Here is a 72,089-nt window from a genome sequence, read left to right as displayed (position 1 = left end):
CCAGAGGTTGACGCTTCGGAGATCGGAGCTGGGGCAGTGTTGTCGCAGAAAGGTTCCGACTGCTCCGTCATTAGGCCTTGTGCCTTCTTTTCTCGCAAATTTTCGCCCGCAGAGCGGAATTATGATGTTGGGAATCGGGAGCTTTTGGCCATGAAGTGGGCGTTTGAGGAGTGGCGCCATTGGCTCGAGGGGGCTAGGCATCAGGTGGTGGTATTGACTGACCACAAAAATTTGATTTATCTTGAGACTGCCAGACGCCTGAATCCTAGACAGGCGCGCTGGTCTTTATTTTTTTCTCGCTTTAATTTTGTGGTGTCATACCTACCGGGTTCTAAGAATGTTAAGGCAGATGCCCTTTCTAGGAGTTTTGACCCGGACTCTCCTGGTAATTCTGAACCCACAGGTATCCTTAGGGAGGGAGTAATTTTGTCGGCCGTTTCTCCTGATCTGCGGCGGTCCTTGCAAGAGTTTCAGGCGGATAGACCGGATCGTTGTCCGCCTGATAGACTGTTTGTTCCGGATGATTGGACCAGCAGAGTCATCTCTGAGGTACATTCTTCTGCATTGGCAGGTCATCCCGGAATTTTTGGTACCAGGGATTTGGTGGCAAGATCCTTCTGGTGGCCTTCCCTGTCACGAGATGTGCGAGTCTTTGTGCAGTCATGTGACGTTTGTGCTCGGGCCAAGTCTTGTAGTTCTCGGGCTAGCGGACTGCTGTTGCCCTTGCCTATTCCTAAGAGGCCTTGGACACACATCTCGATGGATTTTATTTCAGATCTGCCTGTTTCCCAGAAGATGTCTGTCATCTGGGTGGTCTGTGACCGTTTCTCTAAAATGGTCCATTTGGTTCCTCTGCCCAAGTTGCCTTCTTCTTCTGAGTTGGTTCCTCTGTTTTTTCAGAATGTTGTCCGATTGCACGGTATTCCTGAGAATATTGTTTCTGACAGAGGTACCCAATTTGTGTCTAGATTTTGGCGGGCATTCTGTGCTAGGATGGGCATAGATTTGTCTTTTTCATCTGCTTTTCACCCTCAGACTAATGGCCAGACCGAGCGGACTAATCAGACCCTGGAGACATATCTGAGGTGTTTTGTTTCTGCTGACCAGGATGATTGGGTTGCTTTTTTGCCATTGGCAGAGTTCGCCCTCAATAATCGGGCCAGCTCTTCCACCTTGGTGTCCCCGTTTTTCTGTAATTCGGGGTTTCACCCTCGATTTTCCTCCGGTCAGGTGGAATCCTCGGATTGTCCTGGAGTGGATGCGGTGGTGGAGAGATTGCATCACATCTGGGGGCAGGTTATGGACAATTTGAAGTTGTCCCAGGAGAAGACTCAGCGTTTTGCCAACCGTCATCGTCGTGTTGGTTCTCGGCTTTGTGTTGGAGATTTGGTGTGGTTGTCTTCTCGTTTTGTCCCTATGAGGGTCTCTTCTCCTAAGTTTAAACCTCGGTTCATCGGCCCTTATAGAATATTGGAGATTCTTAATCCTGTTTCTTTCCGTTTGGACCTCCCTGCGTCCTTTTCCATTCATAACGTTTTTCATCGGTCGTTATTGCGCAGGTATGAGGTACCTGTGGTACCTTCAGTTGAGCCTCCTGCTCCGGTGTTGGTTGAGGGTGAGTTGGAGTACGTTGTGGAGAAAATTTTGGACTCTCGTGTTTCCAGACGGAGACTCCAGTATCTGGTCAACTGGAAGGGTTACGGCCAGGAGGATAATTCTTGGGTCAATGCATCTGATGTTCATGCTTCTGATCTTGTTCGTGCCTTCCATAGGGCTCATCCTGGTCGCCCTGGTGGATCTGGTGAGGGTTCGGTGCCCCCTCCTTGAGGGGGGGGTACTGTTGTGAATTTGGATTCTGGGCTCCCCCGGTGGCCGCTTGTGGAATTGGACTTGTCATCCTCTTTCCTGTTTCACCTGGTTCCATCAGTAGTGGGTGTCGCTATTTAAGCTCATTTCTCTGGTGGTTTCTTGCCGGTCAACAATGTTATCTGATGCCTCTCAGTGCTTGTTCCTGCTTCTAGACTACTACTAGATAAGTTGGACTTTTGTCCATGTTTTGTTTTGCCTATTTGTTCCAGTTCACAGCTGAAGTTTTGTTACTGTGTCTGGAAAGCTCTCGTTGATCAGGGATTGCTACTCTGGCGTTATGAGTTAATGCCAGAGTTTAAGGTAATCTCTGGATGGTGTTTTGTTAGTGTTTTTCTGCTGACCATGAAAGTATACTATCTGTCTTCTGCTATCTAGTAAGCGGACCTCAAATTTGCTAAGACTATTTTCCTGCTGCGTTTGTTGTTTCATCTGAACTCACCGTCATTATATGTGGGGGGCTACTGTCTTCTTTGGAATATTTCTCTAGAGGTGAGCCAGGTCTTATATTTCCCTCTGCTAGCTATTTAGGTCTTAGGCCAGAGCTGGGCATCTAGCGATAAATAGGAAATGCTACCTGGCTATTTCTAGTTGCGCGGCAGGCTTAGTTCATGGTCAGTATAGTTCCATCTTCCGAGAGCTTGTCCCTCTATAGGCTTGCTATGATCTCTGCCTGCAGAGATCATGACACTACACTCTCTATGTTATCATTAGTCTGTTGACTGTGGGACTTAACCCTTGTATCACTCCTCCTGGTAAGGGTACGTGTCCACGTTCAGGAAACGCTGCTTGTTTGACGCTGCGTGGGGCCGCAGCGTCAAACACGCAGCGTCCAGATGTTCCAGCATAGTGGAGGGGATTTTATGAAATCCCGTGTTCACTATGCGTGGTAACACGCATCCGTCAGCCCTGCGACTCCGGACATGCTGCGCGTCTTTTAAGATCGCAGCATGTCCGTGTTCCTTGCGGCGACGCTGCACCGCCGCAAGGAATAACACAGGGCCCTATGCGAGGGGTGCGATGATGCCGGATGTGTGCAATGAACACATCCGGCATCATCGCGTCCCAGAAGGGGGCGGGGCTTAGCGCCGAGCGGGTTTGCGGCTCCGACGATACCGCCGGCCATCCTGATCGTGGACACATACCCTTAGAACTGTGTTTTTGAACTATGTTTATGGACTTTGTCTCTGGGCTGTGTGTTGCTACTTAATCCTTCATTTACTCCCCCCCGGTGGGAGCTGTTGTAAAGAGCACCTGTATAATACTTTAATGTGAACCTGTTTCTGGACTTACCCGTGTTTATGCCACATCTGGGATCAACTTGTGAACTAGTTTCTGGACTTACCCGTGTTCATGCCACACCTGGGATTAACTTGTGGACTTGTTCTGGACTTCCCTGTGTTTACTTCATACCTGGATTTGACTCTTTCTGCACCGACAGTGTTTTGGATCTGCACCACGTCACCAGTCACACTCACCTTTTGATCACCTTGCTGAGGACTCTGCTTTAAGAACTCTGCCGATTTGCTGTATATGTTTCAAGGACTTGTTTCATTGCAGGTCACTGCGGGTTATCAGTATATTGTTTTGGGTGTTATTGCTGTTGTACAAATACACTATTTCCACTAAAGAAACCCGTCTCTGTCTGTTCATTGCCCCACGCTATCAGAATCCTCGAGTTCCTACAATAGTATTACAAAACTAGGGATATGGTAATAATTCCTTAATCTTTTTTATCAGAGATGTTGGCATTAAACCGTTTACCACTCTAGATGACCAGTGATGTATTTTGTGGTAGTTTGTTGTATTTTCAGTAATCTAGAAGATTAAGAAAATTTACTTTAACATCTATACTACTCTAGAAAACCAGGGCTCTGATCAAAAAGCCTTAAACCTCCTAAGCCAAAAAAGGCAACGGAAAAATGGCATTAAGTCCTGCACTACCTCAAACCACCAGTAATATTATCATTTACTCCTAACTACTCTAGATTTTCAGGGTTGTGATAGTTTATTGATTAATTATCCTAGAAAAGTTGACATTAATTCCTTCACTACTATTATACTCTATGGAATTAAACCTATTAAACTCTTTCCCATACTAGACCACCATGAATGTTCTTGTTTACTGCTTTACTTCAATAATCCCTAGACCCTAAAATATGTGACCATAAACCTCTTCACTACCCTAGACCACCAGGAATGTATTGTGTAGCTGTTTAACACCTTAGATGAACAAGGATGCAAGTTGTTGTATTAATAATTTCACTACTCTAGACAACCAGGGATATGCTTATAAACTGCTTTACTAGCTAGACAATAAAAAATGTGGGCATACACCCTTGCACTCCCCTAGACCATCAGGGATGCAAATTGTTTAACTTTTGACAAATCAACTAAACACCAAATATGTATCCACCATCCCAGTACACCCCTAGCAGGCATACAACGGTGTTCCCTTGGGTGACCATCCCTCAGCAGGCGAAGGAGCTGTATATACGGTATATACTACTATGTAGGTCAGAAATTCTTTTAGGAAAGCTCCAACAATGAATGGAAAGCTAGTTGTTGGGCGCAAACTAATATACTTTTATGATGTGTTTTTGCAACGATCAGAATATTCTTGAGAGAATTCACCCAACTTGATACAAAACTTGTTTTGTGCCCCGTAGAAAATTCTCAGAAATGACCACTGATAATCTGCAGAGAAACATTTTCAAGAATGCAAAAGAAAATTCCAACAGATGCAACAAATTTCCAGCACTTACAATAAAAGCATGAATATCAGCTAAATATTTGTGTCAAATGGATAATCCACATGCAAGATAAGATCTATGTTCACTTCTACCACTTTACAGTCTATGTACAAAATAATACTCCACTATGGCACTGTGTACATACATTACATTACTAATCCTATACATTCTGTATTGTACTCCAGAGCTGCACTCACTATTCTGCTGGTGCAGTCACTGTGTACATACATTGCATTACTTATGCTGTACTGATCCTAAGTTATATCCTGTATTATACTCCAGAGCTGCACTCACTATTCTGCTGGTACAGTCACTGTGTACATACATTACATTACTTATCCTGTACTGATCCTGAGTTATATCCTGTATTATACTCCAGAGCTGCACTCACTATTCTGCTGGTGCAGTCACTGTGTACATACATTGCATTACTTATGCTGTACTGATCCTAAGTTATATCCTGTATTATACTCCAGAGCTGCACTCACTATTCTGCTGGTGCAGTCACTGTGTACATACATTACATTACTTATCCTGTACTGATCCTGAGTTATATCCTGTATTATACTCCAGAGCTGCACTCACTATTCTGCTGGTGCAGTCACTGTGTACATACATTACATTACTTATCCTGTACTAATCCTGAGTTACATCCAGTATTATACCCCAGAGCTGCACTCACTATTCTGCTGGTGCAGTCACTGTGTACATACATTGCATTACTTATGCTGTACTGATCCTAAGTTATATCCTGTATTATACTCCAGAGCTGCACTCACTATTCTGCTGGTGCAGTCACTGTGTACATACATTACATTAGTTATCCTGTACTGATCCTGAGTTATATCCTGTATTATACTCCAGAGCTGCACTCACTATTCTGCTGGTGTAGTCACTGTGTACATACATTATATTACTTGTCCTGTACTGATCCTGAGTTACCTCCTGTATTATACTCCAGAGCTGCACTCACTATTCTGCTGGTGCAGTCACTGTGTACATACATTACATTACTGATCCTGTACTGATCCTGAGTTACATCCTGTATTATACCCCAGAGCTGCACTCACTGTTCTGTTGGTGCAGTCACTGTGTACATACATTACATTACCGATCCTGTATTATACCCCAGAGCTGCACTCACTATTCTGCTGGTGGAGTCACTGTGTACATACATTACATTACTTATCCTGTACTGACCCTGCGTTACCTCCTGTATTATACTCCAGAGCTGCACTCACTATTCTGCTGGTGCAGTCACTGTGTACATACATTACATTACTTATCCTGTACTGATCCTGAGTTATATCCTGTATTATACTCCAGAGCTGCACTCACTATTCTGCTGGTGTAGTCACTGTGTACATACATTATATTACTTGTCCTGTACTGATCCTGAGTTACCTCCTGTATTATACTCCAGAGCTGCACTCACTATTCTGCTGGTGCAGTCACTGTGTACATACATTACATTACTGATCCTGTACTGATCCTGAGTTACATCCTGTATTATACCCCAGAGCTGCACTCACTGTTCTGTTGGTGCAGTCACTGTGTACATACATTACATTACCGATCCTGTATTATACCCCAGAGCTGCACTCACTATTCTGCTGGTGGAGTCACTGTGTACATACATTACATTACTTATCCTGTACTGACCCTGCGTTACCTCCTGTATTATACTCCAGAGCTGCACTCACTATTCTGCTGGTGCAGTCACTGCGTACATACATTACATTACTTATCCTGTACTGATCCTGAGTTACATCCTGTATTATACCCCAGAGCTGCACTCACTGTTCTGTTGGTGCAGTCACTGTGTACATACATTACATTAGTTATCCTGTACTGATCCTGAGTTATATCCTGTATTATACTCCAGAGCTGCACTCACTATTCTGCTGGTGTAGTCACTGTGTACATACATTATATTACTTGTCCTGTACTGATCCTGAGTTACCTCCTGTATTATACTCCAGAGCTGCACTCACTATTCTGCTGGTGCAGTCACTGTGTACATACATTACATTACTGATCCTGTACTGATCCTGAGTTACATCCTGTATTATACCCCAGAGCTGCACTCACTGTTCTGTTGGTGCAGTCACTGTGTACATACATTACATTACCGATCCTGTATTATACCCCAGAGCTGCACTCACTATTCTGCTGGTGGAGTCACTGTGTACATACATTACATTACTTATCCTGTACTGACCCTGCGTTACCTCCTGTATTATACTCCAGAGCTGCACTCACTATTCTGCTGGTGCAGTCACTGTGTACATACATTACATTACTTATCCTGTACTGATCCTGAGTTATATCCTGTATTATACTCCAGAGCTGCACTCACTATTCTGCTGGTGTAGTCACTGTGTACATACATTATATTACTTGTCCTGTACTGATCCTGAGTTACCTCCTGTATTATACTCCAGAGCTGCACTCACTATTCTGCTGGTGCAGTCACTGTGTACATACATTACATTACTGATACTGTACTGATCCTGAGTTACATCCTGTATTATACCCCAGAGCTGCACTCACTGTTCTGTTGGTGCAGTCACTGTGTACATACATTACATTACCGATCCTGTATTATACCCCAGAGCTGCACTCACTATTCTGCTGGTGGAGTCACTGTGTACATACATTACATTACTTATCCTGTACTGACCCTGCGTTACCTCCTGTATTATACTCCAGAGCTGCACTCACTATTCTGCTGGTGCAGTCACTGCGTACATACATTACATTACTTATCCTGTACTGATCCTGAGTTACATCCTGTATTATACCCCAGAGCTGCACTCACTGTTCTGTTGGTGCAGTCACTGTGTACATACATTACATTAGTTATCCTGTACTGATCCTGAGTTATATCCTGTATTATACTCCAGAGCTGCACTCACTATTCTGCTGGTGTAGTCACTGTGTACATACATTATATTACTTGTCCTGTACTGATCCTGAGTTACCTCCTGTATTATACTCCAGAGCTGCACTCACTATTCTGCTGGTGCAGTCACTGTGTACATACATTACATTACTGATCCTGTACTGATCCTGAGTTACATCCTGTATTATACCCCAGAGCTGCACTCACTGTTCTGTTGGTGCAGTCACTGTGTACATACATTACATTACCGATCCTGTATTATACCCCAGAGCTGCACTCACTATTCTGCTGGTGGAGTCACTGTGTACATACATTACATTACTTATCCTGTACTGACCCTGCGTTACCTCCTGTATTATACTCCAGAGCTGCACTCACTATTCTGCTGGTGCAGTCACTGTGTACATACATTACATTACTTATCCTGTACTGATCCTGAGTTATATCCTGTATTATACTCCAGAGCTGCACTCACTATTCTGCTGGTGTAGTCACTGTGTACATACATTATATTACTTGTCCTGTACTGATCCTGAGTTACCTCCTGTATTATACTCCAGAGCTGCACTCACTATTCTGCTGGTGCAGTCACTGTGTACATACATTACATTACTGATCCTGTACTGATCCTGAGTTACATCCTGTATTATACCCCAGAGCTGCACTCACTGTTCTGTTGGTGCAGTCACTGTGTACATACATTACATTACCGATCCTGTATTATACCCCAGAGCTGCACTCACTATTCTGCTGGTGGAGTCACTGTGTACATACATTACATTACTTATCCTGTACTGACCCTGCGTTACCTCCTGTATTATACTCCAGAGCTGCACTCACTATTCTGCTGGTGCAGTCACTGCGTACATACATTACATTACTTATCCTGTACTGATCCTGAGTTACATCCTGTATTATACCCCAGAGCTGCACTCACTGTTCTGTTGGTGCAGTCACTGTGTACATACATTACATTACCGATCCTGTATTATACTCCAGAGCTTCACTCACTGTTCTGCTGGTGGAGTCACTGTGTACATACATTACATTTCTGATCCTATACTGATCCTGAGTTCCATCCTGTATTATACTCCAGAGCTGCACTCACTATTCTGCTGGTGCAGTCACTGCGTACATACATTACACCCAGTACATCTTTTATTATAAAAATGAAAAACATAACAATAATAATAGCAGAAACAAAACAGAAATATCAGCCAGAACAATAATCGGTATACTGAACACTCGTCCAGCCGCTCATTCTCTCCTTTCACACATATCATACATATACTAGATGGAGGCCTGACGTGAGGGCGGTAATGTCACGATGGGGGCAGGCTTTGCAGCATTGAGAATCTCTCCCCACATGTGCTCACCCACCTATCCACTCTCCCTTTACCCATGTGCTGACTTCTCCCATCTGTGCTCTCTTCTTTGACCTGTCTACCCCATGTGCTTTCCCCCTTGTCTGCTGCCTTTCTCCTTCCTGTGCTGTGTTCTCCCTGTACAGAACATACCACAGCTCCTGGGCAGGGGAGGAAGCAAAAGACAATACTGACATTACAGCAGGAGATCGCAGAGGATTCATTTTGCGAGTTAAAATATTATTTAAAAACAGTTAGTGAAATATTTTACCTGACAAAACAAATCCTCTGTGATTCCCTGCTGTAATGTCAGTATTATCTTTTGCTTCCTCCCCTGCCCAGGTGATGTGGTATGCTCTGTACACGGTCAGACACAGACAATTTTTAAAATTAACTTTATTTCGTGGGAAAACCCCTTTAATGTGACCGGCTTCCTCTGCCTGTAGACACGTCGCGCATCTGCCACCGGGATCAGCCGTATGATTCACTGCACCTGCACGGAATTCATGGAGGCGCAGTAAATCAGAGCGCCGCCATCTTTGTGCAGACAGATAGTGGCGGTCACATTAAAACTGCGCATGTTCTCCTCCTGTACGAAGATTGAGGCGGTCACTGAATTATTTGGCTTATCCCGGTGGCGGCGTGTTCATGACGGTGTTCTGCTGGTGGTACCGCGCAAGAGGCTGTGCATGGCATATACAGCACATGTGTGTCTGTTTACGGCATATACAGCATACCTCCCAACCGTCCCAGATCCAGCGGGACTGTCCCGATTTTGACAGTCAGCCCCGTGATCCCGAGCGGGACATTAGTTGTCCCGCACTGAATGGGAGGTGTGAATATCATCCGGTCAGCTCCCTGAGCCCCTGCACCCGCAGAGCAGCATATTGGCTGTTCTGTGCGCACAGGACCTGCGATGAAGTCACAGGATGGGAGGAGTCAGGGAGTCACATGATCGGGACCTCCGTGTACAGGACTTTGCTGGCTGTCATGGCGCTGTGTGAGGTCAGGAGGTGTTTGCAGTGTGGATGTAGCATATCCGTGTGTGTACGAGGTGTACGGAGTGGAGCAGCATGTGAAAGGTGTATGGAGCGGAGTCGTGTGTGTAAGAGATGTACGGAGCCGTGTGTACGAGGTGTACGGAGCGGAGCAGCATGTGAAAGGTGTATGGAGCAGAGTCGTGTGTGTATGAGGTGTACGGAGCAGAGCCACGTGTGTACGAGGTGTACAGAGCAGAGCCACGTGTGTACGAGGTGTGCGGAGCAGAGCCATGTATGTGTACGAGGTGTACGGAGCGGAGCAGCGTGTGAAAGGTGTATGGAGCAGAGTCGTGTGTGTATGAGGTGTACGGAGCGGAGCCACGTGTGTACGAGGTGTACAGAGCAGAGCCACGTGTGTACAAGGTGTGCGGAGCAGAGCCGCGTGTGTGCTAGGTATACGGAGCGGAGCAGCGTATGCAATGTGTATGGAGCGGAGCCGTGTGTGTACGAGGCGTACGGAGTGGTGCCGTGTGTGTATGAGGTGTACGGAGTGGAGCCATGTGTGTACAAGGTATACGGAGTGGAGCAGCGTGTGCAATGTGTATGGAGCGGAGCCGTGTGTGTACGAGTTGTACAGAGTGGTGCCGTGTGTGCATAAGATGTATGGAGAGGAGCCGTGTGTGCATGAGGTGTACGGAGCAGAGCCGTGTGTGTGCAAGGTATACAGAGTGGAGCAGCATGTGCAATGCGTATGGAGCGGAGCCGTGTGTGTACGAGGTGTATGGAGCGGTACCGTGTGTGTTCGAGATGTATGGAGAGGAGCCGTGTGTACGAGGTGTACGGAGCACAGCCGCGTGTGTACGAGGTGTACAGAGCAGAGCCACGTGTGTACGAGGTGTGCGGAGCAGAACCGTGTGTGTGCTAGGTATACGGAGCTGAGCAGCGTGTGCAATGTGTATGGAGCGGAGACGTGTGTGTAAGAGGTGTACGGAGCGGAGCCGTGTGTGTATGAGGTCAGGAAGTGGAGCAGTGTGTGTACGAGGTGTCCGGAGTGGTGCCGTGTGTGTTCGAGATGTATGGAGAGGAGCCGTGTGTGTATGAGGTGTATGGAGCGGAGCCGTGTGTGCGCAAGGTATATGGAGCGAGCAGCGTGTGCAATGTGTATGGAGCGGAGCCGTGTGTGTATGAGGTGTATGGAGTGGAGCCGTGTGTGCGAGGTGTATGGAGTAGAGCCGTGTGTGTATGAGGTGTACGGAGCGGAGCTTTGTGTGTACGAGGTGTACAGAGTGGTGCTGCATGTGCAAGGTGTATGGAGGGCAGTCGTGTGTGTTACGAGGTGTATGGAGCGAAGCCGTGTGTGTATGAGGTGTACGGAGCGGAGCCGTGTGTGTATAAGGTGTATGGACCAGAGCCGTGTGTGTACGAGGTGTACAGAGCGGAGCCGTGTGTATAACGTGTATGGAGCGGAGCCGTGTGTGTACGAGGTGGACGGAGTGGAGCCGTGTGCGTACAAGGTGTATGGGGAGGAGCTGTGTGTGTATGAGGTGTACGGAGCGGAGCCGTGTGTACGAGGTGTACGGAGCGGAGCCGCATGTGCAAGGTGTATGGAGCAGAGTCGTGTGTACGAGGTGTATGGAGCGGAGTTGCATGTGTACGAGGTGTACGGAGCGGACGCTGGCTGTGTCGGATCGGAGCAGATATTGCTCCTCGCTCTGACACTGACTGGCACAGGAGACACGGAGAGGTCTTTATCAGTGGTGTATCACAGCTGCAGCGACGTGAGCAGTCAGCGGCGCAGCTGGATGACACCATTCAGCACCGTGGGAGTGGAAGCTGCTGGCTGCTGCGAGGGTCCGCGGTGAAAGGTGTATGTATGTAGTGATGGAGAAGGCAATAATGGGGGTGGGGTAACCATGTGTGGCCATTATACTGTACCCAGCATCGTGTGGGGCCATTATACTGTACAAAGCATCATGTGGGGCCATTATACTGTATGGACCATCACGTGGGGCAAGTATACTGTATGCAGCATCATGTGGGGCCATTATACAGTATGGGGCACTGTGTGGCCATTATACAGTATGGAGCATCATGTGGAGCCATTATACAGTAAGGAGCATCATGTGTGGCCATTATACAGTATGGAGCATCATGTGTGGCCATTATACAGTACGCAGCATCATTTGTGGCCATTATACAGTACGAAGCATCATGTGGGGCTATTATACAGTATGGAGCATAATGTGGCCATTATACAGTATGGAGCATCATGTGTGGCCATTATACAGTATGGAGCATCATGTGGCCATTATACAGTATGGAGCATCATGTATGGCCATTATACAGTATGGAGCATCATGTGTGGCCATTATACAGTATGGAGCATCATGTGTGGCCATTATACAGTATGGAGCACTGTGTGGCCATTATACAGTATGGAGCACTGTGTGGCCAATATACAGTATGGAGCATCATGTGGAGCCATTATACAGTATGGAGCATTATGTGTGGCCATTATACAGTATGGGGCACTATGTGGCCAATATACAGTATGGAGAATCATGTGTGGCCATTATACAGTATGGAGCATCATGTGTGGCCATTACACAGTATGGAGCATCATGTGTGGCCATTATACAGTATGCAGCATCATGTGGCCATTATACAGTACACAGCATCATGTGGGGCTATTATACAGTGTGGAGCATAATGTGGCCATTATACAGTATGGAGCATCATGTGTAGCCATTATACAGTATGGAGCATCATGTGGCCATTATACAGTATGGAGCATCATGTGTGGCAATTATACAGTATGGAGCACTGTGTGGCCATTATACAGTACAGAGCATCACGTGTGGCCATTATACAGTATGGAGCATCACGTGTGGCCATTATACAGTATGGGGCACTGTGTGGCCAATATACAGTATGGAGAATCATGTGTGGCCATTATACAGTATGGAGCATCATGTGTGGCCATTATACAGTATGGAGCACTGTGTGGCCAATATACAGTATGGAGCATCATGTGGCCATTATACAGTATGGAGCATCATGTGGAGCCATTATACAGTATGGAGAATCATGTGTGGCCATTATACAGTATGCAGCATCATGTGGGCCCATTATACTGTATGAAGCATCACGTGGGGCCAGTACACCATACGCAGCATCATTTGGGGCCAGTACACCATACGCAGCATCATTTGGGGCCATTATACAGTATGGAGCATCATGTGTGGCCATTATACAGTATGGAGCATCATGTGTGGCCATTATACAGTATGGAGCGTCATGTGTGGCCATTATACAGAATGGAGCGTCATTTGTTGCCATTATACAGTATGGAGCATCATGTGTGGCCATTATACAGTATGGAGCGTCATGTGTGGCCATTATACAGTATGGAGCATCACGTGTGGCCATTATACAGTATGGGGCACTGTGTGGCCAATATACAGTATGGAGCATCATGTGTGGCCATTATACAGTATGGAGCATCATGTGTGGCCATTATACAGTATGGAGCATCATGTGTGGCCATTATACAGTATGCAGCATCATGTGGCCATTATACAATACGCAGCATCATGTGGGGCTATTATAAAGTGTGGAGCATAATATGGCCATTATACAGTATGGAGCATCATGTGGGGCTATTATACAGTATGGAGCATCATGTGTGGCCATTATACAGTATGGAGCATCATGTGTGGCCATTATACAGTATGGAGCATCATATGTGGCCATTATACAGTATGGAGCGTCATGTGTGGCCATTACACAGTATGGAGCGTCATGTGTGGCCATTATACAGTATGGAGCGTCGTGTGTCACCATTATACAGTATGGAGCGTCATGTGTGGCCATTATACAGTATGGAGCGTCATGTGTGGCCATTATACAGTATAGAGCGTCATGTGTGGCCATTATACAGTATGGAGCGTCATGTGTGGCCATTATACAGTATGGAGCGTCATGTGTGGCCATTATACAGTATGGAGCGTCATGTGTGGCCATTATACAGTATGGAGCGTCACGTGTGGCCATTATACAGTATGGAGCATCACGTGTGGCCATTATACAGTATGGAGCGTCACGTGTGGCCATTATACAGTATGAAGCATCACGTGTGGCCATCATACAGTATGGAGCGTCACATGTGGCCAATATACAGTATGGAGCATCACGTATGGCCATTATACAGTATGGAGCATCACGTGTGGCCATTATACAGTATGGATCGTCACGTGTGGCCATTATACAGTATGGAGCACTGTGTGACCATATTTTTTTTGTTTATAATTATTGTTTACGAAACATTGTGATCAGAAGTGCTAAATGGGTGTGGTTGGGGCGTGACTAGTTGTGAAATGGGTGTGGTCAGAGGTGTGGTCTAATATTTGAAGCGGCGCGCTGCTCGCTGCTAACTTTGTCCCTCTTTCCCTTCCTTGAAAGTTGGGAGGTATGTATACAGTGTGTGTTTGTGTGTGTGGTGCGTACAGCGTATACAGTGTGTGTGTGTGTGTGGTGCGACGGTGTTCCGCTGGTGGCACTGCGCAAGAGACTGGTATCACCAACAGTTTCCATATTGAGACACCCATCACTTGGGTGTCCCAATATGGAGGTCGGTGAACTTCCGCCGCTTGGAATTCTGAGATCCGGACACATCTGGACGGAACAGGGTGTTAAGACATTACAAGGTAAGTATATATTAAGATACAGAATAATAACTAATATTAAGTACTTACACCTTTGGTCCAGTCACCAAACAAAATAATAACAAATAAAATAAACAATAGCAAACAAAAACTATATACCTACTTTTTTTTTTAGTTTTTTAATTTATTTATTTTTTCTAAATTTTAAATAAAATAACTACAAACTTTACAAATATATACAATACTAAGCTAACCACCACCCCACACTCAAGCCCACCATTCCCAACCCCCGCACTGACCTGAGAGCTGGTCCTGCATATCATGCCTCAGTTCATGTCCAACGTCCAAAGGCCAGATCAGGCAGTGTTAGTGCAGCGCCCCAGAGTCCTGGTCGTTGCAGTACTGTAGCTCCGCCACTATGGGGAGCTATGGTGCGTCTGATGGCACTGAAGGAGTTCATCTGATCAGGTATCACAGACACCAATACATTTCACAGCTGGGCCTCCGGGGGGAGCTAAGGGTGCTATTCATTAGGCCACTCCCCACCATAGTGGGTAAACTGGGGGTCAGGCAGGAAGTTAGATCAGAAAGCTGACTGGGTTGGAACCAGGCAACACCTTGTGGCAGAGGGTGTTGTGGGGGAAGATACAGTAGGGTCTCTGTCAGGGGTGGGATCCTGACAGAGGCTTGGCAACAAGAACGAAAGTAACGGGACCGTGCCTGCTCCGGGTAGCGGCGGTGCCCAAGAAAGGACTAGAAGCGAGATAGATTGTGCTGAGTAAGAAACGAGATCACGCAAAGGAGAAATACCAGTAGGAGTCGTGCTGTAAGACCGAAGCAACATCCTGCTGAGGCGCACTACCGGTGGCCGGAACGCCGAGGGAGTATCATAACATTCAGCTTCAAGCAATACTCCAAACAGCGGCAGGACAGTCAGTCTAAGGCGGGCTGTCTCACCTTAAATCACCTATGCAGTCTTGGGGGGCAACTTGTGGAGAGGGGCGACTCTAGGGTCCCGGAAGAGCTCCGAGCCTACCCGTCAAACGGGTGCCGTCCCAACCAGAACATCAGGGAGGGACGGAGGATTAGCAGAACATCATCTAATCGAGTTGTGAGGGAACTTAAGAAACAGACACAACAGTTGTGGGGGACTTTCCGTAAGCACAGCAGGGAAGGACCACAACACATAGCGCTAGTAGGAAGGCACCGATTTCCACCTGTGAAGAGAACTCTGGAGGTGCCATTGGACCGGCCGGACTTGCGCAGCCTGGTGAACCGTGTTCTGGACTGAGGACCCAGAGATCTTCAGTAAAGAGGTAAAGAGACTGCAACCTGGTGTCCTCGTTATTTACTGCACCGCACCACCCCCATCACTACGGCATCACCACCTGTTGTACCTATTTCACTGTGCGCCCCACGGCAGGGTCACGGACCGGGGCCTAGCCGCCGTGACAACCCCAGAGCAGAGACTCACAGGCCCGGTACCGGGTACCCCTCGGCCCTGCGGCAGTGGGGGCGCTCCAACTTGGCGTCACGAACAGGATCTACTTAAGCCTGAATAATCAGGTCATGTGTGCCTTGGAACTGTGATTTGACGTGCTTGTACTGTACTTTATTGAGAGACTGTGTGCTGCGCCATTTGCCGCCAAAATCCGCCGCCATTGCAGCGCTGAGGAGAGCGCAGGAAGAGAAGAGGGGCGTGGAGTAGGCGTAGGCAAGCTAGAGAGCGCGAACAACGATGACCGCCCAGTCTAAATATTGCTGTGTCCTGAGGACGTGTCCGTCAGCAGTTGAGACCCGCCTTCTGATTTTCTATGCTGGACGGAAACCGAAGAAATGAAACTATGACTCAGTTGAGGTGGAACTGGAGACCAGGACAGGCCTGCAGAAAAGAATGGCCCCGCACCGACCCCCGTCACCAGTGGATTACTCTGATATGCCCCCGCTGGAGGAGTTGGACCCGTGGGAGCTGCCGAGGGGGCATCCTGTGCCTGAATGGTCTCCGGCCCGTACGCCTTCCGCAGGAGAGGAGAGCGGCGCCGGAGGAGCTACCGGGGGTGAAGGTACCCAATGCTGCGACTCCCGGGGAGGCCACCTCACCTCTGCACCCGACCCGGCCCCTGCTGCGGCCAGTGGCGCCCTGATGTCCCCGCCGTCTGGCACCAACGCACCGGGGGGGCATGACCTCGGGCCCTTCCCCTGGGGGGAATATCGGAACCATCTGATCGCAGAATTCCAGCGAGAAGTGGAGCGGGAGGCGCGAGGAGAACTGCTGGAGGGCTCCCTGCCGAAGTGGGGCGTTGTGGTTGTGTACCTGCCCCAGACGGGAAAGGGCTTCGTGCAGGAGATCGGGACAGCCCTGAGGGTCCGCATCACCCGGGAGGAGGTGGAGCCCTGCCTGTGTGGAGACGGCGCCAAGTCCTTCCTGAAGCCGGGGGATGTGGTCACGTACTGCCGGCACCTAAAGGGGAGCGGCTGGTGGGCTCGGGACATGCAGCGCTGCACCGCCGTTCTGGCGGTATCCCGCACCGAGGGGGAGGAGCTTGCCGCTGAAGCCGCTGCTGCCGCTGCTGCTGCTGCCAGCATTATTCATCGGCCCACACAGACCCTCATTGCAGCGCACGATCTGGTCATGCAGAAGACCCAAACCCACGGGGTGCACCTGGCTGCGGGAGTGAACTTAGAGACCGACCTGCCTGGGCCGCAGAGGGCCACCTGCCAGGTAAAGCCTCGGTGGGGGCTACCGAAAGATGAATAAGCATAATGCTTTAAAGATGTACATAGTTTTTAATTGTTTGTTTCTTGATTTGTGCTGCTGAACCCGTCCAGGGTTAACTCTTAAGGGGATCCTTCTGTGGACCTGGGATCCCTATTGTTTTGCTTTTGTTTGATTTTTCTAAGTTTTGGTACAAGTTTACAGTTGAAAAGAACTGCTGAAATCATGAACAGTGCATGATCCGAACTTGTTGTACATAGTTTGCACCTTATTAAAGGCGCTCCCTACTGGTTTTACTTAAAGAAGGACTCTTTGTGAAGATACCACACTGGAACCTTTGCTGAGTATGGACTGGTAGCTTGAGAAGGCGTGCTACCTCATAGAGACTTGGTCCCCTCTTAAAGGGGATGTTAATTTGTTGCGCTTAAACCGTGATATTGCTTTAAGATTGGAAGCAATAATGTCTTGACCAAAGAAAGTGATGATAATGTTTACATGAGAAAGTTATATGTATTTAATTAGTTAATTGTGAAGAAATACTGATGATGTTCTCTGAGAAGAAAAAGGTGAAAGATAGAAGAAGGATGCAGTGGGCCCGTAGGGATAGACGTGGTGTCCGGCATGCATGATAGAAAGAAAGATAATGAGAAGGCTTAATGTTCAATAGAAAATGTTTTTTGATAATGCTGATAGATAGTTAGGATAGAAGGTAAACCCTGAGTCCTCATAGGAGTCATGTAGAGATGGCTCAGTGCTCTTAAACTGAAAGTAATGTTATGTTCTATACTGTGTATAGTAGTTGAAAAGGCAGTAGGCCCTGGCTGAACGGGGCGGTCCTGTAACCGAAAGGAGAGGCAGAAGGTCTGGTGCCGATAGGACAGGCGGTCCTGCAGATTTAAGAAGGAGAATGAAAAAGTTAAATTACCTTATAATGTGATTATAGGAAGGTCTTTAGTGGATTCAGAGTGTATGTCCTTAAAGGCAATGTTAAATTATTGTTCAACCATTTTGCACTTAGTAGAATACCCGGTTGGGTAAGAAGAGTTATTTATAGCATGTTGCTATGAAATTTAACCATGTTTGTAACGTTCAAGTGTCCTTACCTCCCATAAAGGGAAGCCTGTTCAAGTATACTTATTGTTATTGCACTCAACAAAACTGTATGTCTTTTTGCTAACTTGTATTGTTGTTTTCTTCCCAGTCCCGGAGTACTGTGTTTAACCAGGGGGGAGTGCAGCGCCCCAGAGTCCTGGTCGTTGCACTACTGTAGCTCCGCCACTATGGGGAGCTATGGTGCGTCTGATGGCACTGAAGGAGTTCATCTGATCAGGTATCACAGACACCAATACATTTCACAGCTGGGCCTCCGGGGGGAGCTAAGGGTGCTATTCATTAGGCCACTCCCCACCATAGTGGGTAAACTGGGGGTCAGGCAGGAAGTTAGATCAGAAAGCTGACTGGGTTGGAACCAGGCAACACCTTGTGGCAGAGGGTGTTGTGGGGGAAGATACAGTAGGGTCTCTGTCAGGGGTGGGATCCTGACAGAGGCTTGGCAACAAGAACGAACGTAACGGGACCGTGCCTGCTCCGGGTAGCGGCGGTGCCCAAGAAAGGACTAGAAGCGAGATAGATTGTGCTGAGTGAGAAACGAGATCACGCAAAGGAGAAATACCAGTAGGAGTCGTGCTGTAAGACCGAAGCAACATCCTGCTGAGGCGCACTACCGGTGGCCGGAACGCCGAGGGAGTATCATAACATTCAGCTTCAAGCAATACTCCAAACAGCGGCAGGACAGTCAGTCTAAGGCGGGCTGTCTCACCTTAAATCACCTATGCAGTCTTGGGGGGCAACTTGTGGAGAGGGGCGACTCTAGGGTCCCGGAAGAGCTCCGAGCCTACCCGTCAAACGGGTGCCGTCCCAACCAGAACATCAGGGAGGGACGGAGGATTAGCAGAACATCATCTAATCGAGTTGTGAGGGAACTTAAGAAACAGACACAACAGTTGTGGGGGACTTTCCGTAAGCACAGCAGGGAAGGACCACAACACATAGCGCTAGTAGGAAGGCACCGATTTCCACCTGTGAAGAGAACTCTGGAGGTGCCATTGGACCGGCCGGACTTGCGCAGCCTGGTGAACCGTGTTCCGGACTGAGGACCCAGAGATCTTCAGTAAAGAGGTAAAGAGACTGCAACCTGGTGTCCTCGTTATTTACTGCACCGCACCACCGCACCACCCCCATCACTACGGCATCACCACCTGTTGTACCTATTTCACTGTGCGCCCCACGGCAGGGTCACGGACCGGGGCCTAGCCGCCGTGACAACCCCAGAGCAGAGACTCACAGGCCCGGTACCGGGTACCCCTCGGCCCTGCGGCAGTGGGGGCGCTCCATTAGTTTTTCCCACCAAACACCCCAGTGTCCCATAGACCCACAAGATAAACCCACCTCCCTTCTTTTCCCACCACTCAGCTTAATACCTACACCCAAACCTATATCCTTATATACAATATATACCACAGCACATACTACAATAACCCCAAATCACAAAGCCCAAGTTCGGTGATATACCGATCAAACAAAACAAAAATCTACAGTGTCAGCAGCAGCCCACCACTAGGAAAGGAGATGACCAGACTAGGGCACACTAAAAGAAAAGCCTCTCCAGTGGAGAGTGGCCCTATGTCTGCCCAGTGTCTCATACTCCAGAGAGCGCATCTTCACCAGGTCACCTAGTATGGCCCTAAACACATTGTCCACTGGGAGTATTTTCCATTGCGTCGATACTAAGCACCATGCGTTCCACATGTGATACCTAACCACTAACCACTGCGCTAACGAAATAAGGTGCCCGGTCCATCCCGATACCGGACAATGGTCCATGATCCAACCTCCTAAGAAGTGGGCCAATTGCATACCAAAAACATACATCAGCGGGCTCAAGGGACAACCTTGGTGAACACCAGACCCAACCTCAAAAGATCTGCCAATCCAACCGTTGACAAGCGGGAAACTCTCTGCCCCACTGTGCAAGGTCTTAAGCCAATCAACAACCCCCCCAGCAGGCCATATCTCAGAAGGATGGACCTTTTGCCTGGTCCAATGACAGCATGTAACCCTTCCAGTGACCAGCCCTACCCTGCTCCACTGCCTCTCGGAATGTGCTGCGCCCTGGAACAGAGCAACACTGGGCCTCCAAAAGGAGTCGGGGTGCAAATTTCACCAGCCGATTAAACAGCACCTTTGCCAGAACCTTCCTGTCTGCATTGAGAATCGCTATGGGATGCCAATTCTCAACGCAAGATGGGTCCTTACCCTTTGACAAGATGACCAGGGCAGTGCCTGAGGAAAAACACTCATTGAATACCTCAGTCAAGAGCGGAACTAAAACATCCTTAAAGGTCTTATAGAATTCAGATGATAAGCTATCTGGACCAGGCAATTTTTTGGGGGGTAAGCCCTTCAATCGCCAACTTATCTTCCTCTTCCCTGATAATTTATTTCAAAACGTCAAGAGAGGGGTCTACCCCTGGTTCGGTGATGGCTTCAGCCAGGAAAGCCGACGTCTCATCCCAATCAAGATCCCTCTTCCCCAAGACGTGCGAGTAGAAGGATCTGACAACATCCAGGATCCCTGATCTGGATCGCCTCAGGGACCCATAGTGTCAACCAGTCCTGTAACTACTTTACTATTCACTGACATCTTGCAGTTTCTGTAAGGGTCGGGCGAGCGGTACTTCCCGTAATCCCTCTCAAAAACCAAAGATGCGTGTCTATCATACTGACACCTCATAAGCAAAGATTTCACTCTGGAGATCTCCTCGCGACTACCTCCAGTTGAGACAAGATGCTTGAGTTTCCTCCTCAGACCCCGATACAGGCGGTACCTGCCCAGACTCCTGAGGCTCGAGAGCTGGCAGAAGAATCTCAAAGGATTGTCTTATCTCTGCTTCTTCCAAGAGAGATGAATTGAGCCTCCAAAAGCCTCTTCCCATCCAGAGGGTCTCTCTAACTTTCAGAGAAAACAAACAGTGGTAGGAAAACTCCACCTCGACAACAGACACTGCTGAAGAGACAGCTTCCTCCTTGAAATAAAACCTATCTATCCTGGACCTACAGTTACCTCTATGATAGGTGAACCCTTCGTGTTCCGAATGTGGACATCCACCAGGCGAGCCTCACTAGCTATACTATTAAGGGCGACGCTATCATAAGTCAGCTTGTCTCTGGAACCTCCTCTATCTTGGGGCCTTGTGACAGTATTGAAGTCCCCTCCAAAGACAACCTGCCGACTTGTAAAAAGGTAGGGCTTGATCCTCACAAAGAGACACTTTCGATCCCACTTAGATTGGGGACCATAAATGAGCCGGAGCTCTTGTCCCTTATGAGGACATCTAAGATCAGGCACCTCCCCATTTCTAACTCAATAACACGTCGATATTCCACCGATGCGGTAAAAAGGACCGCCACTCCGCTATATGGCTTGGCCGCAAGAGACCAATAGGAGGCCCCGAGTCTCCACTCCCTTTTAGCTTTAAACACGTCTGCCATGTTTGGCAGCCTGGTCTCTTGCAAAAAGAAAATGTCAGCTTCAACCCGGCTGAGAAAATCAAAGGTCGCAATTCTAGCTGTATTTGACTTTATGTTGGCAACATTAATGGATGCCAGCGTTAACGGAGTGGATACTGCCATCATTGGTGATTGAGTTAGATGGCTTTCTTCTTCCCACTCCCCTTATCCTCTGCCTTAAAGGAGAAATCCTTCCCCCCTTTAATGCTTTAATGACATAGAGGTATCCATTCCCACATGTTTTTTCTTTTTATCGTCCTCGTCTCTGGACTCTGGGCCAGTCCCTCCCTCCAAAGACCTTACATTCCCAGAAGAAGGAGACTCGGCACCCCCTGTAAGCCCCGCCGAAGTCAAAACCTCACCCTGAGCTTCCTCCTCAGAGGAAGAGATGTTCTAAAGGGCTTGGAACTGGTTAGAAAAAACAACCAGAGGGGAGTGAGTTTTTCCTTCCTTAGGTACCTTGGTCAGAGCGGGAGATGTTTTATCTCCCTTCTTTCTCTCCTTTTTGGTGCCGAGCTTACACTTATCCTCTAGCCACAGCCTAGTATCCTCATCCATACTTTCACAATGGGAGTACTCGGAGGCAGTGTTGCTTTCCTCCCTGTGGATCCTCCTGACCTCCTCATCCAACTCATCATCCCTCAGGGCCTCAGCAGCAAGACTGGCATCCAGGACAGGGGCCGCCTCAGTAGCCCGGGGCTCGCCTGGCTCTCTATCCTGTCTGCGCTTGTCTAGACGCCTTAGCTGGGCAGGCATCTTTTTATTGCTTTTCCTCCTCGGCCTCGCAGCTCCCTCACCCCTGCTAGTCCCTTCCCCAGCAGAATCATCTTCACAGCTTTCTCCCACCGGGGTCATGACTGCATTAGTGAAGGAGCGAGGACTGAATGGGTGACCTAACTCACCACACAGGTGGCACCTAATCTCCACACAAGATGCAGCAAGATGGCCGATATCCCCACACAATGCACATTTCTGCACAGTGCAGTCTGCACTGAAGTGTGTGGGGTCGCCGCACTTGTGACAGAGCTTCGGTTGCCCCTGGTAGAAGACCAAGTTTCGATCCCTACCCAGGAAAGCAGATGATTGTATGTGGGCAACCGAACCACCTGAACGCTTAAGTTTTACCATAAACGTCCAGGCCCCTGACCAGATACCAAACTCGTCATGGTTTTTCTTTGGCATTTCCACCACCTCTCCATACCGGCCAAGCCACGTCATGATGTCATAACAAGAAAGCGACTCATTACAGGTCATCACGGTCACTTTCTTGACTCGGTTTTGGCGAGACACTGCCTGAACGGCAAAGTCCCTCCAGCAGGGCTCATTTTTTGCCACCTCATAGTTCGACCAGAAGAGCTCAAGCCCCTCAGGCTGACCATAGCTGACATCAAATTCAGGCATGCAATAGGGATGTATCAAGGCGTAGATGTCAATCGCCTTGAAGCCCATCCTCAGCAGGAGCTCCACAACCTTAGACCTGACCAGTGATCACATCCACACTAACAATATCACTATTACCCATCTCCATAACCCCCTCACTCTCCACCAAACCAGCAAACACACCCCTAGACAAAGAATTTTCCTCATCCATACCCACCACCACATTCGCTCCTGCTGGACCAGTGACAACAGGGGGTGACATTTTGACCTCTGCATCATCAGGCACAAGGGGCTCGGCCTCCTCCACAGAACTGGAGGCAACCTCACCGCTGGTCTTACGTGTGCCCTCCGCATCATCAGTTAATATTGTCCGCTGCTTTACTGTTGATACCAGGCGCCGCTGATCTTTCACTGCTGTGAGGTGCCACTGATCCTTTATATCAGTATCTTGTTGACCAGTGGCGCCAACACATAATAGGACTTTGGTGGGAGGACCGGAACTCCCAGCCTCAGCAACCCCCTCACACCGCCACCACTTCTCAATTAAATGATCAGTGGCAACAGCATTCAGGGGCGCCGTTCTACCGGAGCTGCCCCTGACACTGGACCGCTCCCCCCACAGAGGAGCGCACCACAGTATTGTGGCCTGACCATTCGCCTGCCGCCGAGCCGCCCTCACTGTCCAGCCTTGGCTGATGCACCTGCTGCTACATCCCCGCTACTACAAGCAGAGACGGAGCTCTGCGCCTCACTACGTTGCTTTGTAATCTCCCCGCACCGGATCCAAAGCAGAACCTGGGCTGGGCTGGGCAACGGGGCTTATACAGCGAGCTGAGCTTGCAGCTGACTCAGGGGGTACGGGGAGGGGGGCATACACATAGCTTACCACTTCCTGCAGCTTTGGCTTGTTGGTCTTCTTTGTCTTTTTCTTCTGGCCCCCAAGTGCCTCCTCTGGTAAATCATCACCAAGATGGAAGTTCTGAAGGCACACTGGGGACTTTAGGAGCTTAATCTCTGCCATTAGCTTTCCTCCCTGGCCGCTGTTATCACTGTCCTCCCCAGAGCCAGCAGAACTGCACCCAGATGTCAATGTCGCCTGACCTGCAGGGAGCTCGCTGCACGAGGCCTGCGGGTGACTTTGCAGGCTGCCAGGTGGGGCTTTCTGCTGGTCATCATCCTCCTCATCATCATCCACCTGCCTCTCAGGCTGCAGCCCCATCTGCCTTTTCTCTCTGTTATCAGCCATTTCTCTAAATCTATTCTCATTCATTAGTTTTTCCTTATACTGGATAGGTAATGTGGATTAAATCTGCGCTGCCGTAATAATGAGGTTCCAGTTAATAGTAAAATTAAAATTGTGGTTTATTCAATGCGTTTCAAAGCTCCTATGGCCCCTTCTTCAGGAATTACCACCTTCTCTGGGTCTCTGCAGACCCAGGGGGTGTAGGAGCCACATTGCTGTGACTCCTGGTGGAGCGTCTCACCCCCGAGTCCTCTGATGTGCAGGCTGGTTGCTGGTTTCTTCTGCCCCCCGCCGACCTGGTCTGGGAAACATAAGCCTGGGATATGGCTCCATTGCTCATCCCAGGAAACCCTCTCACTCCCTGGGTAGGTGAGAGAGCAGGTCCCCGGGTGGAGAGCTGGTGGTTCTCTGGAGCCCAGGAGTAGACAGCAGGATCAGTGTCGACCCCACCCACAATTACCACTATGAGCAACAGCTGCACAGAGTTGCACTCACTATTCTGCTGGTGGTGTCACTGTATTCATTCTTTAGGGTCTTATGTGGTCTTCTGCTGACCCTCCATCATCCATACTGAGGCCTAGTATCACATTCCCCATAGTTTGTGTTTTTGAGAGAATGTAAGTCCGCAAGGACAGGGTCCTCTCCCCTCTGTACCAGTCAGATGGGGGCTGAAATGGGCGCAGCTTGATGGAGGCCCCCATGACTGCGTTGCCATGGGAGGGTTTTTCCATATTGTTTTTTAAATACTGTGCATGGGATTGGCTGTAAGGGGGCATGGGAGGAGTTTGGGAGTTGGGGACGGGCGACAAGGGGTGGAAAAGTGCGGGAAAAGCCATTCAGAGGAAAGAACCCAACATGAAAAGGCCTCCACCTTCCCTCCACTTACCATGGAGTCTGTTGAGGGCTTAGTAGACAGACTGCGGGACATGGCGCGGTCACGGAGGGACGGCTGGTTGCAGGAGCAGCTGGCTTCTTTGCTGGGTGACGCAGGTCAGCGGGGCAGCAGGATGTGGAGGACCAGGCCCCCGGAGCGGCTATCGCCGGAGATTGCGACGTGCGGCAGGCGGAGGCCGCGGAGCCCCTCCCGGGACCTTGCGGAGGCCAGGTCCAGCAGTGCGGCAGACCCGCCCGGCGCCACCTCCATCAGGAATCCAGGCACCCGCTCTGCCGGCATGGGTCGGCGGCGCACTACTGAGACGAGGAGCACTGCGGCCAGCCGGTCTTCACCGGAAATGCAGGCCGCACCGGAAGTGCGGCCTGCACCTGTAAGCCATGTGCCGGCGCAGGCCAGGAGAGGGCCCAGCAGCGGCAGTGAAGCACCGGAAGCGTGGCCCGGTCAGCGACAGTGAGAGGGAGGAAGGCAGCTGCGACAGATGCAGGAAGACGTCCGGCGGTGTCTGCGTCCGCAGGTACCCCGGGAGCGGCCGGAGGATGGGCACCTGACAAGGGGAGCGGCAGGCAGAGCAGGTTACAGGGCAGGCAGCCTCTAGATGCTTTGCCGGGCTCTCGATCCGGGAGTGACAGCAGCGCACCGACGGGCGGCAGGCTACGAGAGGCGGCTACTGCTACAGATCCAGGTCCAGCAGACGGTCGAGGGAGCCGCAAGTATCCCCTGCTTAGGTCCCCCTGGTGACGTGGAGGCCAGGGGCACGGGCCTAGAGCAGCAAGGGGAAGACGGGAGCGAGTCGGGGAGCGAGCAGCCGGTGGACGGAGAGCAGCAGGAGTCCGGATGTCCGGCTGGCGGGGACACAGTACCCGCGCAGCCTCGTGAGTATATGTCCATGTCTTGTTTGTCACCGTCGGGGGGTCGGATAGGTGAGGTTGGGGGAAGTCAGAGTGCGGCAGCTGACATTAGCACGCTAGCAGGAGTAGGGGGCTCTGGCTTGTCGGGGATTAGCGATATTCTGGCTGGGGTGTCGCATTTTTGAGAAGTCTAGAATGGAGTGTTGCAGAAGGTGCTGGGGGTTGATTCTGCAAACTTTCGTTAATTGGCAGCAGGCTTTTGCGATACTGGCTAGTGTAATAGGCGAGAAATTTCCGGACAACTGTACGGGTCTTTTTTGTTATTTCGACTCGATAGGGGAGGCACACCGTACCTATGGGGGGTCAGGCGTGGCTGTGTTATGACGAGCAGTACCGTCAGAGGAAGGCGGTTAGGCCAGAAATCAAATGGGATCAAAAGGACATTGGGCTTTGGTTGAAAGTCATGGCCTCGGTGAGGTATGGGCAGTCCTTTCATGGGAGCGGAGGTGCCGGCAACCAACAGTCCGGACATGGCAGCAGAGGTCAGGGGGCCCAGGATGGGAAAGAGAAGTCAGGAACATGTTGGCATGATGGGAACTCCTGCAAATTTAAACATGTTTGTTCCCTTTGCAACGGAGGCTCTCACGGAGCGTCAAAGTGTTTCAAAAAAGCAAGGGGTAAGCCAGGAGTGGGTGGCAGTCAAGGGGGAGACCCCAGTGAGGCTTCAAAAGATGGCCCCTTATCTAAATAGGTACCCGGATCAAGAAAAGGCGGAAATTCTTTTTCGCAGGTTTTCTGATGGTTTTCGGATTCCGGCTCCTAATCATGCGGTTCCTTTTACTACCAAGAATTTGAGGTCGGCGGACCTACATGCTGCAGTGGTCAGCAGTAAGTTGGCAAAGGAGGTGGACCTGGGTAGGATGGCTGGGCCATTTAGTTCTTTGCCGATTGAAGGCGTGATTGTTTCACCATTGGGGTGGTGCCTAAGAAGGAGCCGAACAAGTTTCGGTTGATCCAGCACTTGTATCCACAGGGTAGGTCAGTTAATGACGGCATAGATGAGGAGTTATGTTCAGTGGTGTACACTTCATTTGACGCAGCAGTACAATGGGTACGGCGGTATGGCAAAGTGGCTTTATTAGCTAAAACGGATGTTGAATCGGCCTTTCGGTTGCTCCCGGTTCACCCAGATAGCATTCCTTTGCTGGGTTGTTTTTGGAACGGTGGTTTTTATTTAGATAGATGTTTGCCTATGGGCTGTTTGATTTCTTGTTCATTGTTTGAGACGTTTAGCACTTTTCTGGAATGGGTGATTAGGGATGTTACCGGAGTTCCTTCCACCATTCATTATTTGGATGACTTCTTGTTTATTTTTCCCCCGGATTCTGCCATATGCAGGAATTTGTTGGCTACCATGGAGTGGATGGCTGGGCTTTTTGGCGTTCCGTTGGCCAAAGAAAAGACGGAGAGACCGGGCAAGGTTTTGAGTTTTTTGGGCATCCTTATTGACTCAGAGAAAATGGAGTGTAGGTTACCTGAGGACAAGCTTTTGTTGCTGGTACAGGAGGTACGCAGGTTTGGTTGATTGCGTAAGGTGACTTTGAAGGAGTTGCAGTCCCTTTTGGGGCGTTTGAACTTTGCGTGCAGGATTATGCCCATTGGCAGGGTTTTTTGCCGCATGTTGTTGTTGGCGACGGCTGGAATCAGGGCGGCTCATCATTTCGTTCATTTGACTAAGGAACATAGAGAAGATTTGGTTGCTTGGCAGCGTTTTCTATCAAACTACAATGGTAGATCGTTGATTCAGCTGGAAACTGTGAATGATTTTGATTGCGAGATTTACACGGACGCAGCCAGTTCGGTTGGATACGGTGCATATTGTGGAGGTCGGTGGAGTGCCGGGTTGTGGCCGGAGGGTTGGCGGAAACAGGGTTTAAACAAGAATCTTGCACTGCTAGAATTGTTCCCAATTGTGGTGTCAGTTGTGATTTGTGGTGACATTTTTCAAAATCAGAAGGTCAGGTTTCACTGTGATAATCTAAGCGTGGTCTCTATTATCAATAGTCTAACTTCTTCCTCTCCCCCGGTGATTAGATTGGTTAGGGAGTTGGTGTTGCGATGTTTGGAGTTGAATGCATACATTTCTGCAGTACATGTGCCGGGTGTGCAAAATTCTATAGCAGATGCTTTGTCTCGTTCACAGTTGGAACATTTCCGGGAGTTGGCGCCGGACGCGGAGGCCTCAGGAGTGGTATGCCCTTCACGTTTGTGGAAAATTGTTGTGGACGAGGAGGTCGGTTGATTCAGTCCTCAATCTCGAGGCCAACGTGGCTAGCTTACAAATCGGCTTGGAAAATCTGGGAAAGCTGGTCTGGTCAATGGGGAGTGGTGGAATCTGATAGTGACAGGACGCTGGCGTTATTGTTTTTGGTGGGCAAAGCGACGGAGTGGGGTTGGTCCGTATCAAAATTGAATAAATTTATGGCAGGCTTGGCTTTTGGTTTTAAGCTGCAGGGATCGGTCGATATTACCAAAAAAAATTTGATAACGCAGGCTCTGAAGGGTTTTTGTAGCGGGAATGTTAGTGTCAACAAGCGCAGGCCCATTTCGTTTAGCACTTTAACTAGGTTAGGAGACGTAGTTGGGAGAATTTGTTGTTCTCATTTCAAAGCTTCCCTGTTTAGGTTGGCTTATTCTTGGGCGTTCTTTGGGGCTTTGAGATTGGGGAGCTGGTGTCTCCTAACAAACTCAGGGCAGGAGGTTTGTTGGCAGAGGACGTTGATTTATGGGCAGGAGGCATTTCTTTTTGGAATCGGCGGTCGAAAACTGACAAGTATGGAAAGGGTAAGCGGGTGGTCTTAGGGAATGTGGATGATGTTTGATGTGCCCGCAACGTTGTTTGGAGGAGTACTGGAGTTTGTGGTCTGGTAGATCGGGCCCGCTGCTTTGTCACCAAGACGGGACCTTTTTGTCACGTTTTAAATTTTCGGCGGTTTTGAAAAAGGTATTGGCTGAGTTGGGATTTGATTCTGGGTCCTACGGGTCTCAATCTTTTAGAATTGGGGCTGCTACAGAGGCAGACGGTTTGGGTGTAGGGGAGCTGAAGTGATTAAACGGATTGGGAGATGGAATTCGAATCGTTATTTGACTTACGTACGTCGTTTTTTTGGGGTGTATTGAGTTATACTGGTATGTAATTGTTGTTCTGTTTTTTTAGGTCGGCCCCTGTTTTTGACCTGGATTTTCGAACATTCGTTCGTGTATTGGGGTGCGTCGCGGGCGGACGACAGGCCGGATGGCAGGTAGTTAGGTTTTAGCCGTGATACTGTAGTGATTCGATGGTTGGGGTTCCGGGGTATGTTATGGAACAGGGACTCCTTGAAAAAGCCACGGTGGCGAAACGTACGTTGGAGCTGGAGTCCGGGGGAACTACGGATCATCTTTACACTGGTATTAATGTTTGTTCAGAGACTTTTCTTGAACTTTATTCGGTCTTTTTAGACCGCTCATGATACATGTATACACCTATAGGTTTGTCTCTTTGGGTATTATTTTCCAGTATGCTTCTTTGATCTGTACCTTATATGATGTTGTTATGTACTGTGATATTTATTGTGAATTATTTTGTCAGTTTCTCCATTTTTTAACTTTAAAATATATTTAATAAACTATTTGAACATTGGTTTCTGATGCCTTGGTCTAATGTCCACTTTTTGGAGGTTCTGATGGAACAGGGTGTTGCCAGAATTTGCCCGGGCTGTGCGTTTGGATAGAGCTCCGGATATTTTACTGGTGCACATGGGGGGGAATGATTTGGGTACGAAACCGATTAGGGAATTGATTAGGGACATGCATTTAGATTTTTTGAGATTGTGGGTTTCTTATCCGGGAGTTCTGACGGTGTGGTCTGACATAGTGCCTAGGAAGCAATGGAGGTTGGCCCGATCCGTGAAAGGCATTAATAGGGCCAGGATAACATTTAACAGGGCAGTGGCGAAGTTTGTATCCAGGAATGGGGGAATTGCAGTGAGGCATTTTGAGTTAGAGGCTGGGGTCGGTAATTTTTGGAGAGAAGATGACGTGCATCTGAATGACATCGGTATTGATTTGTGGGCGCTCGTCCTACAGGAGGGAGTCGAAAGGGCGTTGGCTATGGTGGGGCACTCACGAGCCTGAGGTGGTCAGGGCTGTTCGTGGTTGGCGGGGGGTGGGGTTCTTGGAGTTGGTGAGGTTTTATTGGAGGAAGGTCAATTGGATGGGGGTTGGTCTGGCTTGTGGTTACGGGCTCTGGATGGCGATTGTTCTTGGGACCTTTGAGGTTTTTTGGTCTGCCCTGAAAAGGGTTACATGGTGCCCTCGAGCTGGTGGTCTTGGCTGAGGGTAAAAAAGTGTTGGTTAAAAAATTTTGGGGCATTTTTTGCCTATTTATATGATGCCAGATCTTTTAGCTCCAATAACCCTCCCCCTCAAGTTTTTCAGATGTTTTTTGTTATAATTATTATGTTTTGTTTGTTAATAAACTGGCCGCTGTGGCCAAAATTATCCAAAGAATTTGACGTGTTATGTTTTTATTGCATAATTAGTGTTAAGTGGGGGGTGGCGGAATTTTGTTTGGTCACAAGTGGCGGGTTTGGTGGAGTGGTGTTAGGATAAGATCCCAAATGGGCTATACGCTGTCATGTCATTGTAAATTTGTTTACTGTAAACAATATCTATAACTCTGTACGTAACCCCTTTCTCATGTACAGCACCATGGAATTAATGGTGCTATATTAATAACTATTAATAAATAATAATAATAATTTCACCCCTTTGGGGTCCAGAATATGTTGATGTAATAAAGGGAAATGAATAAAGAAATGTATCAGATGCTGGATTTATGTAAAATAGTAGACTTTATTCCTTTCTACACCTACCTACCACATGACACCGTCTGGTGTGTAACAAACCACACAATGATAAGCCGGCATACACCACAAGGAACATTCACTGGCCTCACACAGTGGGTGACCTGGCTCCTGTCTATGTGTAGCCCACCAGCCGGGGGGTGCTGGGGAAGCTCTTCCTCATGCCCATACATTTCTCCTGGTCAATGAACAGAGAGTTGGCCTTGATGGACAGGTCATGCTCTAGGTTGGCCTTGGTATGGACCAGCATCTGTAAGGTGTCCTCGGCTTCTCGGAGACGTTGTTGTAAGACTTGAATGGTGTCGTCGATTTCATGGACTTCTTGGACCAGGCTGAGAATTAAGAAAAAAAAAAAACTAGATGAGTGCAAACAGCAGCCTTGGTGTAGGTGGTGCCAGGACTACAAGGAGCCATGTGTGCCAGGAGTCTACTGGTCTGTAGTTCGGTTCAGGGGCAGACATACCACATGTGCAACCGGTGCGGCTGCACCGGGGTCTGGAGGTGGAGGGGGGCCCCTGCTCGGCAGCTAACACTGAGGGCAATATCGCCTGTTTATCTGGCCCCGAGGCTTCAGGGGGCCCCTGGCCAGATTGCCCTCATGTGCGGTGGGCAGTGCCATTTTCTCCTGTAGGCAGCGGAGCTGCAGGGATCCATCCTCCGCTTCCTGCCCGCCCTCCCTGTCTGACACAGCAGCGCAGCTGGATGACATCAGAATTCAGCGTGCTTCTGTGTCAGAGAGAAAGCAGCCGTCAACGAAGATGCTGCGGGGAACGTGCAGACAAGTGAGTGGGGCTGTGTGTGTATATGTAAGCATGCGGAGAGATGAGTGGTGGTGCTGAGGTGTGTGTTTGTGTGTGTGTGTGGAGGGGTGTGTGTGTAGGTGGTGGAGAGGGCAACAATGAGGGTGGTGGAGAGGGCAATGATAGGGGTGATGGAGAGGGCAATGATGGGGGTGGTGGGTGAAAAAGCAAAGATGGAGGTGGTGGAAACAATGATGTGGTGGTGGAAAGGATAATATTGGGGTGCTGGAAAGGACAATGATGAGATGGTGTGGGAGGAGGCAATGATGGGGGTGGTGGAAATGACAATGATTTAGGTGATGGATAGGGCAATAATAGGGGTGATGGGGGAGAAAGCAATGATAGAGGTGTTGGAGGCAATAATGGTGGTGTGGAAAGGACAATGATGGGGTGGAATGGGCAATGATGGGGTTGGGGGGAGGAGGAAATGATGGTGGTGGTGGAAAAGATAATGATGAAGGTGGTGGAAAGAGCAATGAAGGAGGTGATGGCGGAAGAGGCAATGATGGATGTGGTGGAATGGGCAATGATGAGGGTGGTGGGTGAGAAAGCAATGATAGAGGTGATGGAGAGGGCAATGATGGGGTGGTGGGGGAAAAAGCAATGATGGAGGTGGTGGACACAATTATGGGGTGGTGGAAAGGATAATAATGGGGGTGCTGGAAAGGACAATGATGTGATGGTGTGGGAGGAGGCAATGATGGTGGTGGTGGAAAGGACAATGATTGAGGTGGTGGAAAGGGCAATGATTGAGGTGATGGATAAGGCAATGATGGGGTGGTGGGGGAGAAAGCAATGATAGAGGTGTTGGAGGCAATAATGGTGGTGGTGGAAAGGACAATGATAGGGTGGTGGAAAGGGCAATAATGCAGTTGTGGGGAGGAGGCAATGATGGTGGTGACCCTTTATAATTAACTGAAAGGTGCGAGAAGACACTGTTAGGGACTTGTAATGAAATGGGAGGCTCAGTACCTGATGTCTTCTCCCACCCCAAATTAATTTTGATGCTATCAAGTACTTATAATGAATGATGGGGACAGGGACTAAGGATTTGTGCACATGTTCAGGATTTGCACGATAGTCGCACGATAGGGTTAAAGTGGTTGTCCACCAGCATAATAGTGAGTGCAGCACTGGAGCATAATACAGGATGTAACTCAGGATCAGTACAGGATCAGTAATGTAATGTATGTACACAGTGAGTGCACCAGCAGAATAGTGAGTGCAGCTCTGGAGTATAATACAGGAGGTAACTCAGGATCAGTAAGGCTAGGTTCACATTTGCGGTTGAGTCTGCAACGTTTTGTATGCAACCGCAAACGCATGGCAAAACGCATGCAAACGCATGATAATGCTGTGTTTTTTATCCGCATCAACTTACGCATGACGGATAAAAAAAACCGCAACGTTTGCATGCGTTCGCGTTGTTTATGCGCATGCGTTTGTTATGAAAATATTTTTCAAGGAGAATTTCCTTGACACAAGCCACGTCCAATGGGCGTGGCTCATGGGATTTCTGTATGTAGACCCTTGTGCAAATGCATGTGCATGTCCATGCGTTCCCATAGACTGTAATGCATTGTTTTGACGCACTCCTTCTGCAAGCGTCCGCAAGCGTATGGCAGCGGAAATTTGACGCCCCAAAAATTCTAACATGGTGCGTCAGCCGCCCAGCCGCACACCACATAAAAATGCATGCACCTGCGTCTATAATGTTAAAGATAGGAAATCGAGACGCATGCAGACATATGCGTCAGAAACGCTGCGGACACAACCGCAAATGTGAAACCAGCCTTAGTAATGTAATGTATGTCACAGTGACTCCATCTCTAAGAGAAACATACCGTAAATGGGCGATATCACGGCACAATTCCACATTGGGGCGACGGGTGCGCTCATCAAGACGTGTCTGGGCTACTTTCAAGGGAGCCATTTTGTCCTTGATTGCCTTTTTGATGGCATCGATGGTCATTTCAGTTTGGAAAATTTCCTGAAGAGTCTGCAAAAAGTTATAGGGAAAGTGTGCTCAGGCTATCAGATACCAGATTAAAACAACTTGGCATAACAGCACAGATGGGGGAATGTGTCACTATGAAAATTTGCTGTGGTGACCTTCTTACAACTCAGGGCTCTTTAAGTGAATGCTTTCTTCTTTGTACGAGGTTGTAATAAGTTTGGTCTGGATAGACATGAGCTCCAGGACTGCCGAGGATCCGGAGCTCGGAGAGGCGTGTAACTCGATTTAGACTGCCATGGTGTAATCCAGGGAGCCCGAAGTGTTGAGAAACCCTTGGAATGACTCTTGGCACGCATGCAAATTCCGTCCAAAGGTTCTGAGAATGTAATCCTGCTTGGCTCCCTGCTCATGGGCTGCGCCTCGCTAATATTTTAGCCTTTACGAATTAAAAAAAAAAAAAAAAAAATAGCTGAGGCATGCATACTGCTGGATGTTGCAGAGCTAAATTAGTTATGACCTGTGTGCACCATGATAGCTGAGCTAGTTGTGCCAAGCAGCAAAGTCAGCTCCGTAACGCTGACTTCAGGCCCATGCATAGTGGCCCTGTATGGCAGAGCCCGAGGGCTGTTCGCATGTACAGGAATTGCTGCAGATTTTTTGTTCTTATTCCAGAAATCTGCAGCGTTTTATAATAACAGCAAAGTGATTACGAATTTAAAGGGGTTGTCCAGAACTCTGATATTGATGATATGTTCTTAGGATTGGTCATCAACATCAGATCCGTGAGGGGTCCAACACCCGGCAGCCTCACTGATCAACTACTATTAGATCACAAAGTTGCAGTATGTGCAGTGTCCAAAGCCAGAGCAGTACAGCACCACACAATATATAGTGGCCATTTTGGGGTACTGCAGCACAACATCCATTTACATCAATGGGAGTTATGGTTGTCCTGCTCGGTTCACTGTTTATTAGAGATGGGCAAACCCGAACAGTAATGTTCGTCGCCAGTACCGAACACCTACTGTTCGGGCACGGACACCGAACACGGAGTTCAACAGGAAGTCCGTGTTACTATTCAGTTTGGCAAACACCACTTCTGATCGGAAGTAAAATCATCACCAACAGTCAGACAGCAGCGGATCCCACCCTGTCAAAAGACAGCGTGAGCGCTCAGCTGTGATCGGAGGTATAAAGTAGTTTACCTACGGTCCTTGGTGTCAGCTGATGGGACTACTGCTCACACCAGCCAACGCCTGTTGCCAATAATAACAGTGAAAGCATGAGCAGCTGAAGGGAGTATTCATCAGCTGCGCTCTAAATAATTAATTTTTTTTTAAAACGGCGTGGGCTCCCCTCTATTTTTGATTACCAGCCAGGCAAAACTCACAGCCGGGGACTGCAACCCTCTGCTGTCACCTTCAGCAAGGCTGGTTATCAAGAACAGAGGGGTCCCCAAGCTGTTTTTTAATTTATTTAAATAAATTATTTTTTAAAAACGACGTGGCGTCCTACCAATTTTTGACAACCAGCCTTGGTAAAGCAGATATCTGGGTGCTGGTATTCGCAGGCTGGTAAGGGGTCATGGATATTGCCCCCCAGCCTAAAAATAGGAACCCGCAGCCGCCCAGAAAAGGCACATCTATTAGATGCGCCAATTCTGGCGCTTTGCCCAGCTCTTCCCACTTGCCCTGCAGCAGTGGCAAGTGGGGTTCATATTTGTGGGGTTGAGTATAACTGTGTTTGTTATTTTTAAATAAAAATGCAAAAGTGTGTGTTGTTTTATTTCAAATAAAATACTTTATTCTGGCCGTGTCTTTATTTACCATATAACTATAGGACTAGTAATGGATAGGTGTTTTATAGACGCTTCTCCATTACTAATCCCTGGGCTTGAAGTCACCTGACAATACAAAGGTGACATCAACCATTTGCCCTGGGTGGTGGCAGGCTGCTATTTTTAGGCGGGGGGAAGAATATGCATGGCCCCTCACCAGTCTGAGTATACCAGCCCCCAGATGTCAGCGTTAGCAAGGCTGGTTGTCAAAAATGGGAACCCCACACCGTTTTTTTTAAATTATTTATGGAAATAATTAAAAAATACGGCATGGAGACCCCTTTATTCTTGATAACCAGCCTTGCTGAAGCTGACAGCTGAGGGTTGCTGCCCCCAGCTGTGAGTTTTGGCTGGTTGGTTATCAAAAATACAAAGGAACCCACGCCGTTTTTTTTAAATATTATTTAATTACTGCTCTTGCTGTTAATAGAGGCAACAGGCGTCGGCTGATGGGAGTAGTAGTCCCATCAGCTGACACCAGTGACCGGAGGTAAACTTTATACCTCCAATCACAGCTGCACGCTCACACTATCTGACCACCGGTGATGATTTTACTGCTGATCAGAAGCAGTGTTTGCCGCGCTGTCATGCACTTGACAATGTCGCAAACACTGGATGTTCGGTCCCCCATTCAAGTGAATGGGGTTCGGGTTCTAGTCTGGGTACTGTTCTGGTACCCAAACCCGAACTTTTTGTAACTGTTTCGCCAAACCCACCGGACCAGAACATACAGGTGTCCCCCCATCTCTAATGTTTATATCTGGCCCCCACGGGATGGCTAATCCAAGGAGGTACCCGGCATCGGACCCCCACAAATCTGATCCTGGTGACTGATCCAATTTTGTTATTTCATACAAGGTGAAAGCAGAGGCAAGCTGAGATACAGTAGAAGCCTTATACGTACACGAACTGTACCTCAACTCTGCTACACCAGCACATAAAAATAAAAGCAGCAAAAGACATGTTACATGGACTTACTAAAAAAATAGCAATTGCTCCACTGTCCTACAGCAGCTCTAGGGTCTCTCAGCTTGGGTGGGCCCACCGATCCTTCCTTTATTATATAGAACAGTTCTGAAGACTTGTAGTAGGCCTCCAACTTACAGGGCCATATAATACTAGCAGAGAACCCTCAGGGCCTGATCAGTGCTCAAGTATTACTATGATCTTTGCATGCCCCAATATCTACTCCGCCAGGTTTTCTTCCTTCTGACACTACCTTTGCTAGGTGGCTCTGCAGCTTGTTCTTGGCGTCAGCGGTGTCGGAGATCCTGTTGGTGAATGAGACGTTTACAAGGTTGAACTGGTTCCACATCTCATTGGAGGTAGCATTCAATAGACTCTCCACGTCTTCTCTGAGCTTGGCCGAAGCCACTCTTTCGCTCTGAGACCTCAAGATGTTGTCATCGCTGAACTTGGCCCAAGTGTCAGGAACCGAGATGCTGGAGGGCACAAAATAATGAGTTAGCTCTCTATGCCCACCAATAATTTAGGATGTTTCAGGACACGGCTGTCTCAGTCGCATGGGCACTGGATGGAGAAGGAGCACACAAGCTTGGCCACCACTCCATACAAACAGGGGAAACAGGGTATCAGTTTGCCTATAGTCAGGGCTGAAAAAGAACCTGCATGCATTAAGAAATACAACAATTTTCTGCAAAAATAATACCGCTATACAATACCTACAGGTGCTTCTCACATTAATATGCTTGTATTCAGCACTCTGTGAACAGCCAGCTTCTTTAGCAATGACCTTTTGTGCCTTACCCTCCTTGTGGAGTGTGTCAATGACTGCCTTCTGGACATCTGTCAAGTCAGCAGTCTTCCCCATGATTGTGGAGCCTACTGAAAAAGACTAAAGGTACCTTCACACTAAGCGACTTTACAACGATAACGATAGCGATCCGTGACATTGCAGCGTCCTGGATAGCGATATCGTTGTGTTTGACACGCAGCAGCGATCAGGATCCCGCTGTGATATCGCTGGTCGTTGCTGAAAGTCCAGAACTTTATTTCGTCGCTGGATCTCCCGCTGACATCGCTGAATCGGTGTGTGTGACACCAATCCAGCGATGTCTTCACTGGTAACCAGGGTAAACATCGGGTTACTAAGCGCAGGGCCGCGCTTAGTAACCCGATGTTTACCCTGGTTACCATTGTAAAAGTAAAAAAAAAAACACATACTCACATTCCGGTGCGCGGCGTCCGCTTCCCTGCACTCCTCCTGCATCCTGTGTAAGTGCCGGCCGTAAAGCAGAGCGGTGACGTCACCGCTGTGCTCTGTGGGAGATGCCGGAGATGTTCGGCGCTGACACAGGATGCAGGAGGAGTGCAGGGAAGCGGACGCCGGGCACCGGAATGTGAGTATGTGGTTTTTTTTTTTACTTTTACAATGGTAACCAGGGTAAACATCGGGTTACTAAGCGCGGCCCTGCGCTTAGTAACCCGATGTTTACCCTGGTTACCAGGGGACTTCGACATCGTTGGTCGCTGGAGAGCCGTCTGTGTGACAGCTCTCCAGCGACCACACAACGACTAAACAGCGACGCTGCAGCGATCGGCATCGTTGTCTGTATCGCTGCAGCGTCGCTTAGTGTGAAGGTACCTTAAGGGACCTTTTTAATCACTTAGGAAGCCTTTGCAGAGTTTTTTTGTAAATTATTCTAATTTACTGAGATAATGACTTTTCGGTTTTCATTGGCTGTAATCAATAATCATCAACATTAACGGAAATAAACACTTGAAATAGATCACTCTGTTTGTAATGACTCTATATAATACATGAGTTTCACTTTTTGTATTGAAGAACTGAAATAAATTAACTTTTTGATGGTATTCTAATTTTGTGAGAAGCACCTGTATATTCCACCTCTATGCAGTATCCTAATTATATTACCACAGTACTCTCATAACACAACTTTATATTGTACACACGACACCACCATTAAATGCAACAAAATAAAACTGTCCAAATAATACTGCATTATAATATGCAGATATTATACTACCGCCATGCAATTTTCTAAAAATACCAATATATAGTACTCTCAAAACATTGCCTTATATTGAACACACAACACTGCCATTCACTACCTAAATAAAACTGCATAGCACTGTCCAAATAATACCACATTACAATACCTACATATTACTGCCACACAGTATCTTAAAAATACTACTATATAGTACGGTGAAAACATTGCTTTATATTGTCCACACAACGATGCAATCTGCATAATACCGCCGTACTATACATATATAATACTGCCATGCAGTACCCTAAAATATTACTATATAGTACTCTTAAAGCATTGCCTTATACTGCCCACACAACACTGCTATTCACTTCCCAAATGAAATCTGTGTACACATACGTCCATATCATACAACCTTATAATACTGATATACTACTGCCATATAATATCCTTAAAATACTACCATAGGGTATTTTCATACCACTGACCAAAGCATATGATCACTCAATAGCCAAATAAAATGGAAAACACACTTTCCAAATAATACCGCCATACAAAGCCTAAATAATGCTTCCATACTGTGTCCACATAATACTACCATGTAGATCAGTGCAGAGATAGTGACAGGGAGGACTGTAGTTGCCCAGTATGTTACAGGATTAGACCGTCATCGGAGTGTATGGCCTAAACCAATGCCCAAATCTGGAACCCCGGATAAAGGGACGTACGTAGCGTCTATGCGCTCCACTCCTCTATAGTAGCCGATGCCGTCTGAGGTATTCCTGAGGTTCTGGCATTTGTCATCGATGCGGTAGGCCGCCTGTTTGTCGCTGATGTCTCTCTCCAGCTCATGCTGAGCCGCCCGGTTAGAACTGGGGATAAATCGAAACAGTTGATAAAAAGATGGCTGCCACTATGGTGTGATATAGGATTGATATATCAGGTGGATATTTGCATTTTATTAGATTAGTATGGTTGGAAATGTAATGTATATTTCCGACTCTAAAAATATAGTGGACTGGGTTAGTTAGTAAGATTTAATAACCTCCGGTGCCGGCTCTTGCTTCTTTCCCCTAGGGCCAGTTCCCTTGTGTTAAGTCCGTGCCAGGTTACTTTTGACATCATCACTCAAGTCTTAGTAGTACCGAGTCAGCTATGTGCTGTCTGAGATGTCAGTAGCTTTGCATTCAGTACCACATGAAATTTGCCCTGTCATCCATTTCTTTCTTCTGGCTATCTTTTCATAAAACTCCTGCTTGTTTATCATCTATCTCACATGTAAAGCGCCATGGAATAAATGTCGCTATAATAATAAATAATAATAATATCTGCATTTACTTCCTGGCTCAGACGTGCGATAAACCATTTGCCTGCTGAAAGCATAACGAACTCTTCTCTGCTAAACTGGAACTGTTCACACTATGAACAGTGCTGCAACAGTGTGTCATCTTTTTTTCAAGCAAGTATCTAGTTTATCTGCTTTTCAAGTATGCCTGTGGTTAACCATGTGTTTACTGATTGCCATTGACTATCTGTCTGCTGATAGTATACAACTCTGCCATTAACCATTTTTTTTTGGTGCAAGTCCTGGACTGACTATACATTTAGGATTCCTGTGTAAATCCACACTCCCTGGCTTTGTGTCTTCTGGTGTTTCTTGCTCTGCTTGTCTGCCCGTCATCCAGCATACCCTGCTATCTTGGACTTTGCTGACTCTCGTTCTCTCCAGCAGTTCTTGCCTGCTGTGCCATCTTTTTCAGTCTATGATCCTGACCTACAGTTTATCAATTCCACCTTACTAGGTGATCCCGTAAAGTAAGGATCAGTAGTTCCAATCCTGCCGAAGTAATCTAACTGGAACTGATCAGTGATTCCCCTTTTATCCAGAGCCCTTAGTTGCCTAGGCTGATTATTCACTTTCCCATTGCACAATTTGTAACAATTTTAGAAAAAGGTGTGATAGAGTCAACAGCACCCTCAAAATAAAGTGTGGTGTTTGGAAAAAAAAATGGACATTCCCTTTAAAAGTAAACACCTCCAGCATGTACCATCAAGGTGTGGGAAACCAACAATAAAGATAGAAAGATCAGAATTCATATTACGCCAGTTGTGCTCCTGTCTTGTCCAGATGTCTTCTCATCCTCTCCTGGCAGGACTTGATGCTGTCCACTTCCTAAATGGAGCACATAAAATGCATTCAGAATGGTGCAGCGGTGAGTGTAAGTAAACATGGTTGCAAGGTCTTACACCTGTGAGCTGCACCTCAAGAACTGTAGAAGTGCCTCTATTGAAGGACTGGACTGGTAAGGAGAAGGTGCACTCTGAGGGTAGATGAAGGCTCTGCTTTGGAAGGTCTCCATACATATTAGAACAAAGCTGGCCAAATTTGCCAATTTTGGAAGACCCGGACAACTATCTATCTAATGTTTACAGAAGCCACCCAAACCTTTCCTTAGACATAATGCTGGGGGGGAGGTGATCCAGACAGCTATCTAATTTTTACAGAGGCCCCCCCAACTATTTCCTTCGATATTAAGGTTGGGGGAGGTGATCTGGACAGCTATCTATCTAATGTTTACAAAGGCCTCCCAGCTCTCTCCTTCAACATGTTGGTGGAGGCAGATGAATGAAGGATCAGTCATGTTAGTACAAAAGGATTGGACATGTTGAAATCTAAGTGGAGATAAGCCATCAACAACCCCTCTCCTTGTACAAAACACATTCACGATTGGTAGAATTTGAATGGAAGGATCTTATGGAATATGTGAAAGATATTGAAGGTGCCTTGGGCATTTGCAGTCTAGAAGTCAGGCATGGTAACAAAGCTTGTGTTTCCGGTATGTCACTATCAAAGCTAAACATGGTGACCTTGGTCTTGGTGCTAAACCGAAGACACCTTAGATGTTCCAGGTTCTATCACAAGTTTTGACTCCAAGCAACATCAGCTGTCCATTGGGACGCAAAGTTGGCATATCCTCACCCATGCCTTTATAGCATGACTTTAACTATGACTTTATGATGCACAATGGGGCTAACAATACTAAAGTTGTCTGCAACGTGCCAGGTCAATCTGCATGCATTGGCTATTGTTGGTTTACCAGCAGTATGGAGGACTACCTGTTGCTCCACTCTGACCACTTGGTAGCATTATATGAGATGGTCTTACCTGCAGCAGCTGTTTCTCCACATCATCATGTACGAGGTCTATGGACATCCTCTTCTCCCGGTGATACAGACATTCCTGGGCAACCTGTCACCGAGCACAAGATATTATTAATAATAATAATAATCTTTATTTATATAGCGCCAACATATTCCGCAGCACTTTACAATTAAGCGGGGACATATACAGACAAATTCAATACAAGTTAAGACAGACAAATTCAATACAAGTTAAGACAATTTAAACAGTGACATTAGGAGTGAGGTCCCTGCTCGCGAGCTTACAATCTACAAGGAAATGGGGGGGACACAATAGGTGCAAAGTGCTTGTTATTTCAGGTCTGGCAATTATAATACATAGGGATTTTCATACAAAGCTGCATGATCCGGTCATCAGCCCGTGTGTTTAAGTGCAATAGTCAAGTATCAAGTGCAGTTATCATGTGCATGGAGGGTGTGGAGACAGATGAATAGTAGGGTGCAGATTCAGAGTGATATTTGGAAGGAGGGAACAGGGCAAAGTTAGTTTACTGAGTAGTTGATGTGGTAGGCTTGTTTGAAGAGATGGGTTTTTAGAGCGCACTTGAATAGGTCGGGGCTAGGTATCAGTCTGATCGTCTGGGGAAGTGCATTCCAGAGAGCTGGCGCAGCACGAGAGAAGTCTTGTAGACTGAGGTGCGAGGTTCGGATTACGGGGGATGTTAGCCTTAGGTCATTTGTAGAACGGAGGGCACGTGTAGGGCGATAGACAGAGATGAGAGAGGAGATGTAAGGCAGTGCAGAACTGTGGAGGGCTTTGTGGGTGAGAGAGATGAGTTTATACTGGACCCTGTAGCGAATGGGTAGCCAGTGTAATGACTGGCACAAGATGGAGGCATCGGTGAAGCGGTTAGACAGAAATATGACCCTGGCTGCCGCATTCAAGATGGATTGGAGAGGAGAAAGTTTGGTAAGAGGGAGACCGATCAGAAGAGAGTTGCAGTAGTCCAGACGAGAATGAATAAGAGCGACAGTAAGAGTCTTAGCAGTTTCAAAGGTGAGAAAAGGTCGGATTCTGGAGATGTTTTTAAGATGCAGGTGACAAGAGCGAATGAGTGATCGGATATAGGGAGTAAAGGAAAGTTCGGTGTCGAATATGACCCCAAGACAGCGGGCATGCTTCTTGGGAGTTATGGTTGAACCCTCCAGGGTAATTTCGATGTTGGGTAGAGAGAGGTTAGTAGAAGGGAGAAACACAAGAAGTTCCGTTTTGGAGAGATTTAGTTTCAGATAGAGGGAGGACATGATGTTAGAGACAGCAGACAGACAATCCTTGGTATTTTGAATTAGGGTAGGGGTGATGACAGGGGAAGAAGTGTATAATTGGGTGTCATCAGCATAGAGATGATACTGGAACCCAAATCTGCTGATTGTTTGTCCAATAGGGGCCGTGTATAGAGAGAAGAGGAGGGGGCCTAGGACTGAGCCCTGCGGAACCCCGATAGTAAGGGGATGAGGAGAGGAAGAGGAGCCGGCGAAAGATACAGTGAAGGAGCGGTCAGAGAGGTAGAAGGAGAACCAGGAGAGGGCTGTGTCCTTGAGGCCTATGGAGCGGAGCATAGTGAGAAGGAGCTGGTGATCCACAGTGTCAAATGCGGCAGAGAGATCCAGGAGAATCAGCAGAGAGCAATGACCTTTGGATAAAGCTGTTAGTAGGTCATTAGAGACTTTAGTGAGGGCAGTTTCAATGGAATGTAAAGAGCGGAAACCAGATTGTAAGGGGTCAAGAAGAGAGTTTTCCGAGAAATAGCGGATTAGACGGGAGTGGACCAAGCGTTCCAGGAGTTTAGAGATGAAGGAAAGGTTAGATACAGGTCTGTAGTTAGCAGTGCAGTTCTGGTCCAGGGATGGCTTTTTAAGTAAAGGGGTTATGATGGCATGTTTAAATGAGGAGGGAAAGATACCTGAAGAAAGAGAGAGGTTAAATATTTTAGTCAGGTGAGTGACCACTGGTGAGAGACTGCAGGAGAGGTGAAGGAATGGGGTCACTGTTGCAGGTTGTAGGCCGAGCAGAAGCAAGGAGCTTGGAAACTTCTTCTTCTGAGACAGGCTCAAAGATGTCTAGTGAGCTTGAGGTGCGGCAGGGAAGGGGATCCAGGCACTGAGGAGATTGCGCTGAGATATCCAGATGGATGTGGTTGATTTGTATATTGTATAAAAGATAGTGTGAACTGTCCTAAATTTTTAGTAAAAATATATTAAAGCCTAAATGCTTTAGTATGTCCTACTACAAACATAATCCCTTTAATTTGGCCATATTAAATCCCTCCAAAAGGGGCTAATTTCAGGTTTCAGGATCGACCACTAATGAAGTGTATTTGGCTTGCAGGAATGTACGCAGTATCACATGCTCCGTACAGCAATCTGTGTCTGCCATTCACAGCTCCCGTCTGTCACATAGCGGTACAATCTCATCTCTGCTGGCTCGTTACATGTTACACTATACAGAGATAATTCCTCCGGCTCATACTGTTACAGTGTTTGTAGCAACCACTGTCTGCGCTGACACATCTTTTGTTACCCCGGCCGGCCTGAGGTGTGTTACCGAGCAGCCAGGATACACTGAGTACACACTGCTCCAGCCTGGGGATGTTTAATGAGAAAGACCTGGGTAATACCAGAACGTAGGCATGACTAACGCTCCTGAGGAGGTCAAATGTCTCTAAAGGGTTGATGATGTCATCATACAGTCTATGTATCAGCTAATCCGTGATCGGATGATGATGTCACAGTGAGTGCAGTGACGTCACGCAGTCTATGCAGCAGATCAGTCTGTGATTGGGTGACATCATAGAGTGAGGTCATAAAGCTTATGTAGCAGATCAGTTTGTCATTGGATGATGTCATAGAGTGAGGTCATAAAGCTTATGTAGCAGATTAGCCTGTGATTGGATGATGTCATAGACTGAGGTCATAAAGCTTATGTAGCAAATCAGCCTGTGATTGGATGATGTCATAGAGTGAGGTCATAAAGCTTATGTAGCAGATCAGTCTGTGATTGGATGATGTCATAGAGTGAGGTCATAAAGCTTATGTAGCAGATCAGTCTGTGATTGGATGGTTATGTTGCAGTGACGCCCCAGTCTATGTAGCCAGTCATTCTGTGAGTGCAGTGAGGTCATAAAGTCTATAGCGGATAGGAGTCTGTGATTGGATGATGATTATAATGTTGTAAATGAGCACAATGAGGATACATAATGGTCCTTTTAGACTAGCCAATTAACATCCGCCAATTAGCTACTCGTTGGCTTGGTGGTTTACTAATCCTGTTTACACAGATGCACACTGAACAATCAGTAAGAGATCATTCAGTGCATAGGCTGCCATTGTTCTCGGCAGCATGAATCCTTTTTATACAGGACAATGTGCTGCCGAGAATGATGATCTTTTCTGCAGCCCAATAGATCATTTCAACCAACAAATGAGAGTTTTACTAGTTCTTCAGGAGACTGGCAGCCTGTTTGAGGACTGAATTTTGATAACATACAGTCTATGTCACAAGTCAGTCAGTAACTGGATTGTGATATCTCAGGGTTAGTGGAATGAACAGTCTATATAGGCTGTGATTAAATGAAGATGTCACATAGTCAGGACAATGGATGATGATGGTGTCACAGAATGGATGCAGTAAGGTTTAGCCAACTATGTAACAAGTTTGTTCTGGATGGTGATGTCACTTAGAGAGTCCAGTGATGTCACAGGGTTTATACTAAGGTTTTGTCTGAATTCCTGAGACGGTGTGAAGATTATATTGACAGTCAGTACAGCAGACTGGCTGTGATTGGACACAGGGCCATCTATGTATAAAGTTTAGGAGCCCTCTGCCCCATGCATGGGGTAACAAAGTCACAACATGTGTTCCAGGAGGTTTCCATCTCTCAGAGGAGCTCCATAGTTTGATTATCTGTGCCGTTATGTTGCTCTGCGTTAGCCACCTTTCCGATAATGGCTTTGTTGCACTGTAAAAATATCACAAATGAGTTTTCCGGCTTATTCCGTTATTTATTTTTTAATCTTAGGAGCCTCGGCTCTCAGAGGTCATTAATCACTGCTGAAGAATGGTTACAGACCGGCTATACAAGTCTTCTAAAGACTACTCCTGATAGTATGGTCAATCAGTAGATCATGGAGTCTACTTAGTATTGCCTGTTCCCCAGGCAACAAAAGTTGGGGATTACAGTTGTGTCAACAATTGTATCCAAATTGTTTATTTGTCGGGTTTTCAAGTAGGACTAATTAGATCTATATAATCTCAGGTGAAGGATTATGTTTGTGAAAGGATTAGACGACTGCCTTATAACAGGTTCACAGACATAACAATCTTCTGTACTTTTTACATGGTCAGCCTTGTTTGAGATGAACATACACATTAGATGGTCATTAGAAAGTTGTCAAACAAAAGATTGTTTGGCCGAGAGCCATCTAAGCCATCCTCCCATACACCGAAGTACTCATTCAGCCTCCTGTGTTCTCTATGAGAAAACCGCCGACTGACAAGTCGGTTGGCCTTATGCCGAAAACAGACATCATTCCCCACCATGATTTGGCCGGCGCCCCCATACTCATTGAACTGTCAGCCATGCCCGTTGATATAGTCAAGTTCAGCCTCGAAAGTCTAATGTGTATGGACATGTGTACATCTTTAGACACCACTTGGTTGACCTTTGCAATCAGTTGTGAATGGTTGGTTCTTTAGTCCAAGATAAAAAGTTGAGAACTTTCTGCCAACTTCAGCATGTTCGGCTAACTTTAGTCTACAGTGTATGAAGGTCTTATGGCCAATTCAATTGGGGTTGGATTATTTTAGTTGATCGAGTATTGGACTTTTAGATATCCTATTGGTTTATGTGGGGAAACCTTTAATATCTACGGCACCTCTCTGAGAGAAATCCCACCTAAAGAATGTTTTGTTTCTACAACTTTAGAAAAGTTAAGGGAACCATCTGAGTATGGAACTTAGTTGGCAATAATGGCACGGTTTCGGGGAAGTACTGGCTGTCTCTAAGAAGGGAAATAGTTTTTCATTCTGCGCATTCTTGAAGTTGCGTCATTCAGACAACCAAATTCTGCTCTACCCTGATGAGGGGCAAGAACCCCAATGCAGCTGCCCTTGGATGACTTTCTATTTCTGTTCAGCTGTTATTTCTGGTTATATTGCAAGTCTTGTTAATTGGTCAAACTTCGACTTATAGGCTAGCCACCACTTCTAGCTGGTAGTCATGAGATAGTTTTCCTTCGTTCAGAGAAAGACTTAATATGTATTTGTTTCTTAAAGAAAGTGGACGATCAAATCCTTCAAGGAAATGTCTGTAGACAGCCTTAAAACCATGGAATTATTCCATAATTACAATGTCTCTTAGGATCTTTTCAATCGTGGTTATGCTCATGTGAAAGCCAAAAACAGAAAAAGCACCATAGAAACCAAGTAAAAGATATCAATTTTATTGGATAAAACAGTAACAATTAACAGTAAAAACCACAGGGAAATGACAGGGAACACACCAAAATAAGGTGGCAAGGTGGTAACCGACAGGCAAACAAACATGCGTGTAAAGAGAAGTCAGCACAGGTATACTTATGTATCTAACAAAAAGAAGGAGAGGCCAACAGACAGTATAACCATGATTGCAGAAATCACTACACAGTGTATAAAGCACCATACAAAATTAGGACAAAGTGTCCATAGCAGTTGATTAGACAAGAGTGCTAACACATAATCAGTGTACGTATAGGAAGGTTACCTGCGTGACCACGATGCCACCAACCCCTACGCGCGTTTCGGCTACGTGCCTTCTTCCGGGGGTACTGTTAATTGTTACTGTTTTATCCAATAAAATTGATATCTTTTACTTGGTTTCTATGGTGCTTTTTCTGTTTTTGGCTTTCATATGTGCATGCACTGAACCGTTTTACTTATATCCTGGCACTTCATTAACCTTTCAGTGAGGGTGCGTAATTTTGGTTTGGTATTTGTGGTTATGCTCATGTAGTAACCGATATGGATCTGTCCACACTATCATTGGACTGATGCTATATTGTGCTCGTATGTCCAGTATTTTATTGGAATGGTCAACCTGAACCCACATTTGTGCAAAACCCCTTTAAAAACAATCGGACCTTTTCAAAAAGACTCATACAAGAAAAATTCCTTCTTTTTAACTAATTTTCAATGGTGTTAAAAGTTCCACTACAAAAAAACTCTCACTCTTCGAAATCACTCTAAAAAAATTAGCACATCATTAAGAATTTCAAAAAACAGTTTTGATTACATTTATACGGTTGTAAGCTTGCAAGCAAGGACCTCACTCCTAATGTCACTGTTTAAATTGTCTGAAATTTGTATTGAATTTATTGTCTGTACATGTCCCCGATTAATTTTAAAGCGCTGCGGAATATGTTGGCGCTATATAAATAAAAAATTATTATTATTACGAAAGACTTGTGGTTACCTGAAGAGGACCTTCTGTTTCGGCTAGGGCTCTTTCGAGTCGCCTCTTTACCTCGGAGAGTGCATTTGTTTCTCCAATCATCTGGTCAATTTCATGATTGATCTCGGATTTCCAGAAAGCAATGTCATTGACTCGTTCCCCCAAGTCTTTGCTAGTGTCAGTCTGGACTTTTCTCGTCTTCTGGTCTCTTTCTTGAATAAGTCGGCTGGTGTCGACACGTAACCTCTCGGCACTACGCCTGGAAGACTCTGATTCCCTGTAATTGTTTAGATTGGACTTGTGCCAGTCATCAGGGGTGTATCTAGTAAAAAGTGCTGTTCTGTTGGCAGGGAAAGAAAGAATCTGAGCTGGGTTGAGACCCGGGGCACTCTTGGACAAGGGAGCTAGCATTGGTGTGTTAGATGCCACCTTGTAGTATGTGCTTGGTCTCCATGGCAAAGTTAGGCTATGGCTTAAAGTGTAGTGAGGAAACCTGTTCTTGTAGCTTGATGCCATAGTAGATATGGCTGGGAGAAAATTGGTTGGGGTGGGTTTGGGACGGGCATATGTAGACGTAAGCGTAGTGCCTAAAAGTTCCATGGTGGCAGGAGGACAATCGATACCTTTGTCTGCAAAAGAAAAAAACATTTACAAGAGAACAAACGAGATTTCACTGCAAATGTTGATGACACATGGAATGTGGAGTTTGTTTTGACACTGTTGGATTGGACAATGGTCCAATCCTTTACCTGAGGCCACAGTAGACTGGAGATCCTGTGTAGTAAGTGATAGCTGCAATTACCGGCTCATTAATTGTCTACAATCCTATGATAATAACGATCAGATTTCAGCTCTAATTCCCAGCGGATTCATCCGTCACCCGCGGGGATCAATGTTATACCAGCCATGAGCTTGGCTACATCATGACTTGTCTCGTGTAAATATTTCAGTCTCAGCTTTTACAACTTGGGTGAATTGTAGAATAACAGACGATATCACGTTACATAACGATTTACATGGTGCAGGCTCTCATTATCCGGAGTGATCCGGCGGGCCACTTGGCTGGCTATGTATGATAGGTAGGACTTATAACTCGATAAATCCAGGATGGCTACAGCAATAACAGGACAGTAACATGCACCACACTATAGTACCTGCCGAAATATATCACATACAGGACTGTTCTATATGTGTAGAAAAATAGATTGGATGCAGCACTCCAATGAAAATAAGTGAAAAAAGTGATATATATATATATATATATATATATACACACACAGTACAGAGCAAAATTAACACATCTGGAATTATATACTTCACAAAAAGTGTGAAACTACTGAAAATATGTCTTATATTCTAGGTTCTTCAAAGTACACAAAAAGGAATAGCGGGCACCACAGATACAAGTACATCAGGGATCAACCAAATGCATATAAAAAGGCAATCAAACAATTAGAAAAGAAAAGATATGCATAACAATGGGATCAACCATCAAAAAATTCCAGCTTTATTCATACAAAAAGGCACAGCAGAGCATGACAAACATTTAAAAACAATTAAAAACCACAGAAAAACAGCATATGGCAAATAAGCCACATGCACCCCCCCAGACAGATGAAAACAAATACGTCCAGCACCTAGTAATTCAAAAAGCATTAAATAGCCAAATAATACATGTACACACATATAGACATGAGCACTAATACAGGTCCTTCTCAAAAAATTAGCATATAGTGTTACATTTCATTATTTACCATAATGTAATGATTACAATTAAACTTTCATATATTATAGATTCATTATCCACCAACTGAAATTTGTCAGGTCTTTTATTGTTTTAATACTGATGATTTTGGCATACAACTCCTGATAACCCAAAAAACCTGTCTCAATAAATTAGCATATTTCACCCGACCAATCAAATAAAAGTGTTTTTTAATACCAAACAAAAAAACCATCAAATAATAATGTTCAGTTATGCACTCAATACTTGGTCGGGAATCCTTTGGCAGAAATGACTGCTTCAATGCGGCGTGGCATGGAGGCAATCAGCCTGTGACACTGCTGAGATGTTATGGAGGCCCAGGATGCTTCAATAGCGGCCTTAAGCTCATCCAGAGTGTTGGGTCTTGCGTCTCTCAACTTTCTCTTCACAATATCCCACAGATTCTCTATGGGGTTCAGGTCAGGAGAGTTGGCAGGCCAATTGAGCACAGTAATACCATGGTCAGTAAACCATTTACCAGTGGTTTTGGCTCTGTGAGCAGGTGCCAGGTCGTGCTGAAAAATGAAATCTTCATCTCCATAAAGCATTTCAGCCGAGGGAAGCATGAAGTGCTCCAAAATCTCCTGATAGCTAGCTGCATTGACCCTGCCCTTGATGAAACACAGTGGACCAACACCAGCAGCTGACATGGCGCCCCACACCATCACTGACTGTGGGTACTTGACACTGGACTTCAGGCATTTTGGCATTTCCTTCTCCCCAGTCTTCCTCCAGACTCTGGCACCTGGATTTCCGAATGACATGCAAAATTTGCTTTCATCAGAAAAAAGTACTTGGGACCACTTAGCAACAGTCCAGTGCTGCTTCTCTGTAGCCCAGGTCAGGCGCTTCTGCCGCTGTTTATGGTTCAAAAGTGGCTTTACCTGGGGAATGCGGCACCTGTAGCCCATTTCCTGCACACGCCTGTGCACGGTGGCTCTGGATGTTTCCACACCAGACTCAGTCCACTGCTTCCTCAGGTTCCCCAAGGTCTGGAATCGGTCCTTCTCCACAATCTTCCTCAGGGTCCGGTCACCTCTTCTCGTTGTACAGCGTTTTCTGCCACATTGTTTCCTTCCAACAGACTTACCATTGAGGTGCCTTGATACAGCACTCTGGGAACAGCCTATTTGTTGAGAAATTTCTTTCTGGGTCTTACCCTCTTGCTTGAGGGTGTCAATGATGGCCTTCTTGACATCTGTCAGGTCGCTAGTCTTACCCATGATGGGGGTTTTGAGTAATGAACCAGGCAGGGAGTTTTTAAAAGCCTCAGGTATCTTTTGCATGTGTTTAGAGTTAATTAGTTGATTCAGAAGATTAGGGTAATAGGTCATTTAGAGAACCTTTTCTTGATATGCTAATTTATTGAGACAGGTTTTTTGGGTTATCAGGAGTTGTATGCCAAAATCATCAGTATTAAAACAATAAAAGACCTGACAAATTTCAGTTGGTGGATAATGAATCTATAATATATGAAAGTTTAATTGTAATCATTACATTATGGTAAATAATGAAATTTAACACTATATGCTAATTTTTTGAGAAGGACCTGTATATATCCATCTGCTGCCAGCTATACCCTATAGGCATAATTACCCCTGATGAAGACTTATATATGGTTGTCCTTTTCCCAGTCTTTTATGGAACTGTGACATCTTGTTCTATATAGAATATATAGGTCTGGGAGGTGGAACTTACTATGCATTTTATGTGCTTCATGCCTATAGGGTATAGCTGGCAGCAGATGGATATATATTAGTGTTCATGTCTATATGTGTGTACATGCATTATTTGGCTATTTAATGCTTTTTGAATTACTAGGTGCTGGACGTATTTGTTTTCATCTGTCTGGGGGGGTGCATGTGGCTTATTTGCCATATGCTGTTTTTCTGTGGTTTTTAAATGTTTGTCATGCTCTGCTGCGCCTTTTTGTATGAATAAAGCTGGAATTTTTTGATGGTTGATCCCATTGTTATGCATATCTTTTCTTTTCTAATAGGTTCTTCAAAGTAGCCACCTTTTGCTTTGATGACTGCTTTGCACACTCTTGGCATTCTCTTGATGAGCTTCAAGAGGTAGTCACTGGGAATGGTTTTCACTTCACAGGTGTGCCCTGTCAGGTATAATAAGTGGGATTTCTTGCCTTATAAATGGTGTTGGGACCATCAGTTGTGTTGTGCAGAAATCTGTGCTTTGGTCTGATGAGTCCAAATTTGAGATCTTTGGATCCAACCACCGTGTCTTTGTGCGACGCAGAAAAGGTGAACGGATGGACTCTACATACCTGGTTCCCACCGTGAAGCATGGAGGAGGAGGTGTGATGGTGTGGGGGTGCTTTTCTGGTTAAATTGTTGAGGATTTATTCAAAATTGATGGCATACTGAACCAGCATGGCTACCACAGCATCTTGCAGCGGCATGCTATTCCATCTGGTTTGCATTTAGTTGGACGATCATTTATTTTTCAACAGGACAATGGCCCCAAACACACGTCCAGGCTGTGTAAGGGCTATTTGACCAAGAAGGAGAGTGATGGGGTGCTACACCAGATGACCTGGCCTCCACAGTCACCAGACCTGAACCCAATCGAGATGGTTTGGGGTGAGCTGGACCGCAGAGTGAAGGCAAAAGGGCCAACAAGTGCTAAGCATCTCTGGGAGCTCCTTCAAGATTGTTGGAAGACCATTTCCGGTGACTACCTCTTGAAGCTCATCAAGAGAATGCCAAGAGTGTGCAAAGCAGTCATCAAAGCAAAAGGTGGCTACTTTGAAGAACCTAGAATATAAGACATCTTTTCAGTAGTTTCACACTTTTTTATTAAGTATATAATTCCACATGTGTTAATTCATAGTTTTGATGCCTTCAGTGTGAATGTACAATTTTCATAGTCATGAAAATACAGAAAAATCTTTAAATGAGGTGTGTCCAAACTTTTGGTCTGTACTGTATATATACACATAACACATACAGGACTATATATAATGGACAGGATTATATTTAACATGTACAGTACTATATATAAAGTACAGGCCTATATGTAATGTACAGGACTACATCTAACATGTACAGGAGTATATATAACACTTAAATGACTATATATACAGTATAATGTACATGACTATACACAACACGCACAGGACTATATATCATGAACAGGACTATATATATAATACAGTATAGATGTTAGGGGTCGAGTTCCCGCCTCTGCACAGGGGGAATCTCGGGCCATCTCCGCTACGGTCTCCCATTCTTCTCCTGCCGCAGTGGAGCCTGCTCAGCGGAGACGTCGGTCCCAGCGGAGACGTCGGTCCCAGCGTCTCGCTCAGTCTGACTCTGTGCTAAGAGTTACTGCTGCTTTTCCTGCTTCTGCCATGGAAGTCAGTGCTGGGCAGCGGCGAGCAGACGCTTCTGGGACTAAGTCCTGCTTTTCTCGTTCTGAGCATGCCCAGAGTAAGATCTCTCAGTGGAGATCGAGGGTCACATGATCAGATACTGCAGCTAAGGCCATTGGTCCTTCAGGAAGGTCCTGTAGGTGCTCACGCTCTGTGGCAGCCTCTCATTGGTCCTTCTAGGAAGGTCCTGTACGTGCTGCAACTATTTAAGGCTCGCATGGCTGCACGGCCATGCGCTAGTATTGTTCTATGTTATGTGCTTTGCGCCAGTGTGGTCATGTGAGTTTGTGTTCAGGGACCCGGCTGAAATAAGCCCCTAGAATGCTGGCACCTCCGGCGAGGAGATTTTGTGTGAATGTATTCAGGGACCTGGCTGAAATAAGCCCCTAGAATGCTGGCTCCTCCGGCGAGGAGTTTGTGTGCATGGGTGACCACTGACTGCTCTCTGTTGAGTAGTGAGCCTGTGCCACTGTGAAGTCTAACAGGGCGCAGTGCTTTGAGTTTCGGCTACTCTGTGAAGTAACAGAGTTAGCTCATACCGCCATATAATTCCACCATTTGCTAGCAGCAGGTTTTCCTGCACGGTGGACCCCGGGCTGCGAACGCATCTATTATAATAAAACCTCTATATTTACTCGGTGCGTTCCGCTAGCCCTAACAATAGATGACTATATATAACACATACAAGGATATATATATATATATATATATATATATATATATATATATATATATATATATATATACACACACACACACACACACACTATATATTGTTTTTAACAAGGAAAAATGAAAAGTACTACATCTGGGCAATAAAAATGAAAAAGCATATACAGAAAGGGAGGAATAGGGCTAATCAATAGCACATGTGAATACTAATAGATCATAAACTGAACATGAGTCAACAGTGTGATGCAGCAGCAAAAGGCATATGCAATTCTGGGATGTATCAACAGAAGCATACAGTCTAGATCACGTGAAGTAATTATTGCCCTCTATTCCTCTTTGGTCAGGCCTCACCTGGAATACTGTGTCCAGTTTTGGGCGCCACATTTAAAAAAAAAAAAGACATCAACAGGAGAAAGTTCAGAGAAGAGCGACCAGAATGGTGACCAGTCTGCAAACCATGTCCTATGAGGAACATTTACAGGATTTGGGAATGTTTAGCTTGCAAAAAAGAAGACTGAGAGGAGACTTAATAGCTGTCTACAAATATCTCAAGGGCTGTCATATTGTAGATGGATCAACTTTATTCTCATTTGCACAAGGAAAAACTAGAAGCAATGGGATGAAACTGAATGGGAGGAGACACAGATTAGATATTAGAAAAAACTACTTGACAGTGAGGGTGATCAATGAGAGAAACAGGCTGCCGAGAGAGGTGGCGAGTTCTCCTTCAATGGGAGTCTTCAAACAGAGGCTGGACAGACATCTGTCTGAGATGATTTAGTGAATCCTGCTTTGAGCAGGGGGTTGGACCAGATGACCCAGGAGGTCCCTTCCTACCATTCTATGATTCTATAATATAATGTTCAGGACTATATATAACACATCCAGTACTATATATAATGCACAGAACTCTATATTATGTACAGAACTATATATAACTCATACAGGACTATATATAACTAGATGGTGGCCCGATTCTAACGCATCAGGTATTCTAGAATATGTATGTCCATGTAGTATATTGCCCAGCCACGTAGTATATTGCCCAGCCACGTAGTATATTGCCCAGTTACGTAGTATATTGCCCAGTGACGTAGTATATTGCCCAGTGATGTAGTATATTGCCCAGCGACGTAGTATATTGCCCAGCGAAGTAGTATATTTCCCAGCGACGTAGTATATTGCCCAGTGACGCAGTATACCGCACAGAGCCACATAGTATATTGCCCAGCCACGTAGTATATTGGGCAGTCACGTAGTATATTGCCCAGCTACGTAGTATATTGCCCAGCCACGTAGTATATTGCCCAGCTACGTAGTATATTGCCCAGCCATGTATGTCACAGGCTAAAAAAATAAAAAATAAACATATACTCACCTTCCGCAGGCGCGTTGTAGTTCTGTCGCCTGTGTGGGGTGCAGGCGGCTGCTTCCGGTCCCAGGGTGTGATGACGTCGCGGTCACGTGACCGTGACGTCATGGCATGTCCTTTTCGCGCAGGCGCGCAGGACCTGTGATGACGTCGCGGTCACATGTCAGTGACGTCACGGCAGGTCCTGCTCGCACAGGCGCGCAGGACTTGTGATGACGTCGCGGTCACATGACCGTGACGTCATGGCAGGTCCTTCTCCCAGACCATCCTTGCCACCGGAACGTGCTGCTTGCATGGACCGGCCGGAGCATCGCAAGGAGCGGGAAAGGCGGCGGAAGGTGAGTATCTAATGATTTTTTATTTTTTTTTATTATTTTTAACATTAGATGTTTTTACTATTGACGCTGCATAGGCTGCATCAATAGTAAAAACTTGGTCACCCAGGGTTAATAGCGGCGGTAACGGAGTGCGTTACCCGCGACATAACGTGATCCGTTACCGCCGGCATTAACCCCTAACCCTGTGTGAGCGGTGACCGGAGGGGTGTATGCGGGCTCCGGGCACTGAGTGCGGGGAGTAAGGAGCGGCCATTTTCTTCCGGACTGTGCGCGTCGCTGATTGGTCGTGGGCGTCTTGCCACGACCAATCAGCGACTTGGATTTCCATGACAGACAGAGGCCGCGACCAATGAATATCCGTGACAGACAGAAGGACAGACGGAAGTGACCCTTAGACAATTATATAGTAGATGTGCCGAACTATAGAGTGCGGAAAACAAGTATTTGATACACTGACGATTTTGCAAGTTTTCCCACCTACAAAGAATGGAGAGGTCTGTAATTTTAATCGTAGGTACACTTCATCTTTGAGAGACAAAAAAAACAGAAAATCACATTGTATGATTTTACATAATTAATTGCGTTTTATTCCATGAAATAAGTATTTGATACAATAGAAAAACAGAACGTAATATTTGGTACAGAAACCTTTGTTTGCAATTACAGAGGTCAGACGTTTCCTGTAATTCTTGACCAAGTTTGCACACACTGCAGCAGGGATTTTGGCCCACTCCTCCATACAAATCTTCTCCAGACCTTTGAGGTCCTGGGTTGTCGCTGGCGACATTGAGTTTCAGCTTCCTCCAAAGATTTTCTATTGGGTTCAGGTTTGGAGACTGGCTAGGCCACTCCAGGACCTTAAAATACTTCTTACAGAGCCACCCCTTAGTTGCTCTGGCTGCGTGTTTCGGGTTATTGTCATGCTGGAAGACCCAGCCACGACCCATCTTCAATGTTCTTATTGAGGGAAGTAGGTTGTTGGCCAAAATCTCACGATATATGACCCCATCCATCCTCCCTTCAATACCATGCAGCCGTCCTGTTCCCTTTGCAGAAAAGCACCCGAAAGTATGATGTTTCCCCCACCATGCTTCATGGTTGGGACGGAGTTCTTGGGGTTGTACTCCTCCTTCTTCTTCCTTCAAAAACAGCGAGTGGATTTGTTACCAAAAAGTTATATTTTGGTCTCATCTGACTACAGGACCTTCTCCCCTGCCTCCTCTGGATCATCCAGATGGTCATTGATGAACTTCAAACGGGCCTGGACATGTGCTGGTGTGAGCAGGGGGATCTTGCGTGCCTTGCAGGATTTTAATCCATGACGGCGTAGTGTGTTACAAATGTTAATGTTTGAGACTGTGATCCTAGCTCTCTTCAGTTCATTGACCAGGTCCTCCCATGTAGTTCTGAGCGGATTCCTGACCTTTCTCAGAATCGTCCTTACCCCACAAGGCAAGATCTTGCATGTAGCCCCAGACTGAGATAGATGAACAGTCATCTTGTGTTTCTTCTATTTTCTAATAGTTGTGCAAACAGTTGTCATCTCACCAAGCTGCTTGCCTTTTGTCCTGTAGCCCATCCCAGCCTTGTGCAGGTCTTCAATTTTGTCCCTGGTGTTCTTACACAGCTCTTTGGTCTTGGCCATGGTGGAGAGGTTGGAGTGTGAATGATTGAGTGTGTGGACAGGTGTCTTTTATATAAGTAACGAGTTCAAACAGGTGCAATAAATATGGGTAATGAGTGCAGGAATGCTTCTTAAAGAAAATCTAACAGGTCTGTAAGAGCCAGAATTCTTACTAGTTGGTCGGTCGGTGATCAAATACTTATTTCACACAATAAAATGCAAATTAATTATGTAAAACTCATACAATGTGATTTTCTGATTTTTATTTTGAAATTCTGTCTCTCACATTTGAAGTGTATCTACGATAAAAATTACAGACCTCTCCATTCTTTGTTGGTGGGAAAACTTGCAAAATTAGCCTTGTATCAAATACTTATTTTCCCTACTGTATATAACACGTACAGCACTATATGTAATGTACAGGACTATATATAACACAGGACTTTATACAATGCACAGAACTATAAATAATGTACAGGACTATGTGTAACACGTAAAGGACTATATATAACACGTACATGACTACATATAACACATACGGGACTATATATAATGTACAGGACTATATATAACATGACAGGACTCTATATAACATGTACAGGACTATATAAAATGTACAGGACTATATGTAAAGTACAAGACTATATATAATGTACAGGACTATATATATATATATATATATATATATATATATATATATATATATATATATATATAACACGTACAGGAATATATATAATATGTACATATTTATTACATATAACATATACAGAACTATATGTAATATACATGACTATATATGATGACTAGATATAATGTACAGGACTATATATAAAGTACAGGTGAGCGAACCTTCAGGGCCCGGATTGACCTCATCAGCCACCTCCGGACCCATAACTACTAATTCTCTTCTGAGGGTACGGCTCCACGGTACGGCTTGCCGGCGGGTTCGCCGCAGCGGCGAAGCCGCTCGGCGCTAAGCCCCGCCCCCTTTCTGGGACGCGATGGTGCCGGATGTGTACAGTACACATCCGGGATCATCGCACCCCTCGCCATAGGGCCCTGTGTTATGCCTTGCGGGGACGCTGCGTCCCCGCAAGGTGTACGGACATGCTGCGTTCTGAAAAGACGCGCAGCATGTCCGGAGTCGCAGGGCCGCCGCGTGCGGGTTTCCACGCATAGTGGAGATGGGATTTCATAAAATCCCCTCCACTATGCTGGAACATCTGGACGCTGCGTGTTTGATGCTGCAGCTCTGCGCAGCGTCAAACAAGCAGCGTTTACTGACCGTGGAAACATACCCTAACCCTGAAGTCATGGTCATCTTCGACTACGAAGGACGAACATCATCAGTGTACAGGACTATATATATTGTACGGGACTATATAATGTACAGAACTATATATAACATGTACAGGACTATTTATAACGTACAGCACTCTATATATCACAATTATATATCAATTTAATTTAATTATAGCCACGTAATATTTTCTCCCCTTTCGTTTATGTACTGTCATTCAGGTTTTTGCCCCCACAGTATAACAGATTTAGTCCATATAATATTTCCCGTGTGAGCCTGAGGAGATGACCGCCATTAAAGGGCTTTAATTATTACGTGTATTTTCAGCAGCTGCCCCCTGTTCATTGGATTGAGCGACCACCCTGTTTGTTCAATAGACATTGGAATAATCGCAGTTACTGACAGCAAGGTGCTGTGTATTAGGTGGAGAATTGCTATAATACATGTATTATCTATTGTCATTGGACATTAGATGGTGACACATTTTTCACAGCAACACACTGTACTTTAATTGGAGCTATCAATGTAACTAGTATTAAAGTGCCCTCCTCTAGGCTAGCAATAGGAAGCACGCAGGCATCACCGCTCTCCTGAGCCCACCCAGGCTAAAAAGAAACATACAGTGCTCTTCAGTATGGAACCACAGATCCCAGCCAGGAGCCACACCGGATAAATCAATCATCAAATGTATAAGTCAAGATTATATCGTGTACAGGTCTATATATAATGTACAGGACTCTATATAATGTACAGGGCTATATATAATGTACAGGGCTATGTATAATGTACAGGAGTATATATAATGTACAGGGCTATATATAATGTACAGGACTCTATATAATGTACAGGACTATATCTAACACGTACAGGACTATATATAATGTACAGGGCTATATATAATGTACAGGATTATATATAATGTACAGGGCTATATATAATGTACAGGATTATATATAACGTACAGGGCTATATATAATGTACAGGGCTATATATAATGTACAGGATTATATATAATGTACAGGAGTATATATAATGTACAGGGCTATATATAATGTACAGGACTCTATATAATGTACAGGACTATATCTAACACGTACAGGACTATATATAATGTACAGGGCTATATATAATGTACAGGGCTATATATAATGTACAGGATTATATATAATGTACAGGATTATATATAACGTACAGGGCTATGTTATATGCTGTGATGCCGCGTTTTATCCTATGATCGGTCCTATGTGAATGACGCCTGATGCTGCAGTGCATTGTGTCATTTCTATCATTATCCTCTTATATTGTAACTGTAGCTGCAGTGGTACTATAGCCCCCAGCATGCCCTGACCTCTGCACGGTGACAGCAGACTATAACCCGGGAGTCCGTTGAGAGGGGACCGGGCACTCACCTGCCGGTACAGAGTCACCACCGCTGACTCCACAGCTGAGCATCACCGCCCGCCCGCCTCATACTGACACACTGCATGGCGGACGTGCCACGCGACCAATCAGCAGGCGAGAACGGCATCCGTGGGCGGGATCAAGGCTACAGGGAACCAATGACAGAAATAAAGCGGAGCTGGGGAGCGGTTGCCATGGACGCACAGTGCCTAGTTACCAGAGCCCGGGGCCACTGTGTGCACCGCACCCCTGTCGTTATACAGAGGGAGACTACATGGATGAAGGACACTACATATGCATGCACACACCGGCAGCGTTCAGGCAGTGCGCTTGCTTTGAGAAGTGAACACTGTCCAGCAGGAGCAGGGGAAGGCCCCCAATGTACACATGAGGGGTATAACGGTGCACACCAGCGCTCATTTGCACACAAATGAAAAGTTCTTTTTTATATGGGTATTCCCCTACAATGCTATCTAGCTCATTTAAATTGCATTTTGGGGTGATAGACTCCCTTTAAGTGCTTCAGGCGTGACGGAGCACTTCCGCAGCCTCTGGAGGTTGTTTCCCTGCCTATCCCCAGCCTCTTTAGCTTGATTGACAGCTCACTGTGTGACATTGGGCTTAAAGGCAAGGAAATCAGGGGACTTGATCTCACTGACAGATCACCGCCATGGGAAGGGGACCTCAGGTGTGGCGGGGGCTCCGGGGTTTCGCTCCCACCACAAGTGGCAGATTCCAGCCAAATTACATCTCTCTCCATTGTTAACTATTTAAACTCCTCTGTGAATCAACTGTGTGTATATATATATATATATAAAAGCCTAAATAGGAGACCTTTTCCCTCACTATTGATTCCAAAGAGAATATCTGTGTACAGACTTATGCAGCTGAATGAATAAAACGTACGTATTTTCCATCTCAATTGATTATTTTCATCTGTTACAGTGAGAATAATAACCAAACACCTTAGAATGTACAAAAATACATCTCTGACACTTCCAAAAAAACATCAGTGATCAATATAGCAATCTAGACGCTCTGCTTCTCAGTGACAGCCATGAGCTCCATCCGTGGAGTCTGACAGTTTCTTTATCTGTTAACGATCAACTTTTTGGGCAGCGCCGACCACAGGTCCCGGTCACTGATCAGAAAGGTGACTGTTCTACTTTACCATAAATCTCCCGTTTAAGAAGGACCACAAGTTCTCAATAGGATTCAGGTCAGGTGAAGAAGGAGCCATGTCATTATTAATAATAATAATAATAATAATAATGCCACACAGCTTTGCCATAAAGTGAGACCCTGAACTCAGGTAACCTCTTCAGTGATGCCTCCTGTCAGTGTGTCACTGAGGGTCCTATGGAGCGGTGACATCACCCGATGTCACTGTTCTATAGGGGAGATCGTCGTGGGACATTCATTGGACTACGGCAGAAAGTGAGTATATGGTTGGTTTATTATTTTTAATTTTTTACAGGCGATCAAGTATGGTAAGTATGGTGAAATTAAGATTATTAAAATACTTTTTTCTGGCTGTGTCATTTTTTTTAACCCTTTCACTACTATAGGATTAGTAATGGATAGGCGTCTTATTGATGCCTCTCCATTATTAACCGGGCTTAATGTCACCTTACATTCACACATCAGGTTTTTGCCGTCAGGCACAATCCGGCCAGTTTAAAAAAAAAACGGATCCATTATTTTCCGCCAGATCCGTTTTTTTTCTCATAGAGTTGTATTAGAGCCGGATTGTGCCTGATGACCACACGTTTCATCCGTTTTTTGCTGGATCCATTCGGCGGACGGAGAAAACGTACAGAGCAACGTTTTTTCTGTCCGGGGAAAAAAATGCCCAGCGACTGATCCGGCGGAAAACGTATGAAACTGAGATGTGAGATGATAAATCCGGCCTCCAAATCCGTTTTTTCATGCATTTTTCCATTCAAATCATGCACATCTTTCCTTCTCTCTCTCAAAAAAAAACCGGATCAGTTGCATCAGTTTTTCACTATTTGCAACGGATCCATTTTTTCAAAAATTCGCTGCATCCTGCCTGACAGAAAAAAACTGATGTGTGAAAGTAGCCTAATTATCCATATATCTATCTACATCTATCCATATATATATCTATCTACATCTATCCATAGATATATCTATCTACATCTATCCATAGATATATCTATCTACATCTATCCATAGATATATCTATCTACATCTATCCATATATATATCTATCTACATCTATCCATAGATATATCTATAGATAGATACATAGATCTATCTATTCATATATCTATAGATCTCTATTTATCTATCTGTGTGTAATGGAGTGTGCGTTGGACAAATTACATCACTTTTTTTTTTTTTTTGCCCAATAATACATCTTTATTTACCTTTCAAAAACGCCTACAAAACATACCTGCGTTTTCTGCCAAGAGCTGCAGATTTAGTGCAGAAAAATCCGCAGACAAATCTGCAACATGTGCACATACCCTAAGGCTATGTTCACACGCTGCGGTTTTTGCTGTGGATCCGCAGCGGATTTGCAGCTGCGGATCCGCAGCCGTTTTCCATGCAGGGTACAGTACAATGTTACCCTATGGAAAACAAAAACCGCTGTGCCCACTTTGCGTTTTTCCGCTTGAAAATCAGCGCGGATTTTCTGCGGAAAAAAAGAAGTAGCATGTCAATTCTTTCTGCGGATTCCGCAGCGGTTTTCCACCTGCACCAATAGGAAAAAGCAGCTGGAAACCCGCAGTGGAATCCGCAGTAGAAACCGCACAAAAAACCGCAGTGAAAACCACCGCGGTTTTGCACTGCGGTTTTTCCAAATCCGCAGCTGAAAAATCCGCAGCAAAAAAAGGATAGTGTGAACAAGCCCTAATTGATTCCTGTTCGATGCACATTTCATTTTTCTCATTTTGGCCTATTATTCCTGATGAATCAAAGTTGCCTAATAATTCTGCACACTTTGATTACACAAAAATACACATCACCTGATCTGCTTCATCCAATAATCATCCCAGACTATACAGCTCAGAGGAGAATCATCTGCATAAAAATGGTGATATGGTCAGAATACTCATCTAATAACTACATACAGTGTAGAGACCAGTAGGTTTAACATCCAGTGTAGTAAAAATGTTTCACGGGCTTGTAAGGGATTATACATAGGAGTACGTGGTAGAAAATATTTGTGGCAGTCAACACTGTTTTACAAAGGACAAAAGTTGTCAAACCAACCAGCTCTGTGTTTATGAAGAGGTGAGTAGAAACCCAGACAGAGGGGTATTTGTGCATATAGAGTTTTTTGGATTTAGCAAAGACATTTGACACCGGCCCACAGAGATGCCAAATTGGTAAATTAAGGTCCATAGGCTTAGAAAGTAAGGTTTGTAATTAGATTGATAACTTTATCAAAGATCGCACCCAGAGAGTTGTGTTGAAGGACCGCTACTCTAGTCCCATCCATTTGGTAGATGAGGTTCAATGTGCAGGAATGTAAATTTTTGCACATGGGCACTAATAATCTTTGGGCATCATTTGATGTTCTTGGAGAAGTAAAACTAGGAGAGTCACTTGTACGGAAGGATCTGGGTTTACTTGTATTTTACAGACTAAATAACAATATGCAATGTCAATCAGCGGCTTCTAAAGCCAGCAGAATATTGTCATGTATTATAAAAGAGGCATGAACTCATGGGAGAGGGACGTAATATTTCCACTTTTACGAAAAGTTCATGCGTACTCACCTGAAAAGCGCAGTTCAGTTCTGTTCACCAGTTCATTAGTAGGATGCCCTGGAGCTCCAAAAGATACAAAGAAGAGCCACATAACTGATAAAGGGGATCTTGGTTAGGAGGAAAGAATAAAATAATAAAATCTATTTAGTCTTGAGAAGAGGCATCTAAGGAGGGACATGAGTAACTTGTACAAGAACATACAAAAATTATGGTCAAAAGCTGTTTCATATAAAACCACCTCAAAATATATCAGGGAGCTCACTATGACTGGAGAAAGGTTCAATCTCCAGAAGAGACAAGACTTCTTTACCATAAAAAGTATTGATCTGTGGAATAGTCTACCTCAGGAGAACCATTGATGGTTGGATGATTTTTTAGAAGAAAATAACAAATAATTATGTAATTGTGTAGGTTTATTCAGTGGCGCTTAGGGACCAGCTTGGATATAATGCTGCAGATTAATACCACTACCACATTGTGGTGAAAGGAACAATCCTATATAGAATATATAATAAATTAAATCCGCGCAGAAGACCCCATAGCCCAACAGTGAATATTTAGGTTTTTAATAGAAAAATGAGAAATATTGATTGCACAACATTAATAAATATTAAACACAAATGAAAGGACAAGCAATTATGCCTCAATATACAGAGGAAGAAACTAGCCTGAATCCCTACTGTGAATGTAGAGTCGTATGTATAAAAATGACTAAAATCTTCACTGATATGCACCAATGGGTCCCTACCTACCCCTTCCTATTAAAAAATGACTATTAGTAAAGCAAGGAGAGATCTCTCAAGGAATATACTAAAAGCGGCTGTGGACCGCAAACACACAATGATCAATAAGGTAATGAAGTGCACTAATCCCAACAAAGGGTGAAATATTCACAGTACTCTAGGAAGCTGCCCCGGCCGGTGGCATAGCTTCAGTGAACCCGGTGTAGCAACGTGTACATGCAGGATTAGCCTGGTCGGAAATCCGCAGTACGTGCCACCTGTTACCTTTGATGGAGCTCGTGCGTTGTAGTCGTCCCTTCTCCGCTGTGTCCTCGGTGAAGAGTTTCTCAGTTCCTGAGCAGGTTCTGTGGTCAACGGCTTCTGTGGAGATCTCTGCTTTCTGGCGGTAACGCTCTCCGGAGCAGGACCTGCCGTGACGCGTGCGATCACGTGAAGAGAGGAATGATAAGCAAGCTGAACGTTCAAAGAATACGGGTCGCCACTTGGGCCACAGTCCTACGCGTTTCGGAAAGAACGCTTTCCTTCATCAGGGATCCCTGATGAAGGAAAGCAGAGATCTCCACAGAAGCTGTTGACCACAGAACCTGCTCAGGAACTGAGAAACTCTTCACCGAGGACACAGCGGAGAAGGGACGACTACAACGCACTAGCTCCATCAAAGGTAACAGGTGGCACGTACTGCGGATTTCCGACCAGGCTAATCCTGCATGTACACGTTGCTACACCGGGTTCACTGAAGCTATGCCACCGGCCGGGGCAGCTTCCTAGAGTACTGTGAATATTTCACCCTTTGTTGGGATTAGTGCACTTCATTACCTTATTGATCATTGTGTGTTTGCGGTCCACAGCCGCTTTTAGTATATTCCTTGAGAGATCTCTCCTTGCTTTACTAATAGTCATTTTTTAATAGGAAGGGGTAGGTAGGGACCCATTGGTGCATATCAGTGAAGATTTTAGTCATTTTTATACATACGACTCTACATTCACAGTAGGGATTCAGGCTAGTTTCTTCCTCTGTATATTGAGGCATAATTGCTTGTCCTTTCATTTGTGTTTAATATTTATTAATGTTGTGCAATCAATATTTCTCATTTTTCTATTAAAAACCTAAATATTCACTGTTGGGCTATGGGGTCTTCTGCGCGGATTTAATTTATTATATATTATGTAATTGTGTAAGGTTCTTTTCTGTATGTTTGGTCCAGTGGATCAAACAATGGGATCAGAAGGGAAAGCTTAGCTCTTTTGGAGCCATTCGTATAAATCATTATGGTTGTGCTTGTGCCTATTCACTTCCTTCGGTTGACCTAGATCAGTGTTTCCCAAGCTCCAGTCCTCATGGCCCCCAAAGTGTAATGTTTTCAGGATTTCATTAGTATCGCACAGGTAATGGAATTATTATGAAGGCATCAGAAAGTCCAAAAATATAGTTCAAAATATAATCGACTTTTATTGGCCTATGTGGACCATGAAGCCTTACAACACCCAAGTGGGCATGGTGTATGTGCAGCACTGTTCAGAAGGGGAGGAAGCGTCTGGGTGAATAACTTTTAGCCCTCTAGTTGTTGGGATTCACTTTTCTGCAGTTTGTTCTACCGGCCAGGAGCAAATATCTTGACATTTGAGTTGTACTAAAAAAGAGGATCGAGGATAAACTGGTGTCATTGCTTACCCACTGCACCTTGCTCCTCCTATACACAGAGTAAGGAAATGAGGAGCTATTGAAATAGAACTCAAAGTGAAGCCCTCTATCTTTCTATAGTCTTCAGCTTCCTACTTATCTATTTTATTAGAATTTTATCAGTAGCATTCATGTTATGTTTTCTGCCGAAAGAGTTCCAGAGAACTGCAGTCAGGTTATACTTCAAGATTCCCAACTTTTGTTCTGGAGATGAGCAAGGTCAAATGTTCCTGACATCCACTAATCATACTGTTCCTACTGAAGCAACCATCTAACCTGATGTTTCCAGCAGATGTGATGCAGTATCACTAACTACCAGTTATCTTTTTTCTATGGCCACCATGAACATTATGTGTGATGGGCGCAACCAACCACATTGTCAATGTCCCCTGGAGTTAGAATAAAAACCTATTAACACCAAGATGTCAATTGGGAGCATTTTTATGGCCAAGATTCTGCTTGTCACTATGTCAAACATTCTCGGACATACTGGACCTTATCATTCCCAGCTGGTGATGCTGTTTCTTTGGGTTCTTCTGACCATATGTTAGTGGACCCTGGTTGACCAGATGAAAGCTTTACTTTCTTCTACACACAGTATGGGAAGACCATTGGATGGGAGAACACAACAATCAAAATAAGTAGAGGCAATCATGGACCATCTTGAAGACCTAAACAGGACTGGAAAAACATCTGATATAGTTACCTGCAGCTAAATTTGGCCAAAGAGTCCTAAAGGTCACAGTAAGAAACAAATAAAAGGATCCACAATGGACAATGTTTACATTACAATAGATGGACCACGCCTTGGATGATGTCTTCTGGTCTCATCGGAATAGTCTATATCTATTGTACAGAGAGTGTTTCCACACTTGACATAGAGAAGGGACAATATAGGGATTTCCTCACTGAAAATAATCTCCTCCCTCATTGACCCTTTGGAGTTTGTTTTTCCTGGAGAGAGTCTTCATCACATGAAAGTAGCTGGAAAAAATCCATCTTACACTGTGCTCAAGCTGCAGGGCACGTTTCCTTAAGAATCTCCGGACTACGGGGATTATGATATTTAAGGAATTTGCAGTCTATATATACAAATATTTGACAAGTGTTTCAATATGAAGATGAAGAAGTGGCTGAAGTAGTGCAGCTCATCCAGGATGGCACATCAATGCGAGCTGTGGCAAGAAAGTTTGCTGTGTCTGTCAGTGTAGTGTCCAGAGGCTGGAGGCGTTACCATGAGACAGGCCAGTACACCAGGAGATGTGGAGGGGACCATATGAGGGCAACAACCCAGCAGCAAGACCTCTACCTCCGCTTTTGTGCAATGAGGAACAGGAGGGGCACTGCCAGAGCTCTGCAAAATGACCTCCATCAGGCCACAAATGTGCATGTGTCTGCACAAACGGTTAGAAACTGACTCCATGAGGATGGTCTGAGTCCCCGACGTCCACAGATGGGGGTTGTGCTCACAGCCCAACACATGCAGGATGCTTGGCATTTGCCACAGAACACCACTGGCGCCCTGTGCTCTTCACAGATGAAAGCAGGTTCACACTGAGCACATGTGAAAGATGTGATAGTCTGGAGATGCCGTGGAGAGCGATCTGCTGCCTGCAACATCCTTCAGCATGTCCTGTTTGGCAGTGGGTCAGTAATGGTGTGGGGTAGTATTTCTTTGTAGGGCGCACAGCCCTCCATGTGATCGCCAGAGGTAGCCTGACTGCCATTAGGTACCTAGATGAGATCCTCAGACCCCTTGTGCAACCATATGTTGGTGCGGTTGGCCCTGGGTTCCTCCTAATGCAGGACAATACCAGACCAGACCTCATGTGGCTGAAGTGTGTCAGCAGTTCCTGTAAGATGAAGGCATTGAAGCTATGGACTGGCTCGCCCGTTCCCCAGACCTGAATCCGACTGTCCAGGAGTTGGCGGATGCTTTAGTCCAGGTCTGGGAGGAGATCCCTCAGGAGACCATCCTCCACCTCATCAGGAGCATGCCCAGGCATTGTACAGTAGGGAGGTCATACAGGCACGTGGAGGCCACACACAATACTGGGCATCTTTTCCTTGTCATGAGGAATTTCCACTGAAGTTGGATCAGCCTGTAATTTGATTTTCCACTTTGATTTTGAGTATCATTCCAAATCCAGACCTCCATGGGATATTAATTTGATTTACAATGATAATTGTTATGTTTTATTGATCTGAACACATTTCACTATGCAATGAATAAAAATTTTCATTCGGAATATTTCACTCAGAGATATCTAGGATGTGGTATTTTAGTGTTCCCTTTATTTTTTGAGTAGTGTATGTGTGTATATGTAGCGCCCCCACTGCCGCAGGACCGAGGGGTACCCGGTACCGGGCCTCTGAGTCTCTGCTCTGGGTTTGTCACGGTGGCTAGGCCCGGTCCGTGGCCCTGCCGAGGGGCGTACAGTGATAGATGTAGGATTGGATGGTGGTAGTGGTGGTGGTGCGGTGCAGTAAATAACGAAGACACCAGGTTGCAGTCTCTTTACCTCTTTACTGAAGATCTCTGGGTCCTCAGTCCGGAATCCGGATAACCAGGCTGCGCAAGTCCGGCCGGTCCAATGGCACCTCCAGAGTTCTCTTAACAGGTGGAAATCTGTGCCTTCCTTCTAGCGCTAGGTGTTGTGGTCCTTCCCTGCTGTGCTTACGGAAAGTCCCCACAACTGTTGTGTCCGTTTCTTAAGTTCCCTCACAACTCGATTAGATGATGTTCTGCTAATCCTCCGTCCCTCCCTGATGTTACGGTTAGGACGGCACCCGTATGACGGGTAGGCTCGGAGCTCTTCCGGGACCCTAGAGTCGCCCCTCTCCACAAGATGCCCCCCAAGACTGCATAGGTGATTTGGGTGAGACAGCCCGCCTTGGACTGACTGTCCTGCCGTTGGTTTAGAGTATTGCCTGAAGCTGAATATTGTAATACTCCCTCGGCGTTCCGGCCGCCGGTTGTGCGCCTCAGTAGGATGTTGCCTCGGTCTCACAGCACGACTCCTACTGGTATTCTCCTTCTTGCTTTGATCTCGTTTCTCACTCAGCACAATCTATCTCGCTTCTTATCCTTCCTTGGGCACCGCCGCTATGCTGAGCAGGCACGGTCCCGTTACATTCTTTCTTGTAGCCAGGCCTCTGTCAGGATCCCACCCCTGACAGGGACCCTACCGAATCTTTCCCCACAACACCCCCTGCCACAAGGTGTTGCCTGGTTCCAACCCAGTCAGCTTTCTCCTCTAACTTCCTGCCTGACCCCCAGTTTACCCACAATGGTGGGGAGTGGCCTAATGAATAGAACCCTTAGCTCCCCCTGGAGGCCCGACTGTGAAATGTATTGGTGTCTGTGATACCTGGTCAGATGAACTCCTTCAGTGCCATCGGACGTACCATAGCTCCCCTTAGTGGCGGAGCCACAGTACTGCAACGACCAGGACTGTGGGGCGCTGCACTCCCCCCCGGTTAAATCCAGTACTCCTGGACTGGGAAGAAAACAACAATACAGGTTAGCAAAAAGACATACAATTTTGTTGAGTGCAATAACAATAAGTATACTTGAACAGAGCTTCCCTTTATAGGAGGTGAGGAGGACACTTGAACGTTACAAACATGGTTAAATACTTTTAAATAACTTTTCTATAAATAACTCTCTTTACCCAACCGGGTATTCTACTAAGTGCAAAATTTTAAACATTAATTCAACATTGCCTTTAAGGATGTACACTCTGAATCCATTAAAGACCTTCTTATAACACACTATAAGGCAATTAACTTCATTCCCCTTCTTTAAATCTGCAGGACCGCCTGTCCTAACGGCTCCAGACCTACTGCCTCTCCTTTCTTTACAGGACCGCCCCTTTCAGCCCGGGCCTACTGCCTTTTCAACTACTATACACAGTATAGAACATAACATTTACCTTCAGTTTGAAATCACTGAGCTATCTCTATCTGGCTCCTAAGAGGACTCACCACTAACCCCTACGGGTTCACTTCCTGTCCTCGTTCTTCCATCAACATTATCAAACACTTTTCACATTTAACTAGTTAGGTACATTTAACGTGTTCATATCAACATTATTACTTTCTCTTTCCAAGACATTATTGCCACCCAACTGTCTTAAGGCAATACGGTTCATCAGCGCAATACGTGAACATCCCCTTTAAGAGGGGACCAAGTCTTTACGAGGTAGCCCATCTTCTCAAGCTACCAGTCCATACTCAGCAAAAGCTCAGGTGCGGTATCTTCGCAAAGAGTCTCTCTTTAAGTAAAACCAGTAGGGAGCACCTTTAATAAGGTGCGAACTATTTACAAACAGTTTGTATCATGCACTGTTCATGATTGCGGCAGTTCTTTTCAACAGGAAACAAAAAGTGGAAAAACAACCAAAAAGCAATAGGGATCCCGGGTCAACAAAGGGATCCCTTTAAGAGTTAACCCTGGACGGGTTTAGCAGCAAAACAGTAGAACAATAACTATTTACATTCATCAAAGCATTCCTGCTTACTTAAACCAATCAGGGGGCAGCACCGGCGGAGGCAATCCCTTAGGATATTGCCCGCCGCCTGGTACGGCATAAGGTGGAGTACTGTCCCATCTGGGGGTTTGTGTACCCACTGTCTTTGATGCTGGAGCAGCAGAGGTACCACCCACCTGAGGAGGTGCCTCGTTGGCCACGATGGTGGTTGAAGTGACGATGCTGCACGTTGTGGTCTTGACCATAGTGCACGTTGGAGTGATCTCGGTGGTCCTGGCAATGACCATGGGCTGACCACAAGGGGGCACCTTTGCTACAGGGGTCAGCTTCACTGGCACCTTAACCAGGGGGTCACAGGGTTCTGCCTCTTGCGGACATTCAGGGCAAACCACCCCTTTTCCCCAAAGTGCCTGGTGTACGAGACTTCATCCCCCGGGTAGAGATCCCGGTCTGGGTGGCCCTCTCTGAGGTGCGACTCAACATCCCTCCGGTTCACAAACACCTCCGCATACAGGCCCGGCTCTTTAATGAAGCCCCAGCCTCCGCGGAGCTTGAAGGTGGTGATGATGCCCTGTCTGCGCGGGGCCTGGTGAGCGGTGGGGTCTTTGCGGGTTCGGTCCTTGACCGCCAGGTCTTTCTGATGGTAGGCCTCCAGCCCGGCCTGGTACTCCTTTTCCTTCTCCTTCCACTGCCGTTCCAGCTGGGCCTGGTATTCCTCCCAACTCAGGGCCTGCACCATCTCCCCTTCCCGTGTCTTCACCCCGGGGAACCCCATAAGGTTGGACCCTGGGTTCTCCCAGCGGCACACTGTGCGCTCTGCACGGACTTCACACAGCAGAGCAGTGGGTCGAAGCGGGGCTTTCATGCAGTGTTCCATACCCGTGGGCTCCTCCCATGGCAACAGGCGCTGAAGTCTATGGGTCCCAGGGAGAGGGGGTGCCGCAACGTGGCCTACTAGCAAGCCCTCGGCCGGTGGAATAGGGTCGGCGGACTCACCAGCCGATGCGGGCTCCTCCTCCACGGCGGGTTCGTCTGGCGATGTCAGCGAGGGCCCCGGCAGCAGTATCGGATCTGACGCTAGGAGACTGCGGTCCGGTGTCGCCTGGTGCGGAGCCTGGGCCTTCACATTCAACTGAAGGAGCTGGTCGAGTAAGCCTTCCATCTCGACCTGCAGGAGTTCAGTGCTGTCCACGGAGAACGGGCTGCTGTGCTCATCCGGGTAGTTGGGGGAGACTTCCGCTTCAACCCCACTTTCGGGTTCAGAGCTGCTGGCCA

At 46.2% G+C, this 72,089-nt stretch overlaps 1 protein-coding gene across 3 annotated transcripts; it reads right to left on the bottom strand.

The window, feature by feature from the left end:
* Window positions 1-31,059: 31,059 nt before the first annotated feature.
* TEKT3 (tektin 3) lies at window positions 31,060-60,318 on the bottom strand. 3 transcript variants are annotated; one of them, XM_077253578.1, is made up of 8 exons: window positions 60,163-60,318; window positions 48,310-48,917; window positions 41,826-41,909; window positions 40,762-40,832; window positions 39,388-39,531; window positions 36,904-37,126; window positions 33,735-33,889; window positions 31,060-31,422 (listed from the first exon to the last, which is right to left on the bottom strand). In XM_077253578.1, the coding sequence occupies exons 1-8, from the start codon at window positions 60,203-60,205 to the stop codon at window positions 31,206-31,208; spliced, it is 1,545 nt and encodes a 514-aa protein (XP_077109693.1). In that variant the 5' UTR covers window positions 60,206-60,318; the 3' UTR covers window positions 31,060-31,205. The 3 variants fall into 3 exon arrangements, with proteins under 3 accessions (XP_077109693.1, XP_077109694.1, XP_077109695.1); XM_077253579.1 differs by having other exon boundaries at window positions 60,102-60,167; XM_077253580.1 differs by lacking the exon at window positions 60,163-60,318 and adding an exon at window positions 59,946-60,047.
* Window positions 60,319-72,089: the final 11,771 nt, after the last annotated feature.

The sequence above is a fragment of the Ranitomeya variabilis genome, chromosome 4, assembly GCF_051348905.1.
Source record: "Ranitomeya variabilis isolate aRanVar5 chromosome 4, aRanVar5.hap1, whole genome shotgun sequence".
NCBI lineage: Eukaryota > Metazoa > Chordata > Amphibia > Anura > Dendrobatidae > Ranitomeya > Ranitomeya variabilis.
This window is presented reverse-complemented; position numbering and strand designations above follow the sequence as displayed.

What these genes read in the sequence shown, in the direction of transcription:
- TEKT3 (XM_077253578.1), bottom strand. Translation starts at nt 60,205, where the DNA reads ATGCTCAGCTGTGGAGTCAGCGGTGGTGACTCTGTACCGGCAG. An exon ending in AAACAGAAGGTCCTCTTCAG is followed by an intron (nt 41,910 to 48,309) that starts GTAACCACAAGT and finishes GCTCGGTGACAG; the next exon opens with GTTGCCCAGGAATGTCTGTA. An exon ending in CGTGATATCGCCCATTTACG is followed by an intron (nt 31,423 to 33,734) that starts GTATGTTTCTCT and finishes CTTAATTCTCAG; the next exon opens with CCTGGTCCAAGAAGTCCATG.